Source organism: Oryctolagus cuniculus, chromosome X, assembly GCF_051225735.1.
Source record: "Oryctolagus cuniculus isolate XC-2025 breed Fujian yellow rabbit chromosome X, ASM5122573v1, whole genome shotgun sequence".
NCBI lineage: Eukaryota > Metazoa > Chordata > Mammalia > Lagomorpha > Leporidae > Oryctolagus > Oryctolagus cuniculus.
In genome coordinates this window covers 34,096,984-34,168,648 of record NC_142888.1, presented here as the reverse complement: position 1 = coordinate 34,168,648, position 71,665 = coordinate 34,096,984, and the positions used below count along the sequence as shown (strand labels likewise).

The 71,665-nt window shown below is 44.4% G+C and overlaps 1 protein-coding gene, 2 long non-coding RNA genes and 1 pseudogene across 5 annotated transcripts; 2 read left to right on the top strand and 2 right to left on the bottom strand.

The window, feature by feature from the left end:
- Positions 1-2,974: 2,974 nt before the first annotated feature.
- Positions 2,975-8,357, bottom strand: USP27X (ubiquitin specific peptidase 27 X-linked). The gene is made up of 2 exons (XM_051826916.3): positions 8,283-8,357; positions 2,975-7,552 (listed from the first exon to the last, which is right to left on the bottom strand). Exons 1-2 carry the CDS (start codon positions 8,355-8,357, stop codon positions 5,216-5,218), a joined length of 2,412 nt encoding a protein of 803 aa, XP_051682876.1. The 3' UTR covers positions 2,975-5,215.
- Positions 8,358-14,157: 5,800 nt separating this feature from the next.
- LOC138847661 (uncharacterized) lies at positions 14,158-37,952 on the top strand. 3 transcript variants are annotated; one of them, XR_016227998.1, is made up of 3 exons: positions 14,758-14,799; positions 14,889-14,983; positions 37,041-37,952. It is a non-coding gene; the product is annotated as an uncharacterized LOC138847661 (long non-coding RNA). The 3 variants fall into 3 exon arrangements; XR_016227997.1 differs by having other exon boundaries at positions 14,158-14,940; XR_016227996.1 differs by having other exon boundaries at positions 14,158-14,983.
- Positions 37,953-46,761: 8,809 nt separating this feature from the next.
- Positions 46,762-50,409, top strand: LOC149119600 (uncharacterized). Its single transcript, XR_016227995.1, has 3 exons — positions 46,762-47,984; positions 49,224-49,409; positions 49,830-50,409. It is a non-coding gene; the product is annotated as an uncharacterized LOC149119600 (long non-coding RNA).
- A 16,405-nt stretch (positions 50,410-66,814) lies between these two features.
- On the bottom strand, positions 66,815-67,291 carry LOC138847531 (large ribosomal subunit protein uL23 pseudogene; annotated as a pseudogene).
- Positions 67,292-71,665: the final 4,374 nt, after the last annotated feature.

Sequence of the window (71,665 nt, the reverse complement as noted above, 5' to 3'; positions counted from 1 at the left end):
TGGTCCCAGAACCAGAAGCAAGTGCGTCACCCAGGAACATATAAGAGAGGCAATTGTTAAGCTCCTATCCCAGATTGAACCAGAAACTATGGGGCAGGACCCAGCAATCCATGTGTTAACAAGCCTTCTGGGTACTTCCGATGCATGTTAAAGCCTGAGAACTTACTAAAATCCAGTATTCCTTTCGGAAGCTATTGGAAAGGCAAAAAAAAAAAAAAAAAAGCTGGAGTCTTGCCCAATATTAACTTTACTGGGTATTTAAATTATCCCATTTCTCTGGAAGGCTGTTTTCCATGCATCATTTTCTTGTATCTCTTTGACATTATAGACACTCTTGAGATTCAACTTTGCAATGGCCTGGGTCCTTCTGAATTGGTTCAGTGTTTCTGAAGTCACTGGTAAGAATAGGGATTCCTGTTATTATTTCATTAGACAGCAATCATGAGGTGCCACTTTCTTTTTCCTGGCAAAAAGACTTGAGGTCTAAGGCTCATAAAATTCTGTTGAGCAAAACAAGCCAGACACAGAGGAGTACATACACACTGAACAACTGCATTTATAGAAGGTATACGGGAAACCCTACTCCACAGTGAAAGAAGTCTGGCTTTAGGTGCCTTCGAGTTACAGGTAATATTCTATTTCTTGATCTGCTGTTGTTCACAGGGATGTGTTCATTTTGTAGGAATGCCTTAAGGTCATATGATATGTGCTCTTTTTCTGTATATTCCATATACTTCAATACAAGTTTTAAAACAGTGCTGGGACAGTCACAGGAGAAAGTTTTTAACGACACACTGCTGGGAGCGCTGAGCTCGCCACACATTCTCAGAGGACTAGGGTCTTTGCTTCTGTATGTGAAATACACATTTGGAGCAACCAGCCTCTTGACACCAGGTCATATTGCGTCTTGACAGTATGAGTCAGTTGTATGGGGGCCACTCTGTTTCTTGGCTGGAAAAGGCATTTTGGTTGATGGTGTCCCTGATCAGGATTCCCTGTGGGAGATGAAGTGGCAGGGCTGTGGATTTTTTTTTAAAGATTTATTTATTTATTTGAAAGTCAGAGTTACACACAGAGAGAAGGAGAGGCAGAGAGAGAGAGAGAGAGAGAGAGAGAGAGAGAGAGAGAGAGAGGTCTCCATCCGCTGGGTCACTCCCCAAATGGCTGCAATGGCCAGAGCAGGGCCAATCCGAAGCCAGGAGCCAGGAGCGTCCTCTGGATCTCTCACACGGGTGCAGGGGCCCAAGGGCTTGGACCGTCTTTCATTGCTTTTCCAGGCCATAGCAGAGAGCTGGATCGGAAGAGGAGCAGGCGGGACTCGAACCAGTGGCCATATGGGATGTTGGCACTGCAGGCAGCGGCTTTATCCACTACGCCACAACACTGGCCCCAGGGCTGTGATTTCTAATCAGGTTAGGCCAAGAAACCAGGGAAGAATGTGTAATGGGTGACAGGGCAGTAACCCATTGTTTTCTCTCCCATTCAGAGCTCTAAGGGTGGTTAAGCACCCACAATTTACCTATGCCCTTCCGGGCTTAAATAATCCCCTGGCCTTGCCAGCTGTGGATGTACAGGACATCTCAGTTAAATTGCACAGGTTCTTGCCATGACCTGTTCACGTAAGAACCCCAACCTGTATAGAAAATAACCCAATTGTACCTGAAAGTCCCCAATCTGTTGTCATCATCCCTCATTTTTCCTTAATTATTCTGGGCTCTATTTTTCTGTAGCTACCCCTTCCCCCATACACATGGCTGCTGCTGCCATGTTCACCATGGGAATGTTGGTAAATGTGCCCCTAAAGGCCCCCAAAGATGGAAATGCCCAGTCGTAAGCCAGGCATGCTCAAACATACCTGAATCTCAGTTATGGGTTCAAGGCTAACACATACCTGCTAAATCCATGATGCCCTAGGTTCCATGATGGTGTAATCTGGAAAGAGCTCCCAACTGCGGTTATATTCCATGGCTCGATTTAGGGGTTGGTGACTGGGAGAGGCATAGTGCTAGGCCTGGATGGCCCCCCTGCTGCTGATACAGTGGTGTTCTCAGGATGCAGGAGGGGACAGGTTCAATCCAAAAGTGCCAGGCACAGGTCATCCCTCTGGGGGTGGCATGGAGGTCAGTTTCAGCAATCTTCTACCATTCCTACTTCAATGAACTCCTCTTAGAACTATTCCTGAGTGCAGGGTATTTAAAAGACAGCTTTTGCATCACAAAAATCTAAATGAGACTTTTACCAAAAATGTGAATGCTGGGGTGGGTGTTTGGCATAGTGGTTAAGTCTCTGCTTAAGTATGGGATACCTACATCCTGTATCAGAGTGGCAGGGTTCAAATCCCAGCTCCTCCACTTCTAATCCAGCCTCTTGCTAATGCCAGCCCTGGGAGGCAGCAGATGATGGCTCAGTTAGGTCCCTGCCATCCATGTGGGAGACCCAGGTGGAATTCCGAGCTCCTGGCTTCAGTCTGGCCCCAGCCTGGCTGTTGTGGGCACTAGGAAAGTAAAACGGTGGAGGAAGCTCTCTCTCTCTCTCTAAAAATGAAAATAAATATAAAAATTTGTAAACGTCAGTGCCCTACCAGATGAAGAAAAGTTGGGGGAACGTTGCAGATTACAGGAAGCTAAAGAGACATGACAACTAAGTGCAACACTTCACCCTAGAGCAGACCCTGTAATAGAAAGAGGAATGCAATAAAGGAGATTAGTGAGTGGGTCAACAGGAAAACTTGAGTATGAATGGTAAAGTATGTTTAAACAGTGTTACATCTTCTGAGGCTCTACTGGGGTGATTAAGGAAATATGCCTCTTCTTCAGGAACATACCCTGAAGTATTCAGGCCCATAGGGCCATGCTGTGTCAATTATCCTCGTATGGTTCAAACAACACATTTATGAAGGAGTGCTCACGTACACAAAGGAAAAAGTAAATGGAGTAACATGTTAACAGGTACACCTAGGTAACACACATATGGATGTTCTTTATACTGTTTTTATTTCTGTCACTTCTCTGAATGCTTGAAATTAGTCCCAAACAAAAAAAAATTTTTTTTTTTAATTTAAAGGACCATCTCTGCACAGTCAGAATCTATTGACACAGGGCTGCCTGAATTCTTCTCATGGCAAAGATGAGCAATGGGGACGTGGCTGCATCTTCCCAGACACATCCCCAAAGGCAGCCAGACACCCTGTATGAAGTTGCCAAGTGGTATCCGAAGTCACCCATATCTTGATCTCCCCCATCCTATAAGACACTGAAAATAACAACTTTTTACTCTTTGCTCCTGAGGATTACAGACCCTGGGTATCGATAAAATGTTGCTTATAAAAGGAAGGTGTATGAATTTATTCATATATTTATCCACTCTTTCATCCATCCATTCATCCACCCACCCATTCACCCATTAAATATTTTTGAAAGCCTACTTACCAGGTGCAAGGCTCTGTGCTAGCTAGCAGGAGACACAACCCCTGTCCTTAAAATCTATTTGGGGATGCACAAACAACCACATAAATTTCTATTTGCAAACGACTTGACCACAAAGTAGACTCGTGAAGCCATGGGGAACAAGGCTGTTACCAGAGGCAGTGGATGCAAGCCCCATGGATCTGGTAGATTGTTTTCCTCCAGGCAACAACTAAGTAACACTTACTCCTTGTGTACATGGTGTTCAGAAGAAAAGGACACAGCCCTTACTCCCCCACCCCTTCCCAGGCTCATCCCATCTGGTTTGGCTTAGTTCTCTGCAGGCTGTTCTGCCCTGTGAGGTCAGGAAAGGACCAGCAAACCTGTTTGTATATTTCTGGCCTGATGGACCAAGTGAGCTTGGGAACAATCTTTCTCCACTGATCCGTGCCTCTGGGTGAACACGGCAGCTAAACCCATAAAGCTTTTAGAAGACAAGAACCACCAAATGCCCTCAAGTACAAGCCCTGCAGCCTATGAGAATCACATCACTGGGCTGCTGAGTCATGAAAACAGTATGACTGTCTTCCACATGGATGGAATGATGACCTTCATGGACTCTTGTGGCTCTCCCCACCTCCAAGGCCAAGTGTAACACTAACCGTGATGCCCTGTATATAAGGGACAATGGTGGAGTCCATTGACTTGGGGCTCCAAGCACACAGTGTTGGGGGCGGGGTAAGGGGTTAAGAATGTGCACACACATGCATGCGTGTGACTACATGTGACACAACATGTTCTTTCTGTTGCCTGAGTCTCAGGCGGGACTGCCTCTCCCCTCTGACACATTCACCGCCTGGCCCAAAGAAGCTTCAGATTGGGGATCCAACAAACGTTTACTGAGTCCCTACAAAGTTCCAAGCCTTTTACTTTATACTTTGACACATTTATATCATTTAATCTTTAACAACAACCCATTAAGGTAGGAATTATCTGCATTTTACAGATGAGAAAACAATCGCAAAGAGGTTCATTGATTTGCTCAAGTATATCATACAGCTTTTTTTTGTTTTGTTTTTAAACACGCACACACTATACTGTCAGCTGAGGCCTGTCTGTGTTGATCACTTATCTTACAGCATTTCTTGTCTTCTCTACTTTGGGAGCACTCACCACCCCCCCTTACACAAGCCCCCTTATTCCATCTCCTTTCACTAGCCCATGTGGGCTTGTCTTTCTTTTTTTTTAAATACTGCATTTAATAGCACAAAAATCACTAATACAAAGAAACTGGCAAAGGTGTTTGTCAATGAAGTATCCCTGCCTCCTCCGCTTTTCTGCTTTCACACCCATGTATGTAATGGGCAACGTTTTTATAAGCTTTTCTTCCCCCCCCCTCCAAACGTATAACTGTTATGTGATTGGTCAATTGAAGCTGAAACACCCATGGAGAAAGATGTTTTACGGTTACAAGGGCACACCCCCCCCCACCTCCCCCCTCCCCCCCACCTTCCCACACAACCTTTTGGAGGAATATAGGATATGTACCAGTGTCAGATTTTCCTGCTCTTGCCTTCCCCACCCACAGCGTTCCTGCCATTTAGTTTTCCTCTCAGTGACTACTTAGACTAGAGCCTCATCTCCCTCCCCTTCTAATCCTCTTCCATTCAGGACCTTCGGGACACTGGGTACTGTTCAGTTCTTACTCTGTCAGGCCCCTAGGCCATGGTCAAGTAGGTCCTTCAAATCTTGATGCCAGTTGTACTATGGGTGTCGTCATCTTCCGTTCCAGGTAGATCTTGTGTGTCACTTCAGTAGGCTTGCGTATTCATTTCTTTCACTTTTTCTGACTCATGTTCCAGGACCTGTTTGTGATAGAATAGTAAATACCCTTCACTGTCCAATACGTCCTTAATACTGGCCTTGGTGATGACGGCATCATCACACTTGAACCACTGGTCCTTGTGGTGCCGGATGAAGCTGGTGTAGTGGCCACTCTCTAAGGTTCCCTGGTGATTAACCACAGCAAACAAGGAATACTTATTCTCGTTGCTTCCACTGTTGGTTGGCAGCTGCAATTGTCCATTTATTCTGCTCTCTTTACTCGAGGCCATAAATGGTGTCATATCCAGCTCCAGAGGAAAGGAAATGTATGTAGTGATCTTGCGCCTCTGTTTGGCTGAGTGTTCAAACCGTTTGAAATGAAAACAGGCAACAACTGGCAATTTATTCATGGTGAGCTGTTTGGTGGATTCTTGGTAGCTTTGGCACCCACCGCATTTGATTTTGGCACTGCTACCTAAGTGCTCTGGCCTCGTAAACCTTCGCAAGCAGTCCGTGAGGGTGCTGATACCTGGTAGGTGGCTTTCCCCATTCACGCTGCTCTCCCTCCCTGGGCTCATGGGCCAGAAAGATGTGCTGGAGCCAGGCAAGTCCAAACTGATGTCCCAGCACGGGTCTATGGTGGTGGAGACGCCATGGCAGGCCTGGCAGGTGACATCCGACTGCAGGCCCCCCGTGAAGATTTGGTCTATGATGCAGTTACAGTGGTTGGGATTGTTGGCCGCCTTGCCCACGTCATCACCCTTGCAGTGCCTGTGTAGGACATCCAAGGCCGCGATGAGGAACTCGTGGGCATCCTGCTGCCTGTACCCTGCTAAATGGCGAGCGTGGATCCACACCAGGTGCAGTAACTTGTAGGGAACATGAGGAGACGGGTTTCCGGAATAGAGCTCCCGAAAGAGCGAGGACATCTCACAGACCAGACACAACTCCGGGCTCGGCATCTCACAGCGGTGCCGGTCAGAGAGAAAGAAATCTCTCAGGATGGGAGTGTGCGTCAGGGCCTGGACGATGCAGTTCATAAAGCACGTGTTGCCGAGGTTGATGAGTCCCCTTAAGCCAATGGTGAAGCTGGAGGCAATTCTCCTTCTCCTGGGGTTGTGTCCTAGCAGTTCTAACTCGGGCTTGGTGGTTTCCCAGGTCGGGTATTTGTCACCAAGCCCAGGCCCTGAACACTGCTGGTGAGAAACCTCGCTTGAGGCGGAGGCTTGTAACTTCAGAGCTTCTCCTTGCTCTTCTTTGGCAATCTGCTCAATGTCTTTGTCATACACATAGTCCTTACACATGAAGCAGTAGATCCCCCCGTAATAGAGGTCCACGGCTAAGGTGTGTTGCTTCGCCTCGGCGTGCTCGTGAATGTGCTTCTCAGTGAAGCAGCCAAAGAAGACACAGGAAAGGCAAGAGTGGAGTCTGTTCAGATGGGCACCGCACACATGGCACACGCAAGACTTGGCCTTGCTTTTCCTGGTCTCGGGAGTTCCACACCACACGAAGCACTGGTAGATGACCCGCAGTTCCTGCCTCCAGTTCTCTCCCACCTTAAAACTGTTCACGTGGGAACAACCCGGGGGCCCCAAGGCAAAATCCACATCCAGGCATCCGCCCCCAGGGCCGCGTCGGGGTCGGGGCCGGGGCGGGGGCCGTGGCCTAGGCTGTGGAGGGGTCCGGAGCCGGGTCTGGGGCCGGGGCCGGGGTCGGCGGCGCGGGGCACGACTGCGACGCGGAGAGGGATCGGGGGGCCGCGGCGGGTCGGAGGGGAGGGTGGGGGGAGGAACCTCGTCGCCGCTGCAGCCACCGCCGCTCCGCGCTGGGTCCTCATCCTCCAGCTCCTGCTTCGGCTCCCCCTCCGGCTCCTGCTCCGCCTCCCGTACCGGCTCGGGTTCGGGCTCCAGCTTGAGCTCAGCCCGGCGGCCGGGACCCTCCGCCGTCTCTACCTTCCCGGCGGCGTCCACCTTCCCCGCCGTCTCCACCTTCCCGGCGGCGTCCACCTTCCCCGCCGCCTCCACCTTCCCCTCCACCTTCGCCTCCGCCTCCGCCTCCACCTTCCTCTCCGCCTTCTCCGCCGTCTCCGCCGTCTCCGCCTCCTCTACCTCCTCCGCCTCCACTGGCGGCGGCTCCTCCCCCTGCTCGCAGGGCTCAGGCGGCCACTGGGCGTGGCGGCGCGGGGGCCACGCAGACCTGGGGTGTCCCCCGCCCGGCCTGAGGGAGCGCGGCGGCCGTGGCAGCTGGACCCAAAAGGGACTTTCACTGAAGGAGGCGGCGGCGGAAGCAGGCGACGCCCCCGGGGATCCTCCCGCCGAAGCCCCCTAGCGGAGGCCGCTTCTGCAGCCAGGCCCCGTTTCCTTTAATTCAATATTTCCCAAACTTGCTTGTTCACGAGAATCACGTGGGGGAGCGTGTTCAAAAAAAAAAATCACAGAGTCCTCGGCCCCACCCGCAGGCCTACTGAATCAGTCTGGAAGGGAGGCACTCCGGAACCTGTATCTCTAACTGGGGCCCTAGAGGCTGCTTCTGATCAGGCAAGTTTGGGAAACACAGCTCTAATTCATTGAGGCTGGCGGGAAGGGGGGCGGGGACCGCGCAGTCTCTTTAAGGCGCTTCCAGTTCTCAGCTCCAATCGCTGCTCTGACCCCCTTCATCGTCTCCTCCCCTCTCCTCGTCCTTCCCTTCCCCTGTTCAGGCTTCCCCCAGCACTGCGGGGCGGGGGGCGCAGCGGTTGCCCAGTCCAGAAACGTGTCTCCCGCTAGGAAATGCCCCCGCAGAGGAGAGTCCGGAGGGCAGGCCATCCTATTCGGCGGCCGAGGCTGCCCTCAGCCCTGCCCCCAAGCTCCCCTCCCACCCCGGGACCTGCCCTTCCTGAAAAGGATGAAGCTCCTACTCCCTTCAGATCCGCAGGGGCAGTGCCCCCAAGGCCACTGGGCCTGGAGAGGCACATCCCCTGCCCATCTTATCAGCTCTCTGCTGAGTCTGGCTCTGCCCCTCGCCTCCTCCCTGGGCTCCCAAGGCCAGGAGTGGGATGCCAGCTAGCCTCCTGACCCGGCAGACGCTGAGCAGCCCGGAGACAAAATTCAAGGCCAGCGAGCGAGACCAGGCCAGCTCCACAGCCAGCATCTCCCCTACAGCTGGGAGAGGGGCGCAAGCTACAAGACACAGTCCCAAGACCCTTGCAACCTGCAGGGTCCCAGGCCGGGCAGCAGGTAGAAATGTGTGGAGCGGCCAGTGGGGAGAGGGGGCGGGCCTGAGTGTCAGGGGCCTCTGGGAACCCGTGTGTGGAGGGGCCTGCTGTAGCTACTGGTTCTGGGGAGTGCAGCCCAGGGCAGCGGGCGAGCCTGCTGCTCTCCGAGTCCTGATAGCTGCTGGCCATGGCCTAGTGCACACTGCCGGGCTCGGGCTTGGGCTTGGGCTCGGGCTCGGGCTTGGGCTCGGGCTCAGGCTCGGGGGCTGTGCTGCCTGATGATACCCAGCCAAGCTCTCCTTGGCCTGCACAGGCGGCCCGCACCCCCACACACACACCTGTCCCCTTCCTCCAGGGAGGGGGCGGGGTGGGGCAGGCCTCCTGGGTTAGCAGCAGGTGTTGGTCTTGAGGACTCGGGAGCCCTAGACTGCCTGGCTCCCACACAGCGGAGGGTGGCCTGCTGCCTGCCCTTAAGTCACCTGCTTAAGTCAGCTCTTCAGTTCCTTGAAGCACCCAGCATCTTCCAATGGATGCCTGCCCTGTGTGGCCTGCAACCAGAGGAACCCGACCTAGCACGTGAGCTAAAGGAATTTTCCTGCTGTTGCTGCTGCTGCTGCTAAAAGTGACTGATGTCATGGAGTGTGCCGAGAGGACCAGGGGTTACTCATCCCAACTATCGGACGAGAAGGAGAATTAACCATCTCTACCGTGCCTGGAACTCTCTGCCCTTAAAGACCACCCATGTTAAGCTGGTTGCCTTACTGATCAACTCCCTGCAGAAGCCCACAGGCCCACCCCGCCTCTGCTCAGGCCAGCATGTTCTGGCAGTGGAGAGTTTTGCCAACATTCACTCAACAGATGTATATTCGTCTTTGACCCACAGCCAGGTGTTGTATTAGGAACTGTGGGCACAGCACTGAACCAAACTTACCCCAGGGCCACAGTCGGGGCTAGCTTCTCCCAAAAGGCACATTAAGGAAGACTTAAATCACTAGCAGGGAAGAGATACTATAAAGCAAACAGTCAACGTATATATACCAGAAACACTTTCTTGTTTTTTTATAATAGTCCTCATGGGAAAAAAAAAAAGAGAGAACTTGGTTGAACTTTCTTACAATCCCCCCCCCCCCCGATTGCATGCTACTTTCACTTGGAATCACTGGTGGAGAGTGCCACCATAATCTTTAGATGCTTAGTGTTTGTATGGGTCTGGATTCCATCCCGAGGCCAATGTCACCATCTCTGCCTGCAAACACCTAACAAAGCTGGCAGAAGGAGCTGAGCTTAGGAGAGAGTTCCTCCTTGCAGTTGCTGCGGCTAGGCTAAATACAACTCTGGCCACAAGGTGGCAAAAGAGTAAATGACAATTTCTCCTTTTTTTTTTTTTTTTTTTTTTTGGTATGTTTACATAAAACTATTGGTTTATATCAAAATTCTCTCTAAAAATATTTGAAAAATGGTATGCTTGATACCAAGCTCCTTCACACCTTCTTAGACTGACGTCTGAATTTTTGTATCACAAATGTCAGTTGCTGCAACAGTGTAATTTCTGACAGGTGTTAAAAATAAAACTCTTACGTCACTATTTTACATGAATCCGGCGAAATCTAAGGACCTTCGTGATTTGAGAGCCACTGTCACTTGGCTTAAAAATTCATAACTGAGCTTTTGTTTGATACTTGGAGGTTTTACATTTTCCCTATTCTCCTTGAGTTCTTGATTCCACTCGGTTTCAATAGAATTTGATTGCAATAATATACATTTTTGCTGTTGAAATGATTTGATTGGTTATCCTGTATATTTCTCTGCAGCAATATATATATATATATATAGCTATTTGTCTGTTAAATGTTCCTGTGATCACAAAACACTAGGTATTGTTTATAATTTTGCTCTTACTTCATTATCATGACTATTAGTATTAGAATATGAGGAATCGAAAGATTGTAACCATATTAATCTTCATAGGTAAGTATTAAACATAAAAACAAAAGTTTGTTGGAAACAAGACTTTTTTCAGGAAAAAATGGTGTATCTGTGTATAAATATTATTGCCAGAATGAGACAGGATTCAGCATCAATTTTCATTTTTCTGTTTGGTCCAATGTTAGCACACAGAAGTAAATGGAAATGACATTTTTTAAAGCATCTTGCAAGTCTTTGGATTCCTTTGAAGATAGATGGGAAAATTACACAATGATTTATCTTCAACATTGTTTCTCATGATGTATCAGCTAATAACTCCACTGGGTTTTCCTTCAATTTTATTGGAAGCAAAGAATTGGATACCATCTGAGTTGCAGAAGGATTTGATTCCCATTCATTTGTGGCAGCAGGTTTTTTTTTTTTTATTGTTGTTGTTGTTCATCACTTACAGCAGTGTTTGGAATTGTCTGTCTGGTACCTTGAGGGTCTTATGCCACAGGGCAGTGCCCCCAGGTGTGATTCAGGATGAGCAAAAGATATACTTTGCTTTTGTGATGGGCAAAAAGGGCCACTGGGAAAAGGAGACAAAAAAGAGAACCTACTTGATTTCTCCACTACCAGTATGTTCTCTGGCAGATCGATTTTCAAAGACTGAATACAAAATTTGAGGATTTAGAGATTGATACCCTTAAAACTCCTGTACCCCAGGGTAATGCATACTCCATTTTGAAAGTTACTGGTTTGTATTGATTATTATTAAAGTAGTATATCAATATTTGTGGTTTATAAAAAAAAGGTATAAAAGAGGGCATGCCATGAAAAGTTAAAGTCCCTCTCTCCCCCACCAATCATACCCAGTTCTATTTCCCTGAAATAACCACCTGTTAACATGTTTTCATTTATCCTTTGAGAAATCATCTATGCAAATACCATTGTCTTATACATATATCCCTTTTATGAAATGTAAATCAAACTGTAATATACAGAAGTTTTCTCCAACTTGATATACACATCCAGTGCAATGCCAATAAAAATCCCAATGAGGTTTTTGGGGGGAGACTTTATAAAGTGATCCTTAAATTAATACAGAAGACTTGACTAGAAGGCATTTTCCCCCTTCCTAGTTTCTCTTTCTTCTCCTGCAAATGAGGGTTTAGTAGACATCTTGCATTCAGTCATGAGGAAGTATAAAAAGTACTGATCATTACTATGCCTATTCTAACATGAGGAAAAAAATGCTATGGTGTATTTTATCAACACAGTGGTACATCACTTCATGTTTTGACATTGCTGAAGCCTTTATTTAGGCCTTTTTTAAAAAGATGCTTTCAATGTTGCAGGATTCATCATGTATATACAGTAAGAATGAAAAATCTTTTAAATGAGCATTGATGGCTATATTCTGACCTGTTCCAAATAAGAGATCCAATTGTTGTTAGGAAGTAGTTTCAGAAAATAACAAAAACAAAACACAAGTGACCAGTAAGGTTTACACTTCTGATGAGAATAAGAGAGCTAATTTGGTAGTCATTTATCCACTAAGCTGAGATTTTTATTCTAGATACTCATCTTTCTTTCCATTGCTGAAATCTTTGAATGACAGTCCATGATTATATTTGGTAACATTTTCAATTTTCTTTCTTGATGGCACATAAAATACTGGTGTGTCTCACACTCGACAGAACCAGTGTGAGGCTCAAAATGTCATCCTATTTAAGTATTTATTATTTGGATCCCAGTTATGTGTAGCTGAACACAATTTCTAAGTGATAGCAGGCTTTCTGTTTGATCCCTAGCAAAGTCTTAAGTCCTTATCCTGGCCTTTAAGAACCTCCAGGATCTGCCCTTGATTTCCTTTTTTTAATTTATTTATTTGAAAGTCAGAGTTACACAGAGAGGAAAGGCAGAGAGAGAGAGAGAGAAAGGTCTTCCATCCATTGGTTCACTCCCCAGTTGGCCGCAATGGCCGGAGCTGTGCCGATCTGAAGGCAGGAGCCAGGAGCTTCTTCCAGGTCTCCCACGTGGGTGCAGAATCCCAAGGACTTGGACCATCTTCTTCTGCTTTCCCAAGCCGTAGCAGAGAGCTGGATCAGAAGTGGAGCAGCTGGGTCTCAAACTGGCGCCCATATGGGATGCCAGTGCTTCAGGCCAGGGCGTTAACCTGCTGCCCCAACAAAAGCTAGCCCCTGCTCTTGATTTCTTAGACCCTGCTACCTATCAATTCAGCCTTGTCACAAACGGGACTTACTGCTGGGCCTTTACTAAGCTCAGCTGTCTCCTGTTCCCAAACCTATGCCCTCATTGTTTCTTCTGTTTGGAAAGTTCTTCCCTTTGAAATCTTCATGGCTTTCTCCCTCATTTGCTTCACAACTCTGCTTAAGGGTCACCTTATCTCAGAGTCCCTCCTTGACCTCTATATAAAATAGTACCCCATCCTTGTTTTATTTTTCTTCAACATCACCACATACAAGAGATTTGCAAAAATTCATGGAAAATGTTTATTATTATAAACAATATTGTCAAAAAAACTATGGGGGCCAGCATTGTGTCACAGCAGGTTAAGCCGCTGCCTGTGACACCTGCATCCCAAATGAGTGCTGGTTGGAGACTTGGCTGCTCCTCTTCTGATCCAGCTCCTTGCTAATGCACCTGGGAATGCAGTTGAAGATGGCCCATGTGCTTGGGTCACTGCAACCCATGTGGCAGACCAGGATGGAGTTCCTGACTTCTGATTTTGACCTGGCCCTGCCCTGGCTGTTGTGGCCATTTGGGGAGTGAACCAATGGATGGAAGATTCTCTCTCTCTCTCTCAAGTAAAATAAATAATTCTTTATTTAAAAAAAAATAACAAAAAACTATACATGGATTTCAAAAATGCACTAAAGTAGACTTACCTTTTATTTCCATTTTTCACAAACTTTGTGAAGCCTCCCTGCATATTAAATATCACACACACACATACATATATGTATAAGAATTAATGTAAAGTCCATGAGAATAAGACATTCCCTATTCTATTCCCAATGCCTCTTTGGCACTTAATACGTATTTAAATATTTGTAAAGTGAACCAATGACTTTTAAATTATGAGTGCAATAGACCATATTTTCATGCTTATGGACCATTTTGTACTACATCTTTGTCTACTGTTCCTGTGGCTTTTATTAATCATAATAAGTAACACCTAGGTGACATTTGAAGTATCCTAAGAGCTGATCTATTAAGTCGCTTAATCCTCACTACAATGTTAAGAAGTAGGTGCTGTTATCAATCCCATTCTATAAGTGAGAAGACTGCAGCACAGAACGATTGAGTGACACCCAAGGTCATGAACTAGTAAGTGATGTCCTTGGGACTCAAACCCTGCAATTGGAATTTAGAGCTTGGGTTTTTAACTGCTCAACTATGAGCCCTTTGTCTGTCTGATTAAGATGGCCTCCTCTCATCTGATTTGGACAATGCCAAATTGCCCCAAGCTCAAGAAAAGTCAGTCTTCTGGCCTATTCAAGCTGACCTGAAGAGTCAGCTTGGCAGTCCCTGAACACTGTGGCAGCAGGAGTAGGCCTTGCTCTCTGCACCCCTACTCCCGTGGCCAGGGAACTGAGCAATGGAGTCCTCAGGATCCACCACACACTTCCAGGTGATGCCAGTCCTACAGAGGGAAGCAGCAGGCCTCATGGCGTGGAAAGAGCAGAACAAAGAGGAGCTCACAGCTTCCTTCAGCACACATCTAGCCCTGGGTAATCTGGAACCATGTGATTCCAATGGACTGCACTGAAAGAAAGGAAAGGCTCATAGAGGGAGAGAAAAGATGTAGATGACACTGCTTCATATCATAATCAACCATTCCCCCAGTTTTAAGCACATACTGCCTCCTGCTAGGCTGCTGCTTAGCTTCCCTCAGTCTTTGGCAACTCCGACTGTTAATCCTACAGACTGATGCACCATTTGAGTTGCACTTTAAAAATTATTTATTTGAAAGGCAGAGGGAGAGAGGGAGAGTGAGTGAGCGAGAGAGACAGAGAGATGGAGAGATATGGAGAGATGAAGAGAACTCTCCCATCCACTGGTTCACGCCCCACATGCCCACAACACCTAACACTAGCCCAGCCTGAAACCAGGAATCAGGACCTCAGTCTGGATTTCCCATGTGCGTTTGTGGCAAGGATCCTACTGCCTCCCATGGTGCACATGAGCAGGAAGCTGCCATTGTGGGAGGAGCTGGAACTCAAACCCAGGCACTCTGATATGGGATGTGGTCTCGCAAGTGGTGGCTTACTCGCTGTGTCAAACACTGTCTTCTGGCTCCCAGTTTGGATTCTCTACCTTATCTGCCTTATGTGGCCTCTGGTCAGCTTCCCGCCTGCTGGCACAACATCTGACCAACTGTTTTTCTTATCCTTGCCTTTTAGGAAAACCCTGGGATCCCAAAATCTATGTCTACTGCTGTAGGTTGGTTCTGTGGGATACAGCTTGGCCCTGCACTTGAGCTTAGACAGAAGCACAATGAATAACACACTCTACTATTTTTCTCATCCAAGTATAGAATCTGGCTTCTTGTGCTTTTCCCAGAGCCTCCTTAAGGTTTGGAAGGTAAGAAGGGGCATAGCTTGTTATATGGCACCCAAACTGGCAGGTAAGCACCTTCATCAAACTTTATTCTGTTTCAAAATTTTAATCCTTTTAAAGCCACAAAATGTAATATGAACAAAATTAAATAACCTCAACAGAGGGAAATTCAGCAATGTCTGGCAAAATTACAGATGTTAGTCCAATAATCCCACTTCTAGGAATATAACCCAAAGATACACTAGCAAAAGTAAAAAAAAAAAAATGACATATTCACAAGGCCATTCATTGCAGCACTATGTGTAAAAAAAAAAAAAAAAAAAAAGAAAAAATGGCCACCATTAAGGGACCAGTTGAATAAATTATAGCGTAGCCAAATTGCAGTACTATGGAATGAGATAGATTTCTATCTGATAATTAGGAATAATCTCTTGAATATGTTGTTAAGTGGAAAAAGCAAAGTACAGAAGCTTGTATATAGTGTGCTTCCTTTGTGTACAAAAGTTGGGGAAATACAAATATCCACATAAATGTTTACTTACATTTTCTAAAATGGTACAATGGAATGTCAATTATTTAAATGACTACCTATGGGAGAAGGAGGGAATAGGGTAGAGGGCACAGACAAGAAATTGAGACTTTTAAAAACACACCTTGTCTTATAGCTTTGACTTTGGAATTCTGTCCATTTAAAAGGGGAAAAAAATCCCTAAAAGCAAACTGAATGAAATGACTCGAACTGTATAGCAAATTGGTAGTATAACCACAAAAAGAAAACAAGTATTTCAAGTGACTTTCAAACAGTGTTCTGACTATACATCCCTAATGAAATGTGTCCTCATGAAACAAGGAACTGCAATGAAGTCTTAAACTGTGTTTAGTGGGGTTTGGTTGCAATAGCTGGTATTGTTAGCATGAAACTGTTAGATGTATGTTGTAGAATAATGCAAATACATACTTATGATGGTGACTTCAGGATTCAAGATTTTAAACCTAAAAGTAAAAAGACACAATTATAACATTACAAAGGGAAAAAATCTCTAGGCTTACACTTGCAATATATTCCTACAAAGTTATGATTTATTGATTTATTTTTCTCTTATAAAAATACATATTCCTATCTCTGTCCATTGAGAAGATGTGAAAGCAATGACAACTTAGTCACAATGAATACATAAAAATGTCCATATTGTGGTCTCTAACATCACTCCTACTCCGAGGAACCAATCCTCCTTGGAGAAGTGATTATTTCAAGGTCTGTAACAGGAAATGAACCTGAGACCGTCTGTTTTTCCAAAAAGCCAAGTAGCTATCAAAGAGTGATGGAGTCATGTCAAGAGAACACAGGAGCCAAGGTGAAGGGGAATTCTCACTTGCCATTGGGACAATTAGAGCACAAAAAAAGTACTTGCAATTCATCAGGCAACAAATGTACGAAGTATGTGAGTTCATAATCACATTTTTTTAAAAAAAATGGTCATCTCAGGTACCAAAAGAAGAAAAGATCAATATTGCAAATACTAATAAATAAAGAATTGATCTTATTTTTCCAATATGCACTGTATTTGAGGATAACCAAATAGCTAACGATATTCTTTATTTAACAATTCTAGCTAACAAATGCAGAAGGAATGACAGAACTAGTATATTACCATTTGTAATCCCTAATTAAATAGTAAGATCTAAGCCAAGGTTTCTCAACTCTGGCACTATTGACATTTGGGCCCAGATATTTATTTGGGGCATGATCAAATAAAAGCCACAGAATGTTTTTTCTCCAAAGAAACCTTTTATTTAATGAGTAAAAATTTCATAAACACAACTTTAGAAATATAAATGATTCTTCCCACTATATCTGCCCTTCAACCCCCACTTCTACCCCACCTCGTCCTCCCTTTCCCATTCCTATTCCCATTCTCCATTAAGAATCATTTTCAATTAACTTTATACACAGAAGACCAACTCTGTACTAAGAGTGCAACAATTTGCACACACACACACACACACACACACAAAACCTGAGAACAAGTTTTACAGTTAATTCTCATAATACAACTCATAGAGGACAGAATTCCTCCATGGTGAGTAAGTGAACAGTGACTCCTGTTGTTAATTTAACAATTAACATTCTTATGTATGACATCAGTGATCACCCAAGGCTCTTGACATGAGCTGCCAAGGCTGTGGAAGCCTTTTAAATCCACAGTCTCCATCAGTATTTAGACAAGGCCATAAGCAAAGTGTAAATTATCTCCTCCCTTCAGAGAAAAGTACATACTTCTTTGATGGCCACTTCTTTCCACTGGGGTCTCTCTCACAGAGATCCTTCATGTAGGACATTTTTTTGCCAGTGTCTTGGCTTTCCGTGCCTGAAATGGTTTCATGGGATTTTCAGCCAGACCAGAATGCCTTAAGGGCTGATTCTGAGGTCAGAGTGCTATTTAAAGCAATTGTCATTCTATGAGTCTGCTGTGTGGACTGCTTCCCATGTTGGAACATTCTCTCCTTTGTAATTCTATTATTACCAGACATTTGATCTTATTTATATGATCTGTTTAACACTTAATCTTATCTATATGGTCACTATAACATTTGATATTGTCACATTAACACTTAAGATGGAATTTTTACCACCCAGCTTAATGGGATTTGGGGTCCCATGGCAAGTTTTTAAACTGTACCCTTAGAAGTAAGTCCTTAGGAATGTATGCAGAACTAAGCCATAGTATTTTTAGCAGCATCTCTGGCACCTCCTCACCAGATGTCAATAATCATAGCACTCTCCCATCTCCCAAGTCATGATAATCATAATTGTCTCTAGATATTGTCAAATGTCCTCTGGGGAATAAAATCCCCTCCAGCTAAGAATCATGAGTGGGTAAAAAAGTATTAGGTAAAATGATAGGGAACTTTACAATGGAGGGATCAAGTTGATATTACCTGAACTTATTGATCAATGATGGCATCAGGAAAAGTGGAACAACTACATATAGCCACATATTATGGGCCTCCTGATGTGATGCAACAGGAAATATATAGAGCCACCTATGATGTGCTGATACCCAAAACTAGAAAAAAAACATAAAACCTAAATCTAATGAAGGGTATGGTGAACATAGGAGATAGAAAAACAATCAGCCAAATCCAGAATATAGGCTTTTTATTTATTTGAAAGGCAGAGATACAAATAGGCAGAGAGAGAAAGAGAGGTCTTGCATCCACTGGTTCACTCCCCAGATAGCCGCAATGGCCAGAGCTATGCCGATCGGAAGCCAGGAGCCAGGAGCTTCTTCAGGGTCTCTCCCACGTAGGTGCAGGGGCCCAAGGACTTGGGCCATCCTCTACTGCATTCCCAGGCCATAGCAGAGAGCTGGATTAGAAGTGGAACAGCTGGGATTCAATCTGGTGCCCATATGGGATGCCAGCACTGCAGGTGGCGGCTTTACCCATTACGCCACAGTGCCGGCCCCAAATATGGGATATTTTATAAGGATAAATAACCTGATTACATCAGCAATAAATGGCACTTACAAGGGGATGAGGAATACTACACTTGATCTTAGCCAAAAGGCCAAGAGGTGATGAGGAATAGAAAGAAGGAAAATTTATAGATTTTTTAAAAGATTAATTAGTTCATTCAAGATTTAATTTAATTGAAAGGCACAGTTACAGAAAGAGAGAGAGACAGAGAGAGAGAGAGAGAGAGAATCTTCCAGCTGTTGGTTTACTTCCCAAATAGCTGCAACAGCCAGGGCTGGGCCAGGCTGAAGCCAAAAGCCAAGAGGTTTATCTGGGTCTCCCACGTGAGTGTAGGGACCTAAGCACTTGGGCCATCTTCCACTGCTTTCCCAGGTGCATTATTAGGGAACTGGATTAGAAGTAGAGCAGCCAGGAATCAAACCAGCACCTATAGGGAATGCTGGTGTCACAGGCAATGGCTTTACCTGCTATGCCACAATTCCAACCCATATATATATATATATATATATATATATATATACACCTACAACAACCAATAAGACATAAACCTACACATTCGAGAAAGTGAGACAAAGAGATACAAAGATAAAAGTGATACAAAGAGATACACTTTATAAGCACTATAGGGAAACAAAACTATTCAGTTGTAAAAACAAAGTTCAAGTAACTTACAGGAAGACAGGAAAAATACAGAGACAACAAAAAACAAAGAGATCAAATAAAGATAAGCAACTAAAATAGACTTAAGTCTTAACAATCCATAACAAAAACTGGAAACACTCAAAATGTCCTTTCATAAGCAAATGGTTAAGCAATGTGTGGTAATTCATACCATGGGTTAGTATTCACCAATACAGGGACAATAATTTCGATGAACCTCAAGGGCATTATGCTGAGTGAAATCAAAACCAATCTCAAAAGGTCCCAAACTGTATGATTACATTTACATAACATCTGATGCCTTAAAGAGAGAAAATTACAAAAATGGAAACCATATTAGTGGTTGCCAGGGGTTAAGGGATGAGGGGTGAATGTGATTCTTTTTTTCCTAAGATTTATTTATTTATTTGAAAAGAGAGTTACAGAGAGAGAGAGAGAGAGAAAGAGAGAGAGATATCTTCTATCCACTGATTCACTCCCCAAACGGTCGCAATAGCCAGGGTTGGGCCAGGCTGAAGCCAAGAGCCAAGAGCTTTTTCCAGGTCTCCCATGTGGGTAGCAGGGGCCCAAGCACTTGGACCACCTTCTACTTTTCCTAGGTCATTAGCAGGGAACTAGATCAGAAATAGAGTAGCTGGGACTCAAAACAGTGCCTACGTGGGATGCCAGCATGGTACGCTGTGGCTTTACCTGCTACACCACAATGCTGGCTCCTGGATGTGATTCTAAGGGGGTAGCAAGAGGGAGATCTTTGTGATGAGAAACAATTCTGTATCATGCTTTTGGTGCATGCTACATGCACCTACATGTGATAAAATGTTGTAGAGCTATTGACACATTAACCCAGTGCCAGTTTTCTGTTCTAGAAAATGTAACAATTGAAGGGCCTGGATTGTAGCATAATGGATTAGGCCACAGCCAAGGACACCAGCATCCCATATCAGACACTGGTACAGGTCTTGGTTGCTCCTGTCCCAGTCCAGCTCCCTGCTAATGTACCTGGTATGGCAATGGAAGATAGCCAAGTACTTGTGCCCATACACCCATGGTGGAGACCAGAATGGAGTTCCTGGCTCCTGGCTTTTGCTAGTCCCAGCCCCAGCCATTGATTTCATTTGGGGAGAGAACCAACAGATAGAAGTTCTTTTTCTCTCTGTCTCTCCCTGGCATTCTGCCTTTCAGATAAATAAAATAAATCTTTAAAAAATGTAACAAGTGAGAAAATTTATTTATTTATTTATTTGGAAGAGTTACAGAGAGAGAGAGAGAGAGGTCTTCCATCGATGGTTCATTCCCCTATTGGCCTCAATGGCCGGAGCTGCGCCAATCTGAAGCCAGGAGCCAGGAGCCTCTTCCGGGTCTCCCATGTAGTGCAAGGGCCCAAGGTTGGGATCTCTTCCACTGCTTTCCCAGGCCGCAACAGAGAGCTGGATTGGAAGAGGAGCAGCCGGGACTAGAACTCGCGCCCATACGGAATGCCGGAGCTTCAGGCCAGGATGTTAACCCGCTGCACCATAGTCTGGCCCTGTCTCCCAATATTTTAATACAGATGCATAGAACTGTGTTTTATCCTGTACTTTCAGATTGGATGCTTATCCCAAATTTACTACTACTTCAGGTATGGAAAAGGCCATGGTTTTGAAGGCACTATCTTGCTTTCACCCAGAAAAAAAAAAAATCCTGCAGTTATCAAGGACTTGTTCTTAGAGGGCAATGAAGAATTTTAAGTCACAATTTTCTGCTTCTACCACTTATGTAAAAAGTGCAGGGGTTTGCATTGTGGCACAGCTGATTAAACTGCCACTTGCAATGCCCACATCTCATGTCAGAGCACTACTTCTAGTCCCAACTACTCTGCTCTGATCCAGCACCTGCTAATGCATCTGGGAAAGCAGCAGAAGATGGGCCCCTACCAACCAGGTGGGAGACAAGGATGAAATTCCTGGCTCCTGACTTCAGTCTGGACCAACCCCAGCCATTGAACCCATTTGAAGAGTGAACTGTGGAATGGAAGAGGTCTCTCTCTCTCTCTCTCTCTGCCACTCTTTCAAATAAGTAAATAAATCTTTAAAAAATAAAATAGAAATGCACATAATTTTCACCTTTGCATTTAAATATTTATTTTCATTTTATTTGAAAGGCAGAGAGACAAAGACAGAGATCTTTTATCTTCTGGCTCACTCCTCAAAACCAGCAGCCCAGAATTCAATCTGGGTCTCCCATTTTGGGTGGCAGGAATCAAATCACTTCAGTCCTCATCTGCTGTCTTCCAGGGTGCACATTAGTAGGCACTTCAAGATTGGATTCCCAAGTGACTTTTTTTTAAAAGATGTATTTATTTGAAAGGCAGAGTTACAGAGAGGCAGAAGCAGAGAGAGAGAAAGAGAGAGAGAGAAATGGTGGCCCTTAGAAAACTAAACAGGCAGTAAACTATTGAACACAAGAGGTCACATATACAAAATATGGTGAAGAAGCCAGAGTTATCAACAAGTCTCAACTGGTTAAGTAGCATTTGATACATCAGAAGAAATTGTAAGGGGCCAGCGCTGTGTTGTAATAGGCTAAGCATCCGCCTGTGGTGCCGACATCCTGCATGGGTGCCAGTTCGAGTCCCGACTGCACCTCTTCTGATCCAACTCTCTGCTATGACCTGGAAAAACAGTGGAAGATGGCCCAAGTGCTGGGGCCCCTGCACCCATGTAGGAGACCCGGAAGAAGCTCCTGGCTCCTGGCTTCCAATCAGCCCTGCTCAAGCCATTGCGGCCATCTGGGGAGTAAACTAGCAGGTGGAAAACTTCTCTGTGTGTCTCTCCCTCTCTCTGTCTGTAACTCTGCCTCTCAAATAAATAAATAAAATCTTCAAGAGAAAAAAAAAGAAATTGTAAGAGTTTGTAAGGCAAAGAAGCAAGACATTTAGAGGAGACTGTTGCAGGCAGTTTAAGTAAAATCTCTGAGGTCACAGGAAATTTTGGTGGGTATATTATAAGAAATGACGGGTAGATCAATATGACCATGGAAGGGAAGTAACAGAATAGGAATCTGAAGCTGTAAACTAGATCCAGATCAAAAAGGGCCCTGCTGGGGCCGGCGCTGTGGCGCAGCGGGTTAACACCCTGGCCTGAAGTGCCGGCATCCCAGCTGCTCCACTTCTGATCCAGCTCTCTGCTTTGGTCTGGGAAAGCAGTAGAAGATGGCCCAAGTCCTTGGGCCCCTGCACCCGCGTGGGTGACCCAGAGGAAGCTCCTGGCTCCTGGCTCCTGACTTCGGATCGGCGCAGCTCCGGCCGTTGCAGCCATTTGGGGAGTGAACCAGTGGATAGAAGATCTCTCTCTCTCTCTCTCTCTCTCTCTCTGTGTGTGTGTGTGTGTGTAACTCTGACTTTCAAATAAATAAATAAATCTTTAAAAAAAAAAATAAAATAAAATAAATCTTTAAAAAAGGCTATTCTTGCCATGACAAGGAGCTTAGCAGTTAGGTTGAAGGTATTGGGAGACAACAGGAAAATCTAGTAGTTAAGCTGGCACCGTGGCTCACTAGGCTAATCCTCCACCTTGCGGCGCCAGCACACCAGGTTCTAGTCCCGGTCGGGGCGTTGGATTCTGTCCCGGTTGCCCCTCTTCCAGACCAGCTCTCTGCTGTGGCCAGGGAGTGCAGTGGAGGATGGCCCAAGTGCTTGGGCCCTGCACCCCATGGGAGACCAGGATAAGTACATGGCTCCTGCCATCGGATCAGCGCTGTGCACCGGCCACAGCGCGCCGGCCGCGGCAGCCATTGGAGGGTGAACCAATGGCAAAAGGAAGACCTTTCTCTCTGTCTCTCTCTCTCTCTCTCTCTCTCTCTCACTGTCCACTCTGCCTGTCAAAAATAAAAAAAAAAAAAAAGAAAGAAAATCTAGTAGTGACATGCCCTGTGCACAGATCATGTTGCCTGAAGGCATGGAGAAGGTGGAGGCTATGCAGGTCATTATGATGAGGGCTACTGATGGCAGGATCCTGAGCAATGGTTGTGGACAGAAGGACTGACTCTTAGGTAGAATGGAAGATTGACCAGGTGTGGAGAGTGGTGCAGGACTAGGGATAAATCTCAAATTTCTGCATGGGCGACAGGGGAGAGTGGTGATATTCACAGAGGTGGACAACACAGGCAGAAAGACAGGTAACAGGGCTGGGGAAGGTAGTAGTTTCTGGTTAGTTATTGTTGGCATTGCCCAAGGATCAGCTTATCAATTCTTCCTTGGAAGGAGCAGTCCTGACCAGACAATGACCCTCTCACCCCAATTCTCAGAACCAATGCTCAGACCAGGGCACCCATCTTGACTTCTCACAACTACAGACTGCCCCTGGGGGCTAGTGTTGTAGCACAGTGAGTTAAGCCGCCACTTGCAATGCTAGCTAGCATCGCATATCAGAGCACCAATTTGAGTCCTGGCTGCCCTGCTTCTGATCTAGCTCCCTGCTAATGTGCCTGCACGGAAGCTGATCTTTGCCAAAGCATTTGAGCCCTGCCACTTGCTTGCAAGACACGCCCATCCCGCCTATTATGGGCATTTGAGGAGCGAACCAATGGGTCTCTCTCTCTCTCCCTTTCAAATAAATAAAATAAATACTTAAAAAAAAAGACTACCCCTGGTCACATTTCATCTCTGCCCCCCGAATCAAGAGCAACCTCAACCTATTCAAGAATGTCACCACTGTATCAGGCCAAGAATCAAAGTTCACCCCAAAAGGGCTTTCCATACCTCCCTACCTAACACTAGATTAGAAAGATTCGGATCGATAGCTACTGCTAACTCTAAGAGTATTGGCCTCAAATGGGACATGCTTGACCTCTTAACACTCTATATTTCTAGTGGTTTTATTCCTACAAACTAACATAGTACCTTCAGTGAGAAAGGTATAGGGAGAAGGACCCATAAACAGTGATTTTTCACATGAGCCATGTGTTGTGTATTGAGCCATCCTGCCAGAGGGATCAAGTGGGAACTGGTTTAATGAACTCACATCTTAGGTGAGCTTAGGCAAGGTATTTAACCCAGATCTCAGGGCCTGAAGTTGAGAGCAACAGTAGATTCTGGTACTACTCTGTCTACCATCCTATAGGTTTCTCTGAGTTTTATTTTAAAACACAAAATAATTCAAATTGGACCAAGTTATAAATTGGTCCTGGCTGATTGTCATTATTATTATTGAGTGAGAACAACAGTGGCAGCAGATCAACATTAGCCCAGTTCAAGTCCACATCAGGGAGACCACCCCACACATAGAATTGGAAAGATTTCTAACATCTTCACATTGTCAGGATGCCTTTAGGAATCTCTAAGTGTGCCAGAAAAATTTACTGCCCAGAAACTTGACACAAGGAGAATCCGAAGTCCTGGGAGAATTTTGAGCAGCAGATTCTGGGACTAGAGTCTCTTAGATGAAGATGATGTTATTCCACATGGAGAGGCAGGAAAACAGTAAGGTTTCAGACACAGCACGGTAAGTATCACCAGAGTGTGTGACACAGCTTCCCCTTTCCATGCGATGGGAAGAGGCAGCATGAACAAACTGAACAGAGTGTGGGACGATCCTGACCTATTTTTGTGGAGAAATGAAAGTGGCAGGCCAGTCAGTTTCAGCTCTAGAGGTCAAATAGCAATAGCACTAACAAATGAAGGGAAAATTGTAGGGAATTGGAAACCTAGTCTCAGTGATTCACTAGGGACTCCACCCTAAGAAGTAAAGGGAAAAATCTGTCTGAAAGTGATGAGATATTTGGGGAGTGCCAAGGCAAAGGACAAGCCCCTGTCATTATGGTGTGCCCACCCCCAGCTGAGCTCCACCAAGAGAGCATGGCTCCACTAGAAGCTGTCAAGGCAAATCAAACAAGGAAGATGATTTTCTCAGCAGACAATTAACCTGCAGGAGACAGAGGGGACAGAGCAGCCTGAGGCAACAACATGAAAAAAAGAATCCCGATTCTGCTCAGCCACCTACCCACCATGAAGTGAGATGGACATTTATCACTGAAACCCTTGAAATCCAGTTGAGTACAAGAAAGTTTTCAAGGTCAGGGAGGGTATCCTAAGGACTGAGAAAAATTAATGTGTTTTTTTTTTATTTGAAAGGCAGAGAGACAGAGAGAGAGATATCTTCTATCCTCTGTTTCACTCCCCAAATGCACACAACAGTCAGGGCTGGGCCAATCCTAAGTCAGAATCTCCAACCAGGTTTCCCAAATGGATGCCAGGGACCAGAGAGAGAGATATCTTCTGTCCTCTGTTTCACTCCCCAAATGCACACAACAGTCAGGGCTGGGCCAATCCTAAGTCAGAATCTCCAACCAGGTCTCCCAAATGGATGCCAGGGACCCAAATAATTGAGCCATCATCTGTTGTCTCCCAGGGTCCACATTAGCAGGAAGCTGGATTGGGAGCAGAGGTGGGACTGGAACTCAGGCACTCCAATATATGACATGGGTCTCCCAAGCAGTAACTTAACCCTCTGTGCCACAATACTTGCCCCTGAACATTTTTCCAATTGGCTGATTGAAGTGAGATAGATACAGGACAACATGACGCTGGTGACAAGAGGAAATTGTCAGAGCTTTTGCTTGAAGAACTAATATTGGGGGATATGTAGAAGGAGGTCAGAGAACATGTAGGAAACATTTGAGGATAGGATCAATCAGAAAGCAATGGTGAATGGAGACAGAGGTTCTCATGAGAACCAATGGGAAGCCATTTTGCTAGTCATTCAGAAGGGCACTTCATTCAATTAGGATGAAACTCCTGGCCTCCCCAATCCCAGGAAAGGCAATAGTCACATAACAACAATGTCAACAACAACAACAATAAATAATATTTAAGATTTTATCATTTAGCCTATTATGTGAAATATGGAAAGATTGTATTATATGACTTCCCAATTATTATAATCAAAAGAACTAGAAAGTCCGGGCCAGCGCCATGGCTCTCTAGGCTAACCCTCTGCCTGTGGCGCTGGCACACTGGGTTCTAGTCCTGGTCGGGGCGCTGGATTCTGTCCCGGTTGCCCCTCTTCCAGGCCAGCTCTCTGCTGTGGCCCGGGAGTGCAGTGGAGGATGGCCCAAGTGCTTGGGCCCTGCACCCCATGGGAGACCAGGAGAAGCACCTGGCTCCTGCCTTCGGATCAGCGCGGTGCGCTGGCCACAGCACGCCGGCCGTGGCGGCCATTGGAGGGTGAACCAACGTCAAAAAGGAAGACCTTTCTCTCTGTCTCTCTCTCACACACTATCCACTCTGCCTGTCAAAAAAAAAAAGAAACTATAAAGTCAAAACAAAATGTTTTATGCAAATTGCTTTATAGAAACCAGTAGAAAGCAAACTTTTGGTGGTTGTGATGATTAATTTCATGGTGTCAGCTTGATTGGATTAGCCCATTAAGTCCCAAGTTTTTAATTCTGCAGGTATTTCAATGGCATAATATTTATTTCAAAGACATGTATTTATTTGAAAGTCATAGTTACAGAAAAAGGGGAGAGAGAGAGAGAGAGAGAGAGAGAGAGAGAGAGAGAGAGAGAATGAATGAATCTTCCACCTGCTGATTTACTCCCTAGATGGCCACAACAGCCACGGCTGGGCCAGGCTATAGCCAGGAGCCAAGAGCTTCTTCTAGGTCTCCCTCCAGGTGGCAGTGATCCAAACACCTGGGCCATCTTCCACTGCTTTCCAAGACACATTAGCAGGGATTTGGATCAGGAATGGAGAAGCCAGGACTTGAACTGGTACCTTTATGGGATGCCGGAGTTGCATACAACAACTTTACCATCTCCACCACAGTGCTGGCCCCCATAATGTTTGTTTCAAAGTTACCATAAGTGAGATATTTATTGCTCAATGTAAGTCATTTAAAAAAAAAACATTTATTTTTTATTTGTTTGAAAGGCAGAGTTACAGAGAGAGGAGGAGAGAGATAGAGGAAGAGAGATCTTCCATTCACTGGTTCACTCCCCAAATGGCCACAATGGCCAGAGCTGGGCCAGGCTGAAGCCAGGAGCCAGGAGCTTCTTCTGGGTCTCCTACATGGGTACAGGGGCCCAAGCACCTGAGCAATCTTCTGCTGCCTTCCCAGGAGCATTAAGAGGGAGCTGGATCACAAGTGGAGCAGCCAGATCTCAAACCAACATCCTTATGGGATACCAGTATCACAGGCAGAGGCCTAAGCTGCTACACCACAACACTAGCCCTCAGTATAAGACTTTATAGGTATCCTGTGTATGGGACCATGAGACATAATTGGTTTAGTAGTACCTAGAAACCTGAAGAAGTGCTGTTTGTATCTGGGAGAGTATTTTCAGAAGAGATCAGCAAGAACAGAAATGGGAAAGGTGAGTGTATCTGTATCCCTGGAGCTGATGTACAGTCCACGGATATCAGCATGGGTATCAGGCTCTCTGGCCTTTGAACCAGTGGTCCCTGGGTTTCTCAGGCCTTCAGCCTTTGGCTGACAGTCAACCCATTGGCTTCGCTTGGTTTAGAGGCCTTTCTGACTGGTACCCAGCCATGAGGCTGGTATCCCAACCTCCCCAGCTTCTAGACAGCTTGTCATGGGATTTCTCAGTCTCCATAATCATGGGGGCCAATTTCCCTAAGTAATCACCTCTCATATTTCTACCCACATATATCCTATTTTTTTTTTTTTTGGACAGGCAGAGTGGACAGTGAGAGAGAGAGACAGAGAGAAAGGTCTTCCTTTGCCCTTGGTTCACCCTCCAATGGCCGCCGCAGCCGGCGCGCTGCGGCCGGCGCACCGCGCCGATCCGGTGGCAGGAGCCAGGAGCCAGGTGCTTTTTCCTGGTCTCCCATGGGGTGCAGGGCCCAAGCACCTGGGCCATCCTCCACTGCACTCCCGGGCCACAGCAGAGGGATGGCCTGGAAGAGGGGCAACCGGGACAGAATCCAGCGCCCCGACCGGGACTAGAACCCGGTGTGCCGGCGCCGCTAGGCAGAGGATTAGCCTAGTGAGCCACGGCGCCGGCCCACATATATCCTATTGTTTCTGTGTCACTGCAGACCCTTGGCTAATACAGCAGGGAACCTGCTTGGGGATGGCAAATCCCTGAAGCAAACTGATGGCAGCACGTTTCTCAGAAAGGAATAGGCAGAAACTGAGGATGATCTTGTTAACTGTTTTAAAAGTTACAACGTACATTTACCATATGTTCCCGTAATCTCACTCTTATTGTCTTTACTCAAGAGAAATGAAAATATATAAGGGAACTTCAAAAAGTTCATGAAAAATGTACATTCATCCAAAAACCTATATATGAATATTTATAGAGGCTCAAAGTATCCTTCATGGGTCCATGGATAGACTAACTTTGGCATGTCCACAGAAGGACATGCTGTCATCTCTTGGAATTCACAAGGGATTGGTTCCTGGACCTCCAAGAATACCGAAATTTGTAGATGCTCCAGTCCCTTATATAAAACGGCCTAGTATTTGCATAGAACCATGCATACCCTCCCATATGCCTTAAATCATCTCTAGACTTATTTGAATACTTAATATAATGTAAATGCTATGTAAATAGTTACATTATATTGTTTAGGGAATAACAAGAAAAAAGTCTGTACACATTCAGTACAGATGCAAATTTTTTTCCAAATAGTTTTAATGTGTAGTTGTTTGTTGCAATCTGCAGATGCAGAACCTGTGACTAAGGAGGGAAGGCTGAATTATTCAGTGAATAGATGGGAATCAACCTACTGATACACCTGATAACATAGATGGATCTCAAAATGCATTACGCAGAGTAACAGTAGCCAGAGTCAGAAGCCTACGTACTGTGTGATTACATCTATATTCTGGAGAAGGACAAACTTTGGGAATAGAAAATAGCTCAATGGTTGCCAACATCTGGGGGAGAGAGGTTGACTACTACTAGGTGCAAGAGATCCCTTAGATTGTGTTACTCATTGCACAACTGTACATATTTGTAAAAACTCATAAAACTTTACTTTGTAAAATAGTGAAGTTTACCATATGTAAAGTATATCGTAATAAATCTCATTTTAAAAATTGAGTTTAAAAACTTTTTCAAAGGCTTATTTTACTTATATGAAAGAGTTACAGTGAGGGGAGAGGGAGAGATAGAGAGATACAGATAGATAGAGAGAGAGAGAGAGAGAGAGAGAGAGATCTTCCATCTGCTGGTTCACTCCCAAATGGCTGCAATGGCCTGGGTTGGGCCAGGCCGAAGTCAAGAGCCATGAGCTTCTTCCGGGTCTCCCACATAGGTGCAGGGGCCCAAGTACTTGGGCCATCTTCCACTGCCTTTGCAGGTGCATTAGCAAGAAGCTGGATCTGAAGTGGAACAACCAGGTCTTGAACCAGCTAGTGCTGCAGGTGGTGGTTTAACCCATTATACCACAAGCCAGTTCCCAAAAATATTTTCAAATGTGTTTACCTAAAGAGTAATACATAGGAGGGCCAGTGTTGTGGTGTAGCAGGTAAAGCCGCCGCCTGCCATGCTGGCATATCATATGGGTGCTGGTTCGAGTCCTGGCTGCCCCACTTCCCATTCAGTTCTCTGCTATGGTCTGGGAAAGCAGTGGAAGATGGCTCAAGTCCTTGGGCCCCTGCACTCATGTGGGAGACCCGGAAGAAGCTCCTGGCTCCTGGCTTCAGATCAGTGCAGCTCCAGCCATTGTGGCCATCTGGGGAGAGAACCAGCAGATAAAAGACCTCTCTCTCTCTCTCTCTCTCTCTCTCTCTCTCTCCCTCTCCCTCTCCCTCTCCCTCTCTCTAATTCTGCCTTTCAAATAAGTAAATAAATCTTAAAATAATACATTGGGGCCAGCGTTGTGGTACAGCAGGTTAAGCCTCTGCCTGTGACACAAGATCCAATATGGGCTCCAGTTCGAGTCCCAGCTGCTCCATTTCTGGTCCAGCTCCCTGCTAAGGTGCCTGGGAAAGCAGCAGAGGATGGCCCAAGTGCTTGGACCCCTGCATACATGTGGGAGAACTGGAAGAAAGTCCTGGCTCTTGGCTTTGGCCTGGCCCAGCCCCCTGGCCATTGCAGCCATTTAGGGAGTGAACCAGCAGATGGAAAACCTCTCTCTCTCTCTCTCTCTCTCCCCCCTACTCTCTACATAACTGTGCCTTTCAAATAAAAATATCTTAAGAAAAAAAGAGGAATATATTGGGAGATTAAAAAAAAAACTAATGTGGTTGATTCTAGTTTGGACTTATTTTCAGATCAAGCACAGGGCCCCAAACCACAAAAACCACATGATTTCACCTATTATTTCTGGAAAGAGCCCAGTATTTCCACCTTTCAGGGAAAATGGATGTGTCCTGAGACACTGTGTTGAACAATAAATCTTGCCTGGCTGTTACTGTAGTTTAAACACGGGATGCTGTACAGAGGGGGAAATGAAGTTGTTTTGGTTCTGAGCCAAGAATGTCTGGAGATATCTGACCATTCCACCATCACAAATTTCAGACTAAGAATACAGGAATAAAGGATCCCAACACATAATTATTTCTCCTGGCCACACTGAGATCATAGGGGAAAATATAGAAGGGAACAAATACCTGTACTTTCCTACTAAATTCTGGGTAGAGATATAGTTTGTTAAAAAAAAAAAAAAAACTCCACGTGTGCAGGCATTGTTTATAACATGGGAAAATTTACAAGAGTACCTGAAATTCCACAAACAGCACCCAAGATGGAATTGAGCTTAAAGCAGACACATCTTGGGAATCTCAAGGATTTCTTTGCTTCTTCTTTTTCCTAACCCAACAGAGGCATCAATCTTCATAATAGGGTGTGGAGAAAGAAAAAGCTGCAATTAATTTTTATCGAGGATGCCGATGGATGGTAAAATCCATCAGAGGAGTAACATATTCATACTTCAGCACAAATTGGTTTAAGGACTACGACTACCTCAAACTCCAACAGAAACATTGCTATTGATGTCATAGAAGAAGTGAGTATGATAGACCAAAAATTGTTGGTCTGGAAGTAGATCTATTGCCAAAATTCATCCACAAACGTCCCCGCCTGATTGATTCAGAAACCAAATGGAACCTGGTAAAGGACTATGCTCTATTATTTCAATTTCAATTTGAGGTTTCAATTTGTCCATAAAACCCTTGGCATTGCTAATAGCCTAAGACCATTAATTGAGTGGAGAAATTCTTGGAGAAGCCTCCAAATCCTCTATGGGAAATAGCTATATCAATATCAATTGGCGTCTGTCTCTTTTTTATTATTATCCACCAAATAATCTCCAGAGAGAACCACCAACTGCAGGATAAATGCAATTATTCTTTGAGGATAACCCCCTTTGCACAAAGGAAAAGTGGACCGAGAGTCCAGAGACATGGAATCTAAATAAGCTACCTTGGGAAATGGAATTGGCCTTTGGGCTTCCAAAAGAGCAGTCCATTTCGAGGATGTCTCAATACCGTGGTAACAAAGTCATCCTATTTCTTTCTGACAGTCAGTAGGTTGTTGGACCAGTGAGGCATTTGGCACTGGATAAACTTTATTTGGCACTACCTCTGTCCTACTTCCTGATAGAGTCCGTTTGATAAAACATTCAGGTGCGCAGACTCTGTAGCCACTGCTGCCAGCGTTCATGTCCTACCTCTACCTTCTCCTAGCTGTGACATCTTTGGCAGATTAGTTAACATCTGTGTGCTTCAATTGCTTCATCTGTAAAAACAGCCACAGTTAATAACCATGGCCCCATTTTAGCGTTGTTGAGAGTGGTATCTTAAAGTAAGTAAATGCACTTAGAACAAGCAAGAACATGTGTATTATCTATTAATATTACTACTTCCAAAACTATAAAAGTGAGCAGAGAAATTAAACTTGGGAACATTGGATGCCTCAGTCAAAGAATGCAGTAAGACTCAAAACCAGAGACCTGAGCTGTGTCTTCTCTGTACTTTTGTTTCTGGCCATTACAGCTTTGAGAAGCCCCAGTATTACCGAAGCATCTCACACATGCACTCCTTTCTAATGAACAGGTCCCAGCATTTCCCTTTACATTTCTGGAAAACGTTGCCATAGCTAATCAAAGTCAGTATGGGGATCTGTTAGTCTCCTAGAGCCGCCAGAACAAATGATCACAAACTAAGTGGCTTTAAAAAACAGAAACTGGAGGCTGGCACTGTGGTGTAGAAGGTTAAGCCTCTGCCTACTGTGCAGACATCCCATATGGGCGTTGGTTCGGGTCCCGGCTGCTCTACTTTCATTCCAGCTCCCTACTAATGGCCTCAGAAAGCAGTGGAAGATGGCCCAAGTGTTTGGGCCCCTGCATCCATGTGGGCGATTCAGAAGTAACTCGTGGCTCCTGGCTTCAGATCAGCCCAGCTCTGGCCATGGTGGCCATTTGTGGAGTGAACCAGCAGATGGAAGACCTCTCTCTCTCTCTCTCTCTCTCTCTCTTTCTCTCTCTGTAAATTTGCCTCTCATTTAAATAAATGAATATTTTTTTTTATCTTTTATTTAATGAATATAAATTTCCAAAGTACGTCTCATGGGTTACAATGGCTTTCCCCCCCATACCGTCCCTCCCACCCACCACCCTCCCCTTTCCCACTCCCTCTCCCCTTCCATTCACATCAAGATTCATTTTCGATTATCTTAGTATACAGAAGATCAGCTTAGTATACCTTAAGTAAGGATTTCAACAGTTTGTTCCCACACAGAAACATAAAGTGAAAAATAATAGATGATTTTTTTTTTAAATGATGATGAAATCAGATCAGACCTATTGTCATGTTTAATCCCAGTGAGAGTCAAGTTGGGAATTGATAGTTTCTTTTTTTTTTTTTTTTAACAGAAGATCAGTTTAGTGTACATTAAGTAAAGATTTCAACAGTTTGCACCCCCATAGAAACACAAAGTGAAATATACTGTTTGAGTACTCGTTATAGCATTAAGCCTCAGTGTACAGCACAAATGAATCTTTTTTAAAAAACAGAAATTTATTTTCTTACAGTTCTGGAGGCTAGATGTTTGAAATCATCCATACTCTCTGTGAATGCCCTGGAGGAGAATTTGTTCAATGCCTTTCTCTTAGCTTCTGGTGTTGCAGATATACCACTTTAATCTCTTTTTCCACTGTCACATGGTGTCCTCCCTAGTGTCTGTCTCCAGATCCCTCCTCTCCTTTCCTCTCTTCTCCTCTCCTCTCCTCTCCTTATAAAGACACCAGTCATATCGCATTAAGGGTCCACTCTAATGACCTTGTTTTAACTGCAAAAACTCTATTTACCAATAAGGTTATATTAAGAAATACTGGAGATCAGGAGTCCAGTCCATTTGAGGAAAGCACAATTCAACTCGTAAAAGGATCCAAGACAATAGACATTTTACTGTACTTGAAACCATTGATGCTGTCACACATTGGATGGTGGAGAGAAATGAACAGTGAAGGAATGTCTGGTTTTTACTTGCCTAGAATGCTTCCTGTGATGGTTCCAAACCAGCCTCCTGAAGAGTTGTTTCCAAGTGGCCCGTGGTTGGGGGGATAAATTTAAGTAAATTTTGTAAACACTGCTCAGGATTGGCTTTTCCTGATAGTAGCCCACAACTACTTTTCTTTCGGTTAATTAAGTTCCAACTATCAAAGACAATATACCCACAGCAAGAGATCACCCAATTAAGACATTTTGCTGCTAAATCAGAGGAAAGATACTTTCAACTCAGAAATTACCCAGTGAATAGCACACCTCACAAAAATGTCTGAGCAGTGACACATATCTCATATCACCAGTCCTGTAGACATTGTAGATAGAATGAGACAGGTATAAAGGTTTCACTGTCTAAGACTGTGATGCCTTAGGGTCTAACTGGCTAAAAACCCTTTAGTTTGATGAGCCCAAGGATGCAAAAAACATACATATTAGGCTTGACTGACAACTAGGTGGAGCTATTAATACATGGGGGGGGGGTCCAAAAGTGGGAATAGGAACAAAACACAATTTAGCAAAGAATTACAACTTTGTTCAGGAGGAGTTTACACTTTAAATCAATTAGTTACTTTTTTAAAGATTTATTTATTTACTTGAAAGTCAGAATTAGAGAGAGGAGAGGCAGACAGAGAGAGGTCTTCCATCCGCTGGTTCACTTCCCAGTTAGCCACAATGGCCGGAGCTATGCCGATCCAAAGCCAAGATCCAGAAGCTTCTTCCAGGTCTCCCACGCAGGTACAGGGGCCCAAGGACTTGAACCATCTTCCACTGCTTTCCCAGGCCATAACAGAGAGCTAGATTGGAAGTGGAGCAGCCGGGTCTCGAACCAGCGCCCATATGGGATGCCAGTGCTTCAGGCCAGGACGTTAACCCACTGTGCCACAGCACCAGCCCCATAAGTCAATTAGTTATAATATGATAAAGTCCAGGCCAAGAAAATACTTGGGCCAAAAAGAATGTACAAAAATGATTGAGAATTAGCTATGGTACATTGCCATATCTTGAGTAAGGATTGAGGGATGATGGACTGCTTCTCTGTAATGTGGAAACTGATACTGGGTATATGCAGGTGGGATAAGATCAATCAACCCTGGTTTGTCCATGCATTGCATTTTTTGCTAAAGATCTGTTTGTTTATTTGAAAGGCAGAGTTACAGAGAAAGATGGAGAGAGAGAGAGAGAGAGAGAGAGAGAGAGAGAGAAAGGCAGAGAGATAAAGAGATATCTTCCATCTACTGACTCACTCCTAAAATGGCCCCAACAGCCAGATCTGGGCCAGGCTGAAGCCAAGAGCCTGGTACTCTATCCAGCCCTCCCAGGTGGGTGCAGGGGCCCAAGCACTTAGGAAATCCTCCACTACTTTCCCAGGCGCATTAGCAGGGAACTGGATCAGAAGTAGAGCAGCCTTGGCCGGCGCCGTGGCTCAATAGGCTAATCCTCCGCCTGCGGCGCTGGCACCCTGGGTTCTAGTCCCGGTCGGGGCGCCGGATTCTGTCCTGGTTGCTGCTCTTCTAGTTCAGCTCTCTGCTGTGGCCCGAGAGTACAGTGGAGGATGGCCCAAGTGCTTGGGCCCTGCACCCCATGGGAGACCAGGAGAAGCACCTGGCTCCTGCCATCGGATCAGCGCGATGCACCGGCCACAGCAGAGGGTGAACCAACGGTAAAGGAAGACCTTTCTCTCTCTCTCTCTGCCTCTCTCTCTCTCACTGTCCACTCTGCCTGTCAAAGAAGAAGAAGAAGTAGTAGTAGTAGTAGTAGTAGTAGTAGTGGAGCAGCCTGGACTCAAACTTGCACTCATATGGGATGCCAGAACTGCAGGCACTGACTTAACCTGAGAAGCTCTCAATTCTTTCCCCAGGGGTCAAAACCAGATGCCAGGCTGTAGTGGCCATAAAAATACACCAGTAAGATTTCCTGCTGTAAGAAAGATAGCTAACCAGTAACCCTAGCTGTCAACTGACTTGAGCCAGCACCATGCTCCCCCAGGTCGACCAACAGCCACTGACTATGGTGCGAGTTCTAGTGCTGGTCCATTCTTGTGGCACACAAGCTTCCTGTAGCCCATTTTCTTGGTTCGAACTTTCTTTGAGCTGTGAAGCAGAATGGGACTCTTTTTTTAAGATTTTATTTATTTTATTTGAGAGGTGGAGTTACAGACAGTGAGAGGGAGAGACAGAAAGAAAGGTCTTCCTTCTGTTGGTTCACTCCCCAAATGGCTGCAATGGCCAGGGCTGGGCCAGGCTGAAGCCAGGAGCCAGGAGCTTCTTCCAGGTCTCCCACTCAGGTGCAGGGACCCAAGAACTTGGGCCATCTTCTACTGCTTTCCCAGGCCGTAGCAGAGAGCTGCATTGGAAGTTGAACAGCCAGGACTAGAACCGCCACCCATATGGGATGTCGGCACTGCAGGTGACAGCTTTACCTGCTATGCCACAGCACCGGCCAGAATGGGACTCTTTCTATCCAATCCTACTTGCTTCCACTTCTCCCTTCACAGATGGCAGACATGGATTATTGTCTGAAGTTTCTGTACCCCCATGCTCATTGCAGCTCAATTCACAATAGCAAAGTGATAGAATCAATCTTGATGTCCATCAGTGGGTGACTGGATAAAAAAAATGTGACATATACACAATGGAATATTAGTCAGCCATAAAAAGTCTTGACATTTGCAACAAAATGGATGGGATTGGAGATCCTTATGCTAAGTGAAATAAACTAGATGCAGGAAGACAAATACCACATGTTTTCTCTCATTTATGGACGTTAATATATGTGTGAGTGCCATATTCATTGGTATATAAATATGTATAAATTCTTGGCTGAATTATGTCCCTTACATAATAATATGTTTTATTTCCTCATTTTATGATCTTTGTAATGAATCCTACAGTATATGATATTAATGTATCCACCTCTTCTTTCAAAAAATATGTGTGTATAATATTTATATATGCAGCAAATAAAAGAAAATGTTAAAACTTTGTGTGCTCATTGAAACCTTGTTTATACTTCGTGTACTCTCCGAAATATTTTAAAATAAAAGACAAAAAGTGATCCCCAAACACACAAAATAAATGAACACGTAGAAAAATTGGTAAAATCTGAACAGGATCTATAGTCTATTTCATTCTATTGTGACGATCAGTTCCCTGATTTGGCCAAGGTAACTATAGTTATATAAGATATCACCAATAGGGCAAGATAGATGTGAGTACACAGGACCTCTCGGTACTATTTTTGCAACTTCTTGTGAGTCAGTCATTTCAAAAGTTAAAGAGCTTTAGAGCAGAGTTCAAATCTCAGAGGCATATTAGCATAAGGAAAAGTGGTGGCTGGAAATGGTGATCTGTGTAGCTGTGATTTGTTACAGAACAACAGTTACTAAAATATGGAGGAATTGCTGTAATCCCACGTCTTTATGCAAGGCAACAACCAAGTATATTTGTGGTCCAAAGCAGGGAAGATAATCTGCAAGAAACTGAAACTTTGTGCTTTGTTATTTGTAATTTGTTATTTGTTATTCAACAGGAGTGATTTTCACAGGCCAAGAAAGAAATATCCATGTCAAACTTTGCAGCTCAGAAGCAATTTGGAGGAAACCCCCACGGACCGTAGTGGGTCACTCCTTGAGGAAATGTTGCATCACCAGCCATCTTGATGGTGCAGAGGACAATGCGGTGTGGGAAAATGTGGACAATTCCAATTCTGAGCTGGAAAATCAAGTTCCGTATGTGAAGAAATTTTAGAAATACTTTCGGCAATTTACATTGCTTATCTTTTTTATCAGTTCATAACAGTGGTATATGAAGATAAAATGTCTATATGAGGGCAATTCAAAAAGTTTGTGAAAGAAATCCATGCTATCTTTTTAAAAGTTTCAGTAAAGATAATAGCACATATTTATGGGCTACACTGTGTCACTTCAATACATGTATAAAATGTGTACTGATCAAATCAGAGTAATCAACATTTCCCCTTCTATTTGTTCATAAAATATGCACGAGGTTATTGTGAACTACAGTCATTCCACTAGGCTAGTAGCACTGGAAACTTATCCCTTCAATTTAACTCTGATTTGTTACCTGATATCCAAACTCCCTCTATCCGCTTTCACCACTCCCAGACACTAGTAATCACCCATGTTCAGACTGAGATTTTTTTCTGTTTTTTTTTTTCAACTTCCACATATAAAAAAAAGGAAGACCTGCAGTATTTGTCTTTCTGTGGCTTTATTTCGCTTAACGTAATATCCTCCAGTTCCCTCCATTCTGCTGCAAATAACACGATTTCATCCTTTTACAGCTAACATTCTGCTCTGTGTAGATATGCCAGATTTTCCTTTTCTATTCATCTGATGATGGACATCTTGGTTGATTCCATATCTTGGCTATTGTGAATAACTGCTGCAATAAACGTGATGGAACAGGTATCTGTTTGAAACAATGAGCTCATGTCTTTGAGATATATACCCAGTAGTGGGATGGCTGGGTCATATGACAGTTCTATGTCTAGTTTTTTTAAAAGAAATATCCATTCTCCAGATTCCTCTATTTTGTTGCAAATGACTGGATTTCTTTGTTTTTTACTGCTGTATAGTATTCTATAGAGTACGTGTGCAAACTGTTGAAAGCTTTACTTAATATATACTAAATTGATCTTCTGTATATAAAGATAATTGAAAATGAATCTTGACGTGAATGGAAAAGGAGAGGGGGCGGGAGAGGGAAGGGTTGTGGGTGGGAGGGAAGTTATGGGGAGGAAAAAACCATTGTAATCCATAAGCTGTACTTTGGAAATTTATAATCATTAAATAAAAGTTAAAAAATAATAAAAAAAATCCATTCTGTTTTCCATCGTGGCTGCACTAATTTACATTCCTACCAATATCATATGAGACTCCCCCTTTCTCTATATCCTTGCCGACATTTGTTACTCTGTCTTTTTGATAATTCTAATAGGGGTGAAGTGATATCTCACCATGTTTTTGATTTGCATTTCCCTGATGGCTAGCGACACCAAGCATTTTTTCTTGTATTTATTGGCCATTTGAATGTCTTCTTTTGAGAAATGTCTATGCAGTTCCTTTGCCTATTTATTAACTGAATTGGTTGTTTTATTGTTGTTGAATTTCTTGAGTTCTTGATATAGTTTGGAAATTAATCCTTTGTCAGATGAGTGTTTGTAAATGTATCTTCCCATTCTGTAGAAAGTCTATTCAGTCTTTGCCTTTGCTGTGCAGAACCTTCTGAGTTTGATATAATCCCATCTGTTTAGTTTTATTTTCCTTGCCTTTGTTTTGGGGGTCTTATTCAAAGTCATTGCCTACATCACCAGCTCTCTGCTATGGCCAGGGAATGCAGTGGAGGATGGCCCAAGTCCTTGGGCCCTGCACCCCATGGGAGACCAGGAGAAGTACCTGGCTCCTGCCATCGGATCAGCGCGGTGCGCCGGCCGCGGCGGCCATTGGAGGGTGAACCAACAGCAAAAGGAAGACCTTTCTCTCTGTCTCTCTCTCTGTCTCTCTCTCACTGTCCACTCTGCCTGTCCAAAAAAAAAAAAAAAAGTCATTGCCTACATCAATGTTGTGAGGTATTTCTGCTGTTTTATTCTAGCAAATTCATAGTTTGAGGTCTTACATTCATTTACCTGAAGTTGATTTTTTTAATTTACTTATTTATTTGAAAGTCAGAGTTACAGAGAGAGAGAGAGAGACAGAAACAGAGAGTCGGTCTTCCATCTGCTGGTTCACTGCCCAAATGGCTGCAATGGCCAGAGCTGCACTGATCCGAAGCCAGGAGTCAGGAGTTCCCTCCACGTCTGCTATGTGGGTGCAGAGACCCAATGACTTGGGCCATCTTCCACTGCTTTCCCAGGCCATAGCAGAGAGCTGGATCAGAAGTGGAGAAGCCAGACTCGAACCAGCACTCATACGGATGCTGGCACCGCAGACGGCTGTACCTGCTATACCAGGTCCCTTAAGTTGATTTTTGTACGTGGTGAGAAGTAGGGATCTAATTTCCTTTTGCTACGTATGTATATCCACGTTTGATAGCACCATTTAATGAAAAGACTACCCTTGAGGTCAACGTTGTAGCACAGTAGATTAAGCTGTCACCTGTGACACCAGATCTCATATGGGTGCCGGTGCAAGACCTGGCTGCACCTCTTCCCATTCAGCTTCCTGCTGATGCACCCGGGAAAGCAGTGAAAGATGGCACAAGTGCTTGATCCCCTGCACCCCTGTGAGAGACATAGAGAAAGCTCCTGGCTCCTAGCTTCGGATAGGCCCAGCTCAGGCCATTGCAGCCATTTAAAGAATGAACCAACAGATAGGAGACCTCTCTCTCTCTCTCTTTCTGTCTCTCTCCTCTCTCTCCTCTCTCTCTTCCTTTCTCCAAATGTATGTTTTGACACCTTTTCAAAAATCAATTGGCTGTATGTACTTAGGTTAACGTCTTCATTCTCTATTCAGTTTCACTGACCCGCGTATCAATTTTTATGCCAGTAGCATGCTGTTTTAATGACTATAACTTTGTGTTTATTTATTTATTTATGCTCACAGTCACTTAGGCTATTCTGGGTCTTTTTTGGTCCCCTTATGAATTTTAGGATTATTTTCTATCATTATGTAAAAAAATGAACTTGGTATTTCGATGGTGATTGCATTGAATCTGTAGATTGTGTTAGGTAGTATGAGCATTTTAATAATATTAATTCTTCCAACTCGTGAACAAGGGATATCTTTTCCATTTTGTGTGTCCTTGATGATTTTGTTCATTAGTGGTTTATAATTTTCATTGTAGAAGGTTTTCACTTTTTCAATTAAATTTATTTCTAAATATTTGATTTTTTTGTAGCTGAGTGATGCTGGGGCTTATGGCACAAATAACTGTGGCCCTGGAACTGTATGATGTGGATGGGAACTTCCCCAGCTTCTGCTTGGTGGGATGACTGATGCTGGGGCTTATAATAGGAAAAGCCATAGTCCCAGTGTTAGGGGATGTGAAGAGGTCCTTGCCCAGGTCCCATGGGGTAAATACAGGGTATTCCTAGGATTGTGCACTGACAAGCAAAGACCTGGATCAGTGGAAAGCAGGTGGGATCTTTCCTAAGTGCCACAGAGTGAGGTCAGGTGATTCTGAGGAATATATACTAATTGTCACAGTTCCAGAGCTATAAGACAGGAAGGAGCTCATGCCCACATCCCAGAGGGAAAGAGTAGGCTATGCTGGGGATTATGTAAGGGAAGCCTTGGGTCTTGAGCAGTGGATTGCAGGTAGGGACCTACACCAATCCGACAGGGTGAACTGCAGCTTGCTCTGTGGAACAGAACTGCAACAGTCCCAGTCCCAGCGCTGCAGAACTCAGGTCTCACACAGTGACTGCAGGTTATACCAGGATCCCTACTCTCATTCTCCTGTTTCCACCATAGACAAACTCTCCATATAGTTGTAATACGCTCCTGATATGCCCGTATTTTTCAAGAACGTATAGTGAGGCTTGATGTCATATTTTTTTTTTAACTTTTATTTAATGAATATACGTTTCCAAAGTACGAATAATGGATTACTATGGCTTCCCCCCCATACCGTCCCTCCCACCCACAACCCTCCCATTTCCCACTCCCTCTCCCCTTCCATTCACATCAAGATTCATTTTCGATTATCTTAATATACAGAAGATCAGCTTAGTATACATTAAGTAAGAATTTCAACAGTTTGCTCCCACACAGAAACATAAAGTGAAAAATAATAGATGATTTTTTTTAATGATGATGAAATCAGATCAGACCTATTGTCATGTTTAATCCCAGTGAGAGTCAAGTTGGGAGTTGATAGTTTCTTTTCTTTTCTTTTCTTTTTTTTTTTTTTTTTTTTTTTTACAGAGGATCAGTTTAGTATGCATTAAGTAAAGATTTCAACAGTTTGCACCCCCATAGAAACACAAAGTGAAATATATTATTTGAGTACTCGTTATAGCATTAAATCTCAATGCACAGCACATTAAGGACAGAGATCCTACATGAGGAGTAAGTGCACAGTGACTCCTGTTGTTGACTTTACCAATTGACACTCCTGTCTATGGCATCAGTAATCTCCCTATGCTCCAGTCATGAGTTTCCAAGGCTATGGAAGCCCCTTGAGTTCTCCGACTCTTATCTTGTTTAGACAAGGTCATAGTCAAAGTGGAGGTTCTCTCCTCCCTTCAGAGAAAGGTACCTCCTTCTTTGAAGACCTGTTCTTTCCACTGAGATCTCACTCACAGAGATCTTTTTGCCAGAGTGTCTTGGCTTTCCATGCCTGAAATACTCTCATGGGCTTTTCAGCCAGATCTGAATGCCTTTAGGGCTGATTCTGAGGCCAGAGTGCTATTTAGGGCATCTGCCATTCTATGAGTCTGCTGAGTATCTCACTTCCCATGTTGGATCACTCTCCCCTTTATTTATTCTATCGGTTAGTGTTAGCAGGTACTAGACTTGCTTATGTGCTCCCTTTGACTCTTAGTCCTTTCATTATGATCAATTGCGAACTGAAATCGATCACTTGGACTAGTGAGATGGCATTGGTACATGCCACCTTGATGGGATTAAATTGGAGTCCCCTGGTATGTTTCTAACTCTACCATTTGGGGCAAGTCAGCTTGAGCATGTCCCAAATTATATATCTCTTCCCTCTCTTATTCCCACTCTTATGTTTAACAGGGATCACATTTCAGTTAAATTTCAACACTTAAGAATAACTGTGTATTAATTACAGAATTAAATCAGTCATATTAAGTAGAACAGACAAAAAAACTACTAAGAGGGATAATGTATTAAGTTGTTCATTAACAGTCAGGGCTATGCTGATCAAGTCACCGTTTCCCATAGTGTCCCTTTCACTTCAACAAGTTTCCTTTTTGGTGTTCAGTCAGTTGTCACCGATCAGGGAGAACATATGGTATTTGTCCCTTTGGGACTGGCTTATTTCACTCAGCATGATGTGTTCCAGATTCCTCCATTTTGTTGCAAATGACTGGATTTCGTTGTTTCTTACTGCAGTATAGTATTCTAAAGAGTACATATCCCATAATTTCTTTATCCAGTCTACCGTTGATGGGCATTTAGGTTGGTTCCAGGTCTTAGCTATTGTGAATTGTGCTGCAATAAACATTAGGCTGCAGACCGCTTTTTTGTTTGCCAATTTAAATTCCTTTGGGTAAATTCCAAGGAGTGGGATGGCTGGGTCGAACGGTAGGGTTATCTTCAGGTTTCTGAGGAATCTCCAGACTGACTTCCATAGTGGCTTGACCAGTTTGCATTCCCACCAGCAGTGGGTTAGTGTCCCTTTTTCCCCACATCCTCGCCAGCATCTGTTGTTGGTAGATTTCTGAATGTGAGCCATTCTAACCGGGGTGAGGTGGAACCTCATTGTGGTTTTGATTTGCATTTCTCTGATTGCTAATGACCTTGAACATTTTTTCATGTGCCTGTTGGCCATTTGGATTTCCTCTTTGGAAAAATGTCTATTGAGGTCCTTGGCCCATCTCTTAATTGGGTTGTTGGTTTTGTTTTTGTGGAGTTTCTTGATCTCTTTGTAGATTCTGGTTATTAACCCTTTATCTGTTGCATAGTTTGCAAATATTTTTTTCCCATTCTGTCGGTTGTCTCTTCACTCTCCTGACTGTTTCTTTTGCAGTACAGAAACTTCTCAATTTGATGCAATCCCAATAGTTAATTTTGGCTTTGACTGCCTGTGCCTCCCGGGTCTTTTCCAGAAACTCTTTGCCTGTGCCAATATCTTGAAGGGTTTCTCCAATGTTCTCTAGTAACTTGATGGTGTCAGGTCGTAGATTTAGGTCTTTAATCCATGTTGAGTGGATTTTTGTGTAAGGTGTAAGGTAGGGGTCTTGCTTCATGATTCTGCACGTGGAAATCCAATTTTCCCAGCACCATTTATTGAATAGACTGTCCTTGCTCAAGGAATTAGTTTTAGATCCTTGATCAAATATAAGTTGGCTGTAGATGTTTGGGTTGATTTCTGGTATTTCAATTCTGTTCCATTGGTCTATCCTTCTGTTTCTGTACCAGTACCATGCTGTTTTGATTACAACTGCCCTGTAGTATGTCCTGAAATCTGGTATTGTGATGCCTCCGGCTTTGTTTTTGTTGTACAAGATTGCTTTAGCTATTCGAGGTCTCTTGTGCCTCCATATAAATTTCAGCACCAATTTTTCCAGATCTGAGAAGAAGGTCTTCGGTATCTTGATTGGTATTGCATTGAATCTATAAATTGCTTTTGGGAGAATGGACATTTTGATGATATTGATTCTTCCAATCCATGAGCATGGTAGATTTTTCCATTTCTTGGTATCCTCTTCTATTTCTTTCTTTAAGGTTTTGTAATTTTCATCATAGAGATCTTTAACGTCCTTGGTTAAGTTTATTCCAAGGTATTTGATTGTTTTTGTAGCTATTGTGAATGGGATTGATCTTAGAAGTTCTTCCTCAGCCATGGCATTGTCTGTGTATACAAAGGCTGTTGATTTTTGTGCATTGATTTTATACCCTGCTACTTTGCCAAACTCTTCTATGAGTTCCAATAGTCTCTTGGTAGAGTTCTTTGGGTCCCCTAAATAAAGAATCATGTCATCTGCAAAGAGGGATAGTTTGAGTTCTTCCTTCCCAATTTGTATCCCTTTAATTTCTTTTTCTTGCCTAATAGCTCTGGCTAGAACCTCCAGAACTATATTGAATAGCAGTGGTGAGAGTGGACATCCCTGTCTGGTTCCAGATCTCAGTGGAAATGCTTCCAACTTTTCCCCATTCAATAGGATGTTGGCTGTGGGTTTTTCATAGATTGCTTTGATTGTATTGAGGAATGTTCCTTCCAAACCCAGTTTGCTTAGAGTTTTCATCATGAACGGGTGTTGTATTTTATCAAATGCTTTCTCGGCATCTATTGAGAGAATCATATGGTTTTTCTTCTGCAGTCTGTTAATGTGGTGTATCACATTGATTGTCTTGCGCACATTAAACCATCCCTGCATACCAGGGATAAATCCCACTTGGTCTGGGTGGATGATCTTTCTGATGTGTTGTTGCATTCTATTGGCGAGAATTTTATTGAGGATTTTTGCATCAATGTTCATCAGGGATATTGGTCTGTAATTCTCTTTCAGTGCTGCATCTTTTCCCGGCTTAGGAATTAAGGTGATGCTGGCTTCATAGAAAGAATTTGGGAGGATTCCCTCTTCTTCAATTGTTCTGAATAGTTTGAGAAGAATTGGAGTTAGTTCTTCTTTAAATGTCTGGTAGAATTCAGCAGTGAATCCATCTGGTCCTGGGCTTTTCTTTGTTGGGAGGGCCTTTATTACTGTTTCAATTTCTGTCTCAGTTATGGGTCTGTTTAGGTTTTCGATGTCTTCCTGGTTCAATTTAGGTAGGTTGCATGTGTCCAGGAATCTATCCATTTCTGATAGGTTTCCCTGTTTGCTGGCATACAAGTCCTTGTAGTAATTTCTGATGATTCTTTTTATTTCTGTGGTGTCTGTTGTTACATTTCCTTTTTCATCTCTGATTTTATTGATTTGGGTCTTTTCTCTTCTTTTTTTAGTTAGTTGGGCCAATGGGGTGTCAATTTTGTTTATTTTTTCAAAAAACCAGCTCCTCGTTTGGCTGATTTTTTGTAATGTTTTTCTTGATTCAATCCTGTTGATTTCTTCTCTGATTTTAATTATTTCTCTTCTCCTACTAGATTTGGGTCTGGTTTGCTGTAGGTTTTCTAGATCCTTGAGGTGAATAGAAAGCTCATCTATTTGGTGCCTTTCCAATTTCTTGATGTAGGCACCTATTGATATAAACTTTCCTCTTAACACTGCTTTTGCTGCGTCCCATAAGTTTTGGTATGTTGTGCTGTTATCCTCATTTACTTCCAGAAAGTTTTTGATTTCTCTTTTGATTTCTTCTATGACCCATTGTTCATTCAGGAGCATGTTGTTCAATCTCCATGTGTTTGCGTATGCTCTAGGGATTCCTGAGTTGTTCATTTCCAACTTCATTCCTTTGTGGTCTGAGAAGCTGCATGGTATGATTCTAATTCTTTTGAATTTGCTGAGACTTGCTTTATGGCCTAGTATGTGGTCAATCCTAGAGAAGGTTCCATGTACTGCTGAGAAGAATGTATAATCTTTAGCTGTAGGATTGAAAGTTCTGTATATATCTGTTAGATCCATTTGGGCTATAGTGTCGTTTAAATCTACTGTATCCTTGTTGATCTTCTGTCCTATTGATCTGTCTATTTCTGAGAGTGGAGTATTGAAGTCCCCCAGTACTATTGTATTGGGGTCTAAGTCTCCCTTTAAGTCCGTTAACAAATCTTTTAGATAAACCGGTGCCCTGTAGTTAGGTGCATATACATTGATAATTGTTATATCTTCCTGTTGAATTGATCCCTTAATCATTATGTAGTGTCCCTCTTTGTCTCTCTTAATGGTTTTTGTGGTAAAGTTTATGGTGTCTGATATTAAGATGGCTACGCCTGCTCTTTTTTCATTTCTGTTGGCATGGTATATCTTTTTCCAGCCTTTCACTTTCAGTCTGTATGGATCTTTGTTGGAAAGATGTGTTTCTTGTAAGCAGCAAATAGATGGGTTTTGTTTTTTAACCCAATCAGCCAAACGGTGTCTTTTAACTGGACAGTTCAGGCCATTCACGTTCAATGTGACTAATGATAAGTGGTAACTTTGCCCTGCCATTTGCCAAAGATAAGTTCTAATATATGCTTTGAATTCCCTGTGATCTTTTGCTGTGAGCTTTCCTTCCTTGGTTTCCTTCCTTTACCTTCTTTCATATTGATGACCGTGTTTCTTTGTTTCTGTGTGTAACACATCTTTAAGCATCTTTTGCAGGGCTGGACGCGTGGCAACAAATTCTTTCAATTTCTGTTTGTTATGAAAAGTCTTTATTTCACCTTCATTCACAAATGATAGCTTTGCAGGATATAATATTCTGGGCTGGCAGTTGTTCTCTCTTAGTACCTGGGCTATATCTTGCCATTCCCTCCTAGCTTGTAGAGTTTCTGATGAGAAGTCAGCTGTGAGTCTGATTGGAGATCCTCTGAGAGTAATCTGACGTTTCTCTCTTGCACATTTTAGGATCTTTTCTTTATGTTTCACTGTGGAGAGTTTAATTACAATGTGCCGTGGTGAGGGTCTCTTTTGGTCATGTTTATTAGGGGTTCTGTGAGCTTCCTGTACTAGGATTTCTCTGTCCTTCTCCAAACCTGGGAAATTTTCTGCTAATATCTCACTAAAAAGGCCTTCTAATCCTTTCTCCCTCTCCATGCCTTCAGGAACTCCTAGAACCCGAATGTTGGGTTTTTTAATAGTATCCTGAAGATTCCCGACAATATGTTTTAGATTCCTAATTTCCTCTTCTTTTCTTTGGTCTGACTGTATCCTTTGCTGTTCTCTGTCTTCTAAGTCCGATATTCTCTCTTCTGCTTCTCCCATTCTGTTTGTAAGGCTCTCTATTGCGTTTTTCATTTGATCTATTGAATTCTTCACTTCAGTCACTATCCCAGTTTCCTGTTGTACTAGTTGTTTCGTTTCATTTTGATTCCTCCTTAATATTTCATTTTCACGAGAGAGATTTTCTATCTTGTCCATTAAGGATTTCTGTAGTTCAAGAATTTGTTTTTGAGAACTTCTTAATGTTCTTATCAATTTTTTGAGATCTGCTTCTTGCATTTCTTCTATGTCATCATTCTCATAATCTTGAATTGGGGTGTCTTTTTCATTTGAGGGCTTCATGGTGACTTCCTTGTTTTTATTACCTTGGTTTTTGCGTTTGTTATTTGTCATATTGGAGATATTTGGTTTCTTCACTGTGGTGCTTTTTCTTGTTATACTATGACTCTAGATTAAGTGGACTATCTGTTTTTGATGGAGCCTTAGGGCTTGAGATGGGTGTGGCCTGAGAGCTCTGTTTGGTGTGCCAAAGGTGACACTCCCAGGTTAGGCGTGGTAAACCTCTCTCTCTCTCTCTCTCTCTCTCTTTTTTTTTTTTGATTCAACAGGGAAGTTATTCTGCACAGCTGAACAAAGTTGGAGGTAGTTAGCAGGCAAATGATATACCCACAGGAGCCAGAGATCAGAAGCTCTTTCCCAAGGACCACACAGGGAATCTGTTCGGCCCTTAGAGTGGGCTCAAATTCTCCTTCAGTCTCCCACTGGGTTGCCAAAGTTACGGAATTGTAGCGTCTCTGGAGAGTGCTCACGTGAATTCCGTGAGTTCTCTCCCCCACCGTCTCTTTTTTCACAGTCTCAGTTCAGTAGCACCATAAATTTACTAAGTCCTAATCTCCTGTTAATTCGCCCCACCCAGAGTCAGGTTTTACTGCTAGGCTCAGGGCCGGTGCAGACCTGAGGTCGCTCTGCTTATGACGTATGTCCAAGGTGGCGCCTGCTCTTTGTCTTGCTCGCCCTTGAGAGGTGAGCGGAGAGAGAGAAACCCGTGTCCATACCAGTCACCTTTTTTTTTTTTTTCCCTCTCTCTCTCTTCCAGTTAGCTTGGTGAAGTCCCCCCCGCCCCGGGGGTCGTTCCCTCTAGTCTCCTCTCTCCGCTTGCCTGCCGGTGTCTCGGGTTATTGAGGTTCGGCTCACCTCGCGTTCCAGCGCTGGTGTGTTGAGTCTGCCGCTGATGTCCCGAACTGTGGGCTCCCACGCTCTCCACGCAGGTCTGCTCCCCTTCCAGCGCCGATGTGTGGACTCGGAGCCCTGGACTTCCCAAGTCTCCCCGCTGTTGCACTCCCCTTCGAGCACTTGCGCACAGCTCAGTCCCGCGGCTCGGCTTCCGCGGCTCCGTCCCGCGGCTCGGTCCTGTGGTTCGGCTTTCGCGCGCGGTGGGCGACCTTGTTCTCCCAGTAGGTCCTCCGATTCACGCCCACTGGATCCAGAAGAGTTTTGTCTGCAATATTTTCCTGGTTCTTTTTTCTGAGGCTACCGTAACTCCCCTTTTATTAAACTAAATTTTCCCGGACTATCGGTGCGCGCCCTCACTATTCCGCCATCTTGGCTCCGCCCCCGCTTGATGTCATATTTTTTAATGTCCTTTTCTTTGTCAGAAGTTCAATTTTTAGTTTCTTTTCCAGATGGTAATATTCACTTTACAGATCTAGCTGTGTTTATATCTAATATATATGTTTTATTACATATATAACATATATGTTTTTTGGATGTCTATATCATTTATCATTCAGCTTTTACTCAGCATAATGTTTCTCAGTCCAGTAACATTACATGGCTACTATTTGCTTTAGGAATTGAAGTATTTTTTTTTATCTAACTGGGCCTGTTTTGTATCATGAAAGACCAGTCTCAGAGTGTCAGGGTCAAGGACAAGGGACTCTTTCGGGATAAGAAATAACTGGTGGTGAACTCGGTAATTGGCTTGTTGAGCACCCCCAAACCCTCTCTGGCATACCTTTCTTTGTGACACACACTGGAAAGCTAAAAAACTCTATTGTGCCTCAGAAACAAGAGAAAGCATGCAATTTAGGCTCTGCTATTCAGGTGTGTGTGTGTGTGTGTGTGTGTGTGCACCTTCTTTTGGGTGAGGAGGGGAGTAGCAAGAAGAGACACTCCATTCTCGTTCTGCCGCTGAGAATCTGTTGGGACAGACTGGTTCTGGAACAACAGAGCAAATGACAGCTTCCATGTTTTGTTTTTCAGGACTGCATCAAGGATATCAAGCTCCCAAGAGCCAGCAGCTGTGGTGGCAGAGGCCTACTCCCAGTATTCGGGCTAAAGGGGCTGTGATCCTGAGTCCAGCTGTCAGGAGAGAAACATCCTGATTTTCCAGCTGATGGTGGAAGAGGGCACCTTCTTCCGAGCGTGAGAGTTTTTCTGGTTGTTCAGGTAGTCACTCCTGAGCCTAGCCGTTTCTCCTTCAACCCGTCCGCTGATTCTGTAAACACCTTATTCCCTATGTGAAAGCCATGTCTTTGTAAAATAGCTGGAGTAATTTCTGTTCTGTGCAAGTGAAATCTCACTGATAAACACGCTGATAAAAGGAAGTCCTTCCTATATGAACAGCTCGTTCTTTGGAGGGGCCCTCATTAATGCATGTCAGGTACACAGTCTCTTTTTACAGCCCACAAGTCCCAGACTAGTGACCAAATGAAAGGAATCTATTATATGTTGGGAGTGCAACTCCTTTTCCAGGGCAATTAGAACCCCTTATCCTCAATGGAATTTGCTTTTAGTTACTTGCTACATCTCCCCTCTCAGAATAAATTAACCTAATGAAGAAATGTCTGGTTCTTTTTTTTCCCCCAGGATCCTGACAGCAAAGGCTTAGGTCCAAAAAGGGAGGAGATGAGGCAAGAAGAGTGGGATTGGAAGAATGTCTTTAGCAGGCCACCCGAAAGAGTCAGCCTGTTGAGCCTGTTCATGGTGACCAAGGTGGCCTGCTCACTAGCCCCTCCTCCCTGCTTTATGTATTCTCTCACCTCCCGCCTGTATCCTGTCAATCGGAAAACGCGGGGACCAGTGTTCTGGCACAGAAGTTTAAGCCACTGCTTGAGATGGCGGCATTCCCATATGGGGGATTTGAGTCCTGGCTTCTCCACTTCAGGTCCAGCTCCCCGCTAATGCACCCAGGAAAGCAGCACAAGATGGCACATGTATTTGGGCCCCTTCCACCTATGTGGGAAACCCGGATGGAGTTCCATGCTCCTGGCTTGGGCCTGGCCCAGCTGTGACTGTTGCAGCCACTTAGGAAATGAACCAGTGGATGGAAGTTCATGTGCGCACTCTCTTGTGCTCACTCATGCTCTCGCTCTGTCACTCTGCCCTTCAAATAAACGAATACATCTTTGAAAATAAACCAGAAATAAACTGATTCCATATCTGAAAACTGGGTCCCTCCTGCCTTTTTTTTTTTTTTCAAAAGTGGATTTGAGAAGCTTTAAAAGGCTTCTTCGTTGTGTATAAAAAACTTGCGGCCGGCGCCGCGGCTCAACAGGCTAATCCTCTGCCAGCGCCAGCACACCGGGTTCTAGTCCCGGTCGGGGCGCCGGATTCTGTCCCGGTTGCCCCTCTTCCAGGCCAGCTCTCTGCTGTGGCCCGGGAGTGCAGTGGAGGATGGCCCAAGTGCTTGGGCCCTGCACCCCATGGGAGACCAGGAGAAGCACCTGGCTCCTGCCTTCGGATCAGCGCTGTGCGCTGGCCACAGCGCGCCGGCCGTGGCGGCCATTGGAGGGTGAACCAACGGCAAAGGAAGACCTTTCTCTCTGTCTCTCTCTCTCTCACTGTCCACTATGCCTGTCAAAAAAAAAAAACTTGCATGTTCATTCTTCACCAACATTTAAATAACTGAATACAAACACTTAAAGGTCAAGGCATTTTTGAAGGATTTATTTGTTTATTTGAAAAGCAGTTAGAGAGAGAGAATCTCCCATCCGCTGGTTCACATCCCAAATGGCCTCAAAGTCTGCTGGGTTGGGACTAGGTTGAGGCCAGGAGCCTGCAGTTCCATCCACTCTCCTAGGTGAGTGGGCATTCTGGTATGCAATGCTGGTGTGGCAGGCAGCTGCTTAACCCACTGTACCACAACATTGGCTTTATGAAGGTAAAAACATTATCAAGGGTGAAAGTCCCTGAACTCCCTGTTAGCCCACAAAATTCTCAAACATTTAAAAAACATTGGTGTTGGGAACTGAACATTTGTGTTCAGCCTAAATCCATATATCAGGGGCCCTCACTTTGGCATAATGAGTTAGGCCTCCACCTGCAGTTTTGGCATCCCATATGGGCACTGGTTCAAGTCCTGGCTGCTCCTCTTCCAATCCAGCTCTCTGCTTATAGCCTGGGAAAGCAGTAGAAGATGGCCCAAGTCCTTGGGCCCCTGCATCTGCGTGGGAGACCTGGAAGAAGCTCCTGGCTCTTGGCTTTGGCCTGGTCATTGCAGCCATCTGTAGAGCGATTCAGCAGGTGGAAGACCTCCCTCTCTCTGTCTCTCTCTCTATCTCTCTCTGTAACTCTGCCTTTCAAATAAATAAAACAAATCTTAAAAAAAAACATACAAAAAGAAGGCAGCTATGTGCCAAGCAGCAAGCAGGTGCCCACCAGGCACAGGGTCTGTCAGCACCCTGATTGTGGACTCTCTGGCCTCCGAAACTGGGAGAAGTTCATGTTTGTTGTTTCAGTTACCCAGCCTGAAGTAATTTGTTTTAGCATCTCAAACTGATTACGACAATTGGTAATGAAATAGTTTTTGATTCTGGGATTTGTTTTTAAAGACAAAGTGCATGCTTTTCTTGCTTATAAGCCACTATTCTGAATCTGATAAGGTCACCCCCGGAGGAGTCCTCCCTCCAGATGAGTCTCTTTAGGGAACATGCAGCTCAGGTGTAATTCTAGGTGGTCAGCACCAGGAAGAGTTCAGAAGCCTGGAGGGTCTCACTACAGGAAACCCTATCTCGGTTCTCCGCTTGCTTCTCTGGTCCGTGGCCCTCCACCTGGGTCCAGTAAATACCCCCAGCCCCTGCCTAACTGACGGTGATCAGTGATCGGTAAACGCTAAGTCTTTTCATTCCCCGATGTCCTTCCTTCACATAAGAGTGCCTCCAAGTCACGTGTTCACGACTCTGACCCATGGCCTTGGTTTTTCTCCCATTGTGAATCTTGAAACAATCTTTATTCACATTCACCGTGGGGATTCCACTCCCAGCAAGGAGTCAGAATGGTAGGATTAAATGAAGATTTCCTAGGGGAAGACATGTCAGGATAGGAGGTTGCTCCCCACAGAAAGCCCCCATCAGACTTTGCTTCTCCCCCCCCCACCCCCCCAGTCTTGTTTTTCAGTCTCCAGTGGTCAGATCCCTCTCCTCCTTGCCGCCTGTACCATCTCCCAAACATGCTTCAATTTTCCCTGGCTTCAGCCTCTCCCTCGGGGATCTTGCTCTGCTCCTCTAAATCTTGCTGCTTGCTCTTGCTGGGAACGTTAAGCTTCTTCTGGCTTCTACCTCCAAACTTGCACACTTCACCCACTATTGAAAACTGAAAGAGGGGGGCCGGCACTGTGGCCCAGCGGCATCCCACAGGGGCATTGGTTTGAGTCCCAGCTGCTCCATTTCTGATCCAGCTCCCTGTTTATGGTCTGGGAAGGCAGCAGAAGATGGCCCAAATCCTTGGGCCCCTGTACCGTTGTGGGAGATCCGGAAAAAGTTCCTGGCTCCTGGCTTCAGCCTGGCCCAAACCAAGCCATTGCGACCATTTGGAGAGTGAACCAACAGAAGGAATCTCTCTCTCTCTCTCTCTCTCTCTCTCTCTCTCTCTCTCTCTCTCCCTTTCTCTCTCTCTGTAAATCTGACTTTCAAATAAACAAATAAATTTTAAAAAATAAAACTGAAAGAACTCTGATAGGTCATTACTTATATTGAAATTGATGATAACCCAGTTCTTCTGTTAACAGGGCATGTCTTCTTGAGAAAGTTACGGGGTATTATATATAGTTTTCACTTCTACCACCAGTACAACAGAAACATTCTGGTATCTTTCAGCTGATGTATGGGGGAGACACTATGTTTTAGGCCACACTTCCTGTAGAAGCCATCCAACTGGACATTGTCAGATATGGAGTAGGGAAGAAATACAAAGTATGGATTGAGTGAAATGAAAAACTCATAGACGTCATTTTTTAAAAGATTTTATTTATTTATTTGAGAGGCAGAGTTGCAGACAGTGAGAGGGAGAGACAGAGTGCTAGGTCTTCCATCTGCCGGTTCACTCCCCAAATGGCTGCAATGGCCAGAGCTGGGCCAATCCAAAGCAAGGAACCAGGAGCATCTTCTGGGTCTCCCATGTGAGGGCAGGGGCCCAAGTACCTGGACCATCTTCCACTGTTTCACAGACCACAGCAGAGAGTTGAATCAGAAGAAGAGCAGCTGGGACTAGAACTCACACCCATATGGGATACCAGTGCTGCAGGTGGAGGATTAACCTATTGTGCAACAGCACTGGCCCTCATGCAACTCATTTTTACCAAAAACTGGTCCCTGTGTCTGCTCTTGTGAGTATCACTGATTGACACCTGAAGCTGATCAGTCCACAAGAAAATCTGAGTATTCACAGTAGTTTGTTTAGTCCAGCTATCTGAATCAGACAACTACACTGTAGTTATATTAGATGGAGGTATCTTATGGTGGCACAGATTAAATTGAAAAAAATGATGCATTTAAAAAAACTGGTTGATTGGGTCCAGTGCTGTGGTGTAGCAGGTGAAGCCACCATCTGCCACACCAGCATCCCATATGGGCACTGGTTCAAGTCCTAGCTGCTCCACTTCTGACCCAGATTCCTGCTAGTACACCTGGGAAAGCAGTAGAAGATGGCCCAAGGACTTGCACCCACCTGGGAGACCCAGAGGAAGCTCCTGGCTTCTGGCTTTGGATCAGCCCAGCTCCGGCTGCTGCAGCCATTTGGGGAGTGAACCAGCAGATGGAAGATTCTCTCTCTCTCTCTCTCTCTCTCTCTCTCTCTCTCTAACTCTGCCTTTCCAATAAAAATAAATAAATCATTTTCTAAAAAACTGGTTGATGACTAATATAAAATGCTAAGGTCTTATGCATTGCAGCACTAAGAATCTAAAAGACTATGACAAGGGCTCTATGTTTGAGATGGGTTTTGTAAACATAAGGTAAAAGAAGATAATTTTAGGAGGAGGTGCTGCCTCGTGTAGGGCTTTTACCTAGGTAGTTGCCAGTCTCCCAGTCTCCTCTGGGTCCTGCAGAGGTCATGGGGTCCTGATCCTGGGACAGAAAGAGCACAGGAGGCAACCTGTGGTTGAGGTGTGGGCTGGACTGCACCATAGAGATTCCCTCAGCTACGTCCTTCCAATCAGGCCAAAGCAAAGGCCAGAAGAGCAGTCCTGAGAACTGACCTCCATACACTGCTACAAATACAGGAGCTTGCTGGGAATGTCCGCTAATGGAGGAAAACAAACAAACAAACAATTGGCCCCTAGGGAAGGGATTCATTGTGTGCTGGAGCTGGCTCCCATAGGTTCCTGAGAGCCCATTGTGGGCGTATCTTTCCAGCTGCACGTTCCCTCCAACAACATCATGCTGGTAGCTTGAAATTGGCTATTGTAGGAGTATTCATACCACAGAAATAGGCAAACGCTACAAATCAGGGTTTGTCTCCGGCTAAAGACCGTTTTACTAGCATGCCCCTGCCCCTGGTGTGTGTTTAGAGAGGAGACACGAGTTCCCCGTGACAGCCCCTCTGAATGCACAGTCCCTAACCCTCATTACCTGGAAATGGACACCTACTGATATTATCTGCCTGCAGCATCCCCGTTTTTCTTCCTCTGGCCTCAACACGCCCTGTTCTTTTTCTTGGTCCTGATAGTTTATTTATAAATCTATGTTTTACTCTACAGATTTGCAGTGGGCCCCCTCATAATATATATAAAGGAAAGTGGGTCACAACTATACAAATTAAATCCAAAACTGATGGCTACATCAGAACATTTTACTATAGAATAAAAGAAGTTATGGCACCTCCACCTCCCACCCCCTTATTAGTAAAGGCTACAGCGACAGTGTACCTACTGTGTGCCAGTGCTTTAAATGGATTTTCTCCTATCTGCACAACCATTCTGGGAGATGGGGGGTAGTATCTGTCACTTTGTACCTGGACTGCTCAGTGAAAGGCCAAAGGACATACCACACTAGGATCCTGAGCCAGAATTTGAAGGCAAGGCTGTGTGACTTTAAAGCCCATGTCCATAACCCCTTCACCGCTCTGTTCTCAACACGTTTATTAAGCAACAGTGCTACGTGGGAAGAGAGAAGGGGCTCCAGGACCGCCGTTCCCCTTTGCCCAGCCTGTCTCATTATACTTCAGACCGCGTGTGGCGAGAGTGCTGAGGGAAGAGCGCCAGCTGCCGCGTGGGATTGCCAAGCAACAGCTCCTGAAACCAAGTCAAACCATGGCAACCAAACACCGCAGACCCAGCCAGAGCCTCATTTCATTTGCAAGAGTAAGAGGAGGGCTTTGTCAACAACCGATGAGATCCACGAGCAGACTACCAGCTACGCAAGCACAAGGAATTCTCATGATCATCATCATCATTCTTTTAAAGCACACAACACCAAATAATGTGTGAAAACGGTTCCTTGGGAAAATGCAGCATTAGACACATCATTATGCACATATAAACTGTGTACACACACATTTTGGAAAAATGTGTAGCTCCCATATCAACAATCTCCTCTGATTGCCCCTTCTTTAATAGAACTATTCATTTTCAGGGGGGCGAAGGAGGGTTAACACGTGAATACGTCTCATTTAAAAATCAATTTATTTACAAAGCACCTTCTAATTAATTCCCCCCACAATAACACTGTGTGCTGGGTATTGTTTTTTCCACTCCATGGGCAGGAAAAGTATGATGTGGGGATTATAAATGAGTTTTCGCGGAGTTGCACAGCTAATGAAGCACCGATCCAGGACTCCCTCTTGCAAAAGTGTCTTGAGTCTCGGACTGCTTTGACAATCTAATCACACCACAGCTCCTCTCCCTTGAAAAAATGTACCTATAGCACCTGGCCTGCCTACAATTCAATGGAACTTATGGTCCCCTCCAATGTGCAGCCACTGGATGCAACAATAGTGAAAGAGCAATATTCAGTTGCTTTTAATCATTATACACAGTGCTGTTGGGGCATTTTTGGTTTAGTGATTACAGGAAGTCTCCCTCAAATTTATTGAGCTGCGAATAATTTCAATGTGCTCAGTGTTTTTTGTTTGTTTTTTGGAGAGAAGGAGAGCACTACTTCATCTGCTGGTTCACTCCTCGAAACCTTGCAGTGGCCAGGGCTGGCCCAGGCCAAAGTTGGAAAATAGAAACACAAGCCAGGTTTCCCACATGTGTGGCAGGGACCCAACTAACTTGAGTTACCACCTGTTGCCTCCCATAATGCACATCAGCAGGAAGCTGGAACTTGGAGCAGAATGTGGACCAGAACTCAACCCCCAAGCACTCTGATATGGTTTGTGGTTGTCCTAACCGGCATATTAACTGCTCAGCCCAATTCCCACCCTTGCTCCAATTTTGATACCTCAAAATTTTAATCCTGACATTATCTTCTGCCCACTGTGTTGGCTAGGCACCCCTCCACCAGAAATGTTGTCTCTCAATGAACAACTGACCTTGGAGCAAGTGGCTCTCTCTCTCTCTCTCTCTCTCTCTCTCTCTCTGGGAGTGTTTGGTCATTTTGCTCACCTGCTGCAATCTGGACATTGTCACTTTGCTGCCAAGAGACCTCATAGCTGTTTCAGCAATGGGAAGAATGATAGCCACTACTAAGGTAGTAGGGCAGTATACTTTTTTCAGAGGTGGTAAAGCAGTTTGCTAAGGACCTATACCAGGCCACAGGCAGTGGCTTTAACCAGCTGTGCCACAGCGCCTGGCCCCAATCTTTTTAATTCCTTCTCCACAATTTTTGAGGTAATTTGTACAGTATAGACCTTTGGCTTCTGACTGCTCCTCCCCTAACAGCTGGTGCTGGGCTGTCTATGAATACCACAGATTCTTTTCTCCCCTTAGTCTCATGGTCCAGACTAAAAGCTAATTGAGTGCCCTTTCTGACCCTCCAGAACACACCACTGTGGTATTAAGAGATGAAAGGGAATCCATATCCAGTGAAGAAGGAGAGAGAATTGAGGAAAGAGAAGAGGGAGGAGAGAGAAAACAGAGAGAGAGAGAGAGAGAGATTTTTTGAGGCGCTAATGGAGTAATGGAGGTTGAAGTCTTGAACATCATCAGTATCTCTCAGCCTTCCTCTCAGCCCCCGCTTCAATGTATGGATAGCTGAAGTTCCCTTGGACAGACCGTATGTTCTTCTATGCTTCTTAATAAGTCATGTCCTTATTTCTTGGTATTCAAAAGACCTAAGATCCTACAACTCAAAGAAAAAAATGGTCTTTCAGTTCTATTTTCTCAGTGAAAATCTTCTGAAACCTCTTCTGGAAATCAAAAGCTGATCTTGAGCTCTTTGATATTATTTGCACTTCGGCTGAAATAACTCTACCTTAAGGCAGGAGCCTTGCACCTGCCACATTTGTAACAGTGCTGGGAGTACAAGGGCAAGCTAGGTCTGGGGTTGAAAAACAAAAGTTAATAATTTGCAATACCATACTTCCACAAGAAGAAAGCCAAGTAAATTTGCCAGTAAAGAGACAAAAGTTTAAGAGGAAAAAAGACCAAGGTATATCCTAAAAATGAGACTCTGCCTGTTCTCTTACTTCACCCTAAAAGGGAGCTCCATACAGAAAGAGGGGATTCTAGTCTTGGTTTTGTTCCCCTTGGATATTCCGTCTCCTCGCATGCTAGCCATAGTGATCTGGAAAGTATTGAAAAGATGAGCATTGTATCACTGAAATCTATAAAATAGTGGGGCTATACCCGCCATCAGATGAGGAAGTGCGAATCACAGAAAAGAAGTAACTTTCTCTTGGTACGTAACTAAGAATGTAATGTGGAGTCTGCTTTCTGCCAAGCTGTATGCTAATCGTCATGACCTTAACCTTGGCTCCTGTCAGGGTTAAAGGGAGGAGAAAACAGCACCTGAGTCTAGAGTGCGTATGTCATAGTGGAATCTGGGGCATAGGGTATCTTATGTGAGCTGGGCCCTGGTCCAGTTATCTACAAGTTCAAGACATTACAATCACAAGAGCGACTACATGCTGTCGGAAGAGGGCATCACCTATCACTCCTGATGTCACCTTCCCTTGGGTGGGCATGAAAATGCAGAATAGAGTTAACTCAGCAGCCTTGAGACTGTTACCTTTGGAAAAGCCTGCTTTTGAGGCCAGCCCTTGGCCAGCATATGGGAAGTTGGCACTTGTGGTAGGCAGAACACTGGACCCCAGAGAGATCCACATCCTAATCCCTGGGACTTATGAATATGTTACTCTACAAGGCAAAAGAGATTTCGCTGATGAGATTAAGGTTAGGCTTTTAGACAGGGAGATTATCCCGGATTATCTAGGTGGGACCAGTCTAATCACGAGTCCTTCAAAATGGAAAACCTTTCCTAGCTGTGGTCGTAGATGTAACTTGAGAAGCATTCAACTCACTGCCTTCACTTTGAAGACAGAGGAAGAGGCTACCATCTAAGGAATGTGGTGACCTCTGAAAGCTAAATGGTTCTTGGTTTGTAGCCAGCAAGAAAACCGGGACGTCTGCCCTCTAACCCCAAGAAACCAAAATGAGCTGGAAATGGATTCCTCCCTGGAGCCTCCAGAAAGGAACACAGCCCTGCCAACACCAGACCCATGCTGGACTTGTAACCCACAGGATTTTAAGATAATATATTTGTACAGTTGAAGCCTCTACATCTGTGACAATTTGCAATGGCAGCAATAGAAAACTAACACAGCACTTGACATGTTCCCTCATTGTGGTTGGCTGTGCTTAACTAGTCTGTACAAACATATAGTTAATGCTGACCACCTGTTACTGTATGAAAGTCTGGGCTTTGGGCACGTGATAGGCAGGGTATGTCTAATGAGAATCCCTGAATACAAATCTTGGGCACTAAGTGAGCTTTTTACCCCCGCCCCGAGGAGAGGGGGTAAAAAACATCACACATGATTGTGCATTTTCATTCCTGGGAAGAGTGTGCTTGGCGTTCTCCCTCCTAGGAGGCAAAGAGCACAAGGAAGCCTGTGCGTGGACTTCTTCAGACCTCACCTGTGTCTTCTTGCCCTCCCTGCTCTCATTGCATATCCTTCTGCTGTAGTAACCTTAGCCATGAACACAATTATACAGTCTCATGAGTCATTTAGCAAATTCACTGAAGGTGTGGGTGGTCTCTGGCACCTCTGAAATGATGGGGGATTACAGGGCCACACTTCAAACTGGCCAGCAGGTGCCAAAGCACTGCAGTAGATGTGATCTGAAGACAGGTCTTTATACTCCATGTCTCACTTGGGGGTGGTGACAGATAGAGGCATGGGGCCCCAGCATGACTGGCTTCCGTGTTGCTAAGCAACAATGGAATTTTTTTTTTCCAGAGCAGGAGTTGGGTACAAACAGGAAGTGCCATGTTCCACCGCAGCAGAGGCACACCTGCTCCCTCTGGTGGTTTGTGCCTTTCCGTGGTCACAATCCAAGATGGAGATGGGAACTTGCCTTCATCGATGAGTAGAAGCAAACCTCAAGTTCAATTCCAACAAGGCCTTCAGACCCAGCTACCTTGGACAATTCCACTGGCAGAATCCTTTCTCTATTCCTCCTGGAAATAGGTCCTGAATGCAAACTTGTTTCAAGAAAAGATCTGATTGAACAGTAGAATGTGCTGGCACACACTTGATTGTACTTTCCCTCTGAATGAAGACATTGAAGGTGGAGAGGAGTCACCTCCAAGAGGGGAATCAGAAACACCATATGAAATTGTAGTTTGGTATGAGTGCAGCTACTTCCTTTTCTTAGCAAAACATCCCCAGAACAGGATCTCTTATTTCTCTTGAGATCAGGAGCCCTACATGTCAGTGAAAATTTACAACCACATAAGTAGAGTGCACAGTTTATTTTGTTCATGCATTCTAGCTTCCTTCACTCATGTATTGAGACACGAAGAGAATTGCTACAGAATTTAGAGGTAAATCAGTCAGATGTGAAGCCTGGACCATGGAGTTCTCAGCCCCTTGCACCCCTCTCTCCCCATTGATATGAAATCTGACCACCAAGGTAGACAATCCTAGATTGCCAGTGGTGCCTGGGCCGCATCTGGAACCAGCTGCTAGAAAGGCCAGATCTGGTGAAGGGACATGGGAGTCGGAGGCACACATGCTCAGTGTCCTCTCCTTAGGGACAAAGCAGCAGCATCCCCTACTCTACCCAGCCTCTTCTGAATAACCCTTTTAAATCTGGGGGAGATCTCTGCATTCAGGGTCCTTCCTCCCTAAGATGCACACCATAACTCAGCCTAGGGAGAGGTATGAGTCCTAGGCTCCACCAATCGGATGCTCCCCAACCAAGACTCTGGATCAAGAAAGAGAAACAAGTGAGAACAGTATTCCAATGGAAGCTGTGCTTGGGGATGGTAGTAAATTCCGGCTAAGAGACACAGACTTTCTATAGGCAGCTGCAGTAGATGGCCTAGTCACACTGTCTTAAGCTCAACCTTAGCAGCTCCTGCCCCTGCAGGAGGTAGAATTGCACCAGCTTCTGGCTGCCTAGCCTCCAAGCCAGATTGTCCGGCCTGCTGAGGATTTCCTTGAGCAGCTGCACAGCTGTTTTAAATCCCTTTTCTGCTTCAAGACGCTAGAATTGGTTCTGTTGCATGCAACTAAGAAGTCCGACAGGTAAAGAGGGATCCAAGAAATAAACAAGAACCAGGCAGTTTCCTGTTTCTCTTTGACACTGTCAGGCCTGGGGACCAGAAGTATCTGGGAGCAACAATGACTAAAGAGCAAGGGTCTCTAAGTGCCATTCAGCTACCCATTTATAAAATTGTTTGCTGGTTTCTGAAGTTTTTTTTTTATTATTATTATTCCTCCATCTCCCTGAGGCCTGAACTCCTACATCCCTCTATGAAGACGGCTGAAAACATGCAAAGTGAATCCCTGCTTATTGACCTTGATGCTGCTATCTGGCCTGTGCCCCATCAACCACAAGATGGCAGAAGAGATTATCACATCGGGCCAACCCTTCTTCATCCATCTCCTCTACCCCATCATTATCCTGAAGAGAACATTTACTGAGCACGTATTGTGTGTCAGGCACTGTTTTGGGGGCTCAAATGCACGAAGTCACTTAATCCTCACAATCACAGGTATCATTTCATATGTGAGGAAACCAGGGCACAGAGATACCTGTGTAGCTCAGCTCTTATCTCTTTACATATTATTTATCTGTGTCTATTTTCCATACATCATCTATCTGTATCCATTAGCTTATTGGCTACATATGTTTAAACTTCGTATTGGCTTATTTTTATTTGAAAAGCAGAGAACAAATAGACAAAGCTCTCCTATCACTGGTTCACTCCCCAAATGACCACAGTTGCTTTTTTTTTAGGTGTGTGTTGGGTGGGGGAGGGTGCTGGACCAGGCCAAAGCTGGGAGCCAGGAATTCAGTCCAGGTCTCCCACATGGGTAGCAGGGACTCAAGTACCTGAGCCATCACTGCTGCCTCCCAGTGTGTACATTAGCAGGAAGCTGGAGTCAGGGGTCAGAGTAACATTTTGACCCGAGATACTCCAACGTGGGATGTAGGCATCTTATCCGTGAGGCTAAACATTCACCCCTATTAGCGGTATAGTTTTCTTCCTTATTAAAATAACACGTGCTCATGGGGAAAATATTCAAACAATTAGTAAAATAACGTCTCTTCTCTGCTCCCAGTGGAACTAGTAATAACCACTGTTAACAATTTCTTGTGCGTTCTCATTCATTTTCTAGAAATTTCAAGCCTTATAGCTATATCCTACACACACACACACACACACACACACACAGGAGAACATATTCCACACGGTGTTTTTTTTTTAAGATTTTATTTATTTATCTGAGAGGTAGAGCCACAGACAGTGAGAGGGAGAGACAGAGAGAAAGGTCTCAGATGGGTGAGGTGAGGTGAGGTGAGGTGAGGTGAGGCCATTTTGTTCATGGTTCTAAGGTGAGACTGGCCCTCAGTTCTGGTACTATTCTGGCCCATAGGCCTAGTCCCAGAGAAAATTCAGATTTGGATGCAACCAGCATTCACAGTACTTTTAGGATAGACCTCACTCTTCCCCTGGCACATTGTCATTTTTAATCTTATTTCATGTATGGGGAGTCACCAAGAGGTAGGAGTTATCTGTATTTTACAGCAAAGAAGCTCAGACTCAAAGAGAATTGTCTATGTGCTAACTATAGACACTAACTTTTAAAAGTGAAACCAACAACCAACTCAGTTCCTCTGATTCCCACTCTGATTACTGTCCGCTGCACTCCAGCAAAGGTTTCTGGGTAGAGAGAAAATTGTGCCCCAGGCAGAATTCATAGAGTACAGGCTTTGCAAGCCCTGATTTTCCTTCTCTATCCTTTCCTCCATGCAGGCTTGTCCCAACACTGTAGGACCGGAGGTCAAGCAGTTGCCAAGTCCAGGAAAGTTTCTAATTCAGGGGCAGGCCTGGACCCAGATCCGGAGGGGCAGTGCCCCCAAGGCCACTGGGCCTGGAGAGGCACATCCCCTGCCCATCTTATCAGCTCTCTGCTGAGTCTGGCTCTGCCCCTCACCTCCTCCCTGGGCTCCCAAGGCCAGGAGTGGGATGCCAGCTAGCCTCCTGACCCGGCAGACGCTGAGCAGCCCGGAGACAAAATTCAAGGCCAGCGAGCGAGACCAGGCCAGCTCCACAGCCAGCACCTCCCCTACAGCTGGGAGAGGGGTGCAAGCTACAAGACACAGTCCCAAGACCCTTGCAACCTGCAGGGTCCCAGGCCGGGCAGCAGGTAGAAATGTGTGGAGCGGCCAGCGGGGAGAGGGGGCGGGCCTGAGTGTCAGGGGCCTCTGGGAACCCGTGTGTGGAGGGGCCTGCTGTAGCTACTGGTTCTGGGGAGTGCAGCCCAGGGCAGCGGGCGAGCCTGCTGCTCTCCGAGTCCTGATAGCTGCTGGCCATGGCCTAGTGCACACTGCCGGGCTCGGGCTTGGGCTCAGGCTCGGGCTCGGGCTCGGGGGCTGTGCTGCCTGATGATACCCAGCCAAGCTCTCCTTGGCCTGCACAGGCGGCCCGCACCCCACCCCACCTGTCCCCTTCCTCCAGGGAGGGGGCGGGGTGGGGCAGGCCTCCTGGGTTAGCAGCAGGTGTTGGTCTTGAGGACTCGGGAGCCCTAGACTGCCTGGCTCCCACACAGCGGAGGGTGGCCTGCTGCCTGCCCTTAAGTCACCTGCTTAAGTCAGCTCTTCAGTTCCTTGAAGCACCCAGCATCTTCCAATGGATGCCTGCCCTGTGTGGTCTGTCATGAAGCCCTCAACCCCTGCTGTTAAGAGGCCTTTCCCCTCCACCTGGCACCTCTCTTTCCTACCCCAGATGACACACATGCGAACTGACCGTGGTGTCCTGATTGTACTAGATTTCTCTGCAGACCTATAGCAGCTCCAGGAATGGTTATGGGCTGGGAGCCTGAAGGAAGGGCCAGGAACTTCTCTTCCCCTGGTTTGGAATCAGTACTAGGATACCCCAAGAGCAAACTGAGCAATTGCATAGTTGCTTAGCAAGGAAGAGCTGCCCCCTATCGCCACCCCACTCCCAGCAGTGAGAAATAGATCACTGCAAACATTTGATACTTGAATTTGATATTCAAAGTAATGGTAAAATAATCATCTTCGGAAAAATACTTTACCACTGATTTTTATCATTGAATACACATGGCAAGTGGGAAGAAGGGCATTCTACAGTCTTTTCAAGGTTCACAGCCCCAAGGATGTTAATGTGACCTAGGCAGAATGTCTCTATCTCTATTCCGCTGCGGCCTGGCTGTGCCTTGGCTATGAAGGTGAACAAAATGGACCTTGTCCCTTCTCCTTGATACAGGCTCAGGTATACCTCTCAACACCAGATAGCTACAAAACAAGTGCCCACGAGTTTCTCTTTAATTTTTTAAATTAATTTTTAGATTTAAAAACCAGTTTTTATTATGAAAACATATAGTCATGGTCAAAATTCAAAAATCACAAAAAGGCATAAAGAGAAAAGTAGAAATCCTCCTTTCTGCTCCTTGGTCTCAGGCATTCCTCAACTTAAGACACGGAGCTTCTCTTTGAGCCTTCCAGCGTTAGCCTTCCCACATGTTACTATGGCCTGTTCCTAAGGCCAACTGCCCATTCGTGTTTGAGATTCCACTCTATGGCCTAGCTGTCTTCCATCTTCTAGCGGATCCTTCTCCCCTGCACACAAAGACAGCATGATATCACTCACTCAGAAAACAATCTCCCCGTTGACCTCATACCTACCTTCTCATTAAATTTCTGTTTCTTCTTGGCCTTCACATCAAAACTCCCCAAAATATATCTCTTTAATCACCATCTACTCTATTTTTTCCTTCTGTTTTTACCGTAATCTTCTTTAATCAGGTTTCCTCTCCAGAACTCTCATTAAAATGGCTCTTAATCTGGAATGGCATTGTGGCACAGTGGGTCAAGCCACCACCTGTGACACCGGCATCCCATATTGGAGCACTTGTTGAAATCCCTGTTGTTCTGCTTCCCATCTAGGTCCCTGCTAAGTTTCATTGGAAGGCAGAAGAACATGGCCCAAGTCCTCGGGCCCCTGCCGCTCATGTGGAACACCCACATGAAGTTCCAGGCTCCTGGCTTCAGCCTGGCCTAGCCCCAGGTATTGTGGCCATATGGGGGAATAAACCAGTGAATGGAAATCTCTCTCTCTTTTTGTCTCTCCCCCTGCCTCTGTCACTCTGCCTTTTAAATAAATAAATACTTAAAAAGTAGCTCTAATCAAGGACTCTTGTGACATATATCTTGCTAAATTAATAGCTAATTAACTACACTCTCCTTGAAAGGGCCCTCACTGGCATTTTTTTGTTGACTACTTTTTTTTTAACACTGTCTCCTGGAAAATTTCTTCCCCACCTTTTTTCTTAATCTTTTATGGGTTATTCGTTTTGAAGAGTGCTCTAGGGACTCTACCTGCAGCTCTGTTTTTCTACATATAATCTCACCTTAATTAAGTCCCTATAGGCCCAGTATCAAATGCTACTTAGATTCTGAATGATTTTCAAATCTGCACCTTACTCCCATATTCATTATCCCCAAATGCCTACCAATCTCAGGACAACAGGCAATAAGTCACTCCACATTCTGAAAGGGATGCTAGGTCCTCTCAATCTGCTAGCCTAATCAGTCTAAATAAAGACTAGAAGTTTGAAAACTGCCTAATGAGTGTTTTGGAAAATAAAATAGAATTTTGAGTTGTCAACATAATAGGGAATGATATGAAGTAAATCCTCCCTACTCTGAGCTGGAAGGTAGACTATATTACCCTTTTCCTTACAAACCAGTTGAAAGCGGATCTAAGAAATCTACTGAGATTTGAAATCTGTTTTAAGAAAATGGGCATGTTGCCAGCTGAGTGCTCTCAGAACTGCAGAAAATCATAGATCCATCCAGGTGCTGCAATCAGAACGGAGTGTGATGGCCAAGATTCATAGAGCTTTGAAGTATGTCCCCTGGAGACCAGTGCCTGGTTTCTGCCTATCAAAGCTTCAAAGAGGAATGGCTTGCAGAGTCTGGCAGCTGAGAGAACAGAAACCACAACACAGAGACGTGTTCTGCTATCTCTATGGGTCAAAGCAAGAATGATCCACAGGCTTGTTTCCTACAGGGCAAGCAGATGCTGAAGAAAACACCAGGACTTGAGCCATTGCTCAATGATCCTTGTCTCATCAAGGCAAGGCAACCTTAGCATTAAGGTCTTGTGATGTACAAGACAGGATGAAGAAGTTAGGTCTGGTGGTATCACTCACATTCAACATTCAGCGTGCATTCTTTTCAAGCACACATAGAACTTTTACAAAAATTGACCATATGCTGGGCCATAAAACATATCTAAACAAATTGCTTTAAAATCCTCTGGTTATATAATTGCACTGAAAAATATGTTTTCAGTTGAATGTAACAATCTATACAGGAGGGCACTCCAAATATTTCTTGGAAAACAACAAATTTTTTAAAGATTTATTTTATTTATTTGAAAGACAAAGTTACAGAGAGAGGTAGACAGAGAGAGAGGTCTTCCATCCACTGGTTCACTCCCCAGATGGCCGCAACGGCCAGAGCTGCACTGATCTGAAGCCAGGAACCAGGAGCCTCTTCCAGATCTCCCACGTGGGTGCAGAGACACAAGGACTTGGGCCATTGTCTACTGTTTTCCCAGGCCATAGCAGAGAGCTGGATTGGAAGAGGAGCAGCCGGGACTAGAACCGGCACCCATAAGGGATGCCAGTGCTTCAGGCCAGGGCGTTAACTCCCTGTGCTACAGCGCCAGCCCCATGGAAAGAGAATTAAAATTTATTTTTCTGCAAGAAATTTTGAAATCCATACGTAGTTTATTCATAATATGTATTTTCCATGAACTTTTCCAAAGTTCTTTTGTATTTCTGTTAGGTAAAATTAGTTAATCGTGATGCACAAATCTTACAAATGCTTAGTGGTTTTTTTTCTTTTTGCCTTTGTTCTGTTACTGACTTCTTCTTTTTTTTTTTATGGTGAAAAAACATATATTTAGAATTAGCCAGCTGGACCCCGTTCAGATGATCCCAATTTTGTTGGCAACGTCCAGAGCATCATAGTCCGGAGCCGCCGCACACACGCCTTCTTCTCTCCGTCAGGGCTGATCAGGGTGTCGACTTTGGCCACATCAATGTCATAGAGTTTCTTCACAGCTTGTTTGATCTGGTGCTTGTTGGCCTTGACATCCACAATGAACACCAGTGTGTTGTTGTCTTCTATCTTCTTCACGGCCGACTCCGTGGTCAGGGGGAACTTGATGATGGCATAGTGGTCAAGCTTGTTTCTCCTGGGGGCGCTCTTCCGAGGGTATTTGGGCTGCCGTCGGAGGCGTAGCGTCTTGGGCCGCCGGAAGGTGGGGGACGTGCGGATCTTCTTCTTCTTGTGGCTGTGGACACCTTTCAGCACTGCCTTCTTGGCCTTCAAGGCCTTCGCTTTGGCTTCGACTTTAGGAGGGGCAGTAGCTTCCTTCTTCGCCTTCGGCGCCATCTTGGTGAAATGTTACTGACTTCTTGTAGTCTAATTTTTCCATTACATTTTTAAGCTTAATAAGGCTTATATTTAAAATTTTAAATCTTTCTGATGAATTGAATCTTTCTACGTGAAGTACTCTTTTTTATTCTTAGTAAGGTTTGTCCTAAAACCTATCTTTATCTATTTTGTGCAGAAATATCTTTTGTCCATTATTTACTCTCCACTTTTATGAATTCTTATGTTTCAGGTGCCTCTCTTGACAAATAGCTGTGTTCAGATATCTATACTGTGTAACAAAATGACACCTAGTGGGGGCTGGTGTTGTGACACAGCAGGTTAAGCTGCTTCCTGTCGTGTCAGCATCACGTAGGAGCAGCAGTGCCAGTACCAGTTGCTCTGCTTCCAATCCAGCTCCCTGCTAATGTGCATGGGAAATTAGAGGAAGATGAATCAAGTGGTTTGACCCCTACCACCCATGTAGGAGACTTGAATAGAGTTTCAGGCTCCTGGCTTCGGCCTGGCCCAGCACTGGCCATGGTAGACATTTGGGGAGTGAGCCAGTGGATAGAAGATCTCTCTCTCTCTCTCTCTCACTCTCGCTCTCCCTCTCGCTCTCGCTCTCTTTCTCTCTCTGTAACTCTGCCTTTCAAATAAATAAATATTTTTCAAAAATGACAGCTAGAAAGCATTCAAACTTTTGGGAAGTTAAGAAATACACTAGTAAGTTCAAATAAAGTTATGAGGTATATATTTAAAAGAAGGCTAAAAATGAATGAGCTAAACATGTAACCCATTCTATCTTATTCTAGCAGTTGTGTTAATTGACTAATGGAGAAATATCATTCACCTAAATTGATGCAAACCAAGTGTTTGATATAAAATTCAAGATATTTTCATGGTAAGTACTTCTGGCAAACTAGCAATACAAAAGAACTTTATTAATCTATTATAAAATGTTCATAAAAAATTTCCCATAAGGGCAGGCATAGTGGCACAGCAGGTTAAGCACAGCTTGGGATGCCCACATCCCATATTGGAGTGCTGGTTCAAGTCCTGGATCCTCCACTTTCAATTCAGCTTCTTGTTAATAAATCCTGGGAGGCAGAAGATTGTGGCTCAAGTGTTTGGGCCTCTGCCACCCACATGTAAAACCCAGATGGAGTTCTTGACACCTAAATTCAGCCTGACCCAGCCTTGGCTGTTCCAGGCATTTAGGGAGTGAATCAGTTGATGTAAGGTCTGTCTGTCTATCTATATATCTATCTATCTACCTATCTGTCTCTGCTTCCATTTCTTTCAAGTAGATGAAAATAAATTAAAAATAAACATTAAAAAATACCCCATAGTATACATCATAGCAAAATGCTGAAAGCTTTTCCTTTGAGATCAGGAATGTGACAAGGATGGTCTCTGTCATCATGTCTAGTGAATACTGCAATGAAGGAGTCTGGCCAGTGCTGCAAGGGAAGGCTAAGGAACAAAAGTATAACATTTCCGGGCTGGAATTGTGGCGCAGTGGGTTAGGCCACTGCCTGCAATGCCAGCATCCCAAATGAGCACCAGTTAGAGCCAAGGCAGCTCCACTTCCAATCCAGCTCCCTGCTAATGTGCCTGGGAGAGCAGCAGAAGATGGCCCAAGTGCTTGCACCCCTGCCAACCATGTGGGAGACCAGGATGAAGTTATGGGCTCCTTGCTTTGGTCTGGCCCAGTGCTGGCCATTGTGGCCATCTTGGGAGTAATTCCTCAGATAAAAGATATCGCACTCTCTCGCTCTCTCTCTCTCTCTCTCTCTCTTTCTCTGTGTAATTCTAACTTTCAAAATAAATAAATATCACTCAAACAAAATGCATCACTCTTTCTCATGGCATGAAGAAACAAACAGAATTCTCAAGCCCAAAACATATTAAACTCTACGAGCCCATTTACAGCTAAGTTTAAGTAGAGGAGAAAAGAAAACAGCCAATTTATTTTAGTTTTTAAAAAAATCAACCAAATGGAAACTCCAAGAAGCACATCCAGTAAGTATCATTCAAATGTATTTACTTGAAACATTCTACTAATTACATATTAGCCAAGAGCCAGAAACTCCATCCAGGTGTCTCAGTAGATAGAAGGGATCCAAGCATTTGAGTCATCATCTGCCACTTCCCAGGATACATTAGCAGCAAGCTGGATTGAAAGCAGGGGAGCCGAGACTCAAACCAGCACTCAATATGGGATGAGGGCATTGCAAGCAGTGGCTTAACCTGCTGACCACAATCCCTGCCCCTCCATGAACTTTTTAAAATTTATTAATTATTATATAATAATATATAATTTATTGTATAATAAAATTATTGTTTATTTATTATTTTTAATTATTTATTTTTAATATTTTTATCTATTTATTTGCGAGGTAAAGTACAGAGAGTGAGAGGGAGAGACAGAGAGAAAGGTCTTTCATCTTCTGGTTCACTCCCCAGATGTCCACAACAGCCGGAGCTGCACGCATCTGAAGCCAGAAGCCAGGAGCCAGGAGCTTCTTCTGGGTCTCCTACGCGGCTGCAGGGGTCCAAGTACTTGGGCCATCTTCTACTGCTTTCCCAGGCCATACCAGAGAACTGGATCAGAAGAGGAGCAGCCGGGACTAGAACTGGCATCCATATGGAATGCCGGCACTGTAGGTGGAGGATTAACCTACTGGCCAAGGCACCAGCCCCCCTCCATGAACGTTTAAAAGTTGCTTTGTATCTTAAATCACGTTTTTTCTTACTGTTAAATTTCATGAATTTGGTTATTGTACTGGGAGTTATATAAGGGAATATTCCTATTTTTAGGGGATATATACTTAATTGTTTAGGGAATAGAGGTTTGTATCAACCAGTTGATACTCTCAACTGGTTCAGCAATGATAACATTGTATATGTACATTAAAATAAGACAATATAGTCAAAACATTAGCAGTTAATCAAGGTGAAAATTATACAAGTTAACTAGTTTTTTTAAATAACTTTTCCATAGTTTTAAATCTTTTCCCAGTAAAAAGTTAGAAAAGGATTATGTGGGAACTACACCGTGGTTCTGGAAGACAAAAGTATCGAAGACTTTAGCAGCAACTAGGAAAGGTTTGCACATTTATACAAAAAGTTCATGGAAAATGTGTATTATGAGGAAAAACTATGCATGGATTTTAAAAAATTTTGCACCAAAGTAAACTTATCTTTTAATTCCCTTTTCCATGGATTTTGTGAAGTTCCCTCAAATTTTTTGTAATTATGAAATTTTCCAAAAACTGCAATGTAAGAGCTAACCACAATACATCTAGGTTTGCTCAAATTTTTGAATCAATGACTTAAAGTCCAGAAAATATCCCAAGAAGACTCAGCTTAACTTGTAAGGAGTTTATATTTATCTAAATTTAATATAGTTTGCTTTGACTTGCTAATGTGAAGTCTTGAATTTCTTTTTTTTTTTTTTTTTTTTTTTGACAGGCAGAGTTAGACAGTGAGAGAGAGAGACAGAGAGAAAGGTCTTTCTTTTTCCATTGGTTCACCCCCCCCCCCAAGTGGCCGCTACGGCCGGTGTGTTGCGGCTGGTGTGTTGCAGCCGCCGATCCAAAGCCAGGAGCCAGGTGCCTCCCCTGATCTCCCATGTGGGTGCAGGGCCCAAGGGCCTGGGCCATCTTCCACTGCACTCCCGGGCCACAGCAGAGAGCTAGACAGGAAGAGGAGCAACCGGGACAGAATCTGGCGCCCCAACCGGGACTAGAGCCTGGTGTGCCAGCGCCGCAGGCGGAGGATTAGCCTAGTGAGCCGCGGCACCGGCTGTGAAGTCTTGAATTTCTAGCATGCCAAATAACTCTTAAGATCTAGGATAGGTAAAATGCTGAAAGGAAACATCATGGACAGGGACTGAAGTCAGCTGAAAACCATGCTGTACCCTTACCAAATAGGTTTCCAGCCAATTTTCAGGTAATGGTTTCTTTATTGCTATGACTCGTAAGTATAACATGAAGTTCAAATTGTTCCTTCATACCCTTTTCACCGTCAACTGCACGTGCTCCTTCTGCTTCTTTTCCTTGTTGAGGTTACACGTCCTGTCAGTGGGTGGTTTCTTTCTCTGAGACTGTCCATCACCAGGTTTCTGGGCACTGAGGGAGGGTAGATGCAACTAAAAAGTGCTGATGCCAATAGTCACAGCAATAAAATATTGATATGGATGGGAAAAGAAAGCAGAAACACACTATGTGAGATAACTAATCACAGATAAATGTGAAGAGTTTTCCTTATGCTGTTACCTGTAAGTACTCTTTGAAAAATTACTTTTCCTATAGAGAAAATGATGAAAGAAATGAATTCCCTTCAAGGACCAACAGTTCTGGAACCCATTTTAGTCTTCTCCAGGATATGCCATTTG

What these genes read in the sequence shown, in the direction of transcription:
- USP27X (XM_051826916.3), bottom strand. Translation starts at nt 8,357, where the DNA reads ATGCTGGCTGTGGAGCTGGCCTGGTCTCGCTCGCTGGCCTTGAATTTT. An exon ending in GGCTGCTCAGCGTCTGCCGG is followed by an intron (nt 7,553 to 8,282) that starts GTCAGGAGGCTA and finishes GGCCTCCGCTAG; the next exon opens with GGGGCTTCGGCGGGAGGATC.